This window comes from Photinus pyralis, unplaced genomic scaffold (genome assembly GCF_008802855.1).
Source record: "Photinus pyralis isolate 1611_PpyrPB1 unplaced genomic scaffold, Ppyr1.3 Ppyr1.4_LG1, whole genome shotgun sequence".
Classification (NCBI taxonomy): domain Eukaryota; kingdom Metazoa; phylum Arthropoda; class Insecta; order Coleoptera; family Lampyridae; genus Photinus; species Photinus pyralis.
The window spans coordinates 48,568,917-48,635,530 of NW_022170249.1; the positions used below are offsets into that span (position 1 = coordinate 48,568,917).

At 35.0% G+C, this 66,614-nt stretch overlaps 3 protein-coding genes across 10 annotated transcripts; 2 read left to right on the forward strand and 1 right to left on the reverse strand.

The window, feature by feature from the left end:
- Positions 1-25,905: 25,905 nt before the first annotated feature.
- Positions 25,906-59,019, forward strand: LOC116160251 (potassium/sodium hyperpolarization-activated cyclic nucleotide-gated channel 2). Of its 8 annotated transcripts, none has more exons than XM_031473402.1 (10): positions 25,906-25,989; positions 44,516-44,679; positions 45,704-45,840; positions 46,080-46,223; positions 49,940-50,032; positions 51,018-51,167; positions 51,220-51,438; positions 53,741-54,005; positions 54,052-54,340; positions 57,440-59,019. In XM_031473402.1, exons 2-10 carry the CDS (start codon positions 44,535-44,537, stop codon positions 57,768-57,770), a joined length of 1,773 nt encoding a protein of 590 aa, XP_031329262.1. In that variant the 5' UTR covers positions 25,906-25,989; positions 44,516-44,534; the 3' UTR covers positions 57,771-59,019. The 8 variants fall into 8 exon arrangements, with proteins under 8 accessions (XP_031329262.1, XP_031329263.1, XP_031329265.1 ...); XM_031473403.1 differs by having other exon boundaries at positions 25,909-25,989; positions 54,052-54,328; XM_031473405.1 differs by lacking the exon at positions 49,940-50,032 and having other exon boundaries at positions 25,911-25,989.
- On the reverse strand, positions 33,505-37,580 carry LOC116160254 (15-hydroxyprostaglandin dehydrogenase [NAD(+)]-like). Its single transcript, XM_031473411.1, has 5 exons — positions 37,269-37,580; positions 36,876-37,002; positions 34,208-34,314; positions 33,820-34,157; positions 33,505-33,769 (listed from the first exon to the last, which is right to left on the reverse strand). The coding sequence occupies exons 1-5, from the start codon at positions 37,365-37,367 to the stop codon at positions 33,649-33,651; spliced, it is 792 nt and encodes a 263-aa protein (XP_031329271.1). The 5' UTR covers positions 37,368-37,580; the 3' UTR covers positions 33,505-33,648.
- Positions 59,020-64,190: 5,171 nt separating the features above from the next.
- Positions 64,191-65,754, forward strand: LOC116159945 (bromodomain-containing protein 8-like). Its single transcript, XM_031473054.1, has 2 exons — positions 64,191-64,294; positions 64,350-65,754. Exon 2 carries the CDS (start codon positions 64,399-64,401, stop codon positions 65,737-65,739), a length of 1,341 nt encoding a protein of 446 aa, XP_031328914.1. The 5' UTR covers positions 64,191-64,294; positions 64,350-64,398; the 3' UTR covers positions 65,740-65,754.
- The last annotated feature ends 860 nt before the right edge of the window (positions 65,755-66,614 follow it).

Sequence of the window (66,614 nt, forward strand, 5' to 3'; positions counted from 1 at the left end):
TGAGTGACAAATCCCCATCAATTTCGGCAAAATTGTATATCATTTTAAAAACTGGGTAAGTTAACCCAAAAGTAGGTAACGAGCATTATGGTAATAGATGGCCGATATGGTTTTCCTTTCCTATCCTAAGTGCTGGGCAGTTGGTAAATTCGTACCTACGGTTTTTGAAATCAACGTTCAGTCATACCAATAAAAAACACGCACGTGTGAAAAAAACACACCCTTCACCTTTCTCATTTTGGTTGATTCCACTGATTTAATTGGATCTTGTTTACTGATTATATGGCATTGAGAGGAAAATGGAAGAGTATACGTTCCATCAAGAAATAGGTAGGTTCTCAAAACCGTTTCGGGAATAGGTTAGAGAAGCATATATAACATATATGAGCGACAGAGGCGGATTTAGGCAGTGCCGACTACAATAGGGATTAATTATTTTTAATTTTCAGACTTTATAAAGCGAGAGTGTGACTAGGCTCGCGATATTGGGTGTAAATGTGACAGGTTCATGCGTGATCCCCTAAATTCGTAGGATGTAGATCCTCTTCTCTCTCCAGCGACAAGTGGAACGAGAGATGAGGAATAGGCGGACGGACAGACGGACGGACAAAACCATCACATAAGTGGAACTTTTTTCGAAAAATTTCTCTAAAAAAGTTCACTATTCCACTATCTCAGTATTGGATCTATTTATTTATTTATATTTTTTATTTAGTTCTTATCTTATTTCTGTATTTGGCACACTGTCCCTGATCAGCACAAGCACTCCCTTTTACTTTTCTAAGTAATCTCATTTCTGTTATCTATATTTTGACGTTAAGATGGGCATGTATATTGTTTTGTAAACATTTAGAATTGTTTGTCTTGTTATTTTTTTTATTTATAAAAATTTGACTCATTACGTATTAAGTTTCGATTTTTTTGGGATTATACTATTTATTTCTGCTTCTTGGCATCCATTGCTTTGTGTGATCAAGTCCTAAGCATTTAAATGTTTTTTTCTTGCTCAATGTCTTCGTTTTCTATCCCGATATTTCTCTTATGTTGTTGATCTCCAACACTCATTACTTTGATGTTGCTTTTATTTATTATCATTCCATATGCTCGTTGCATAGTTGCAGTTATTTTTGCGTGCGTTATCTTATATTATTTCATCAATAATATATTGTAAAAAATGATAATATATGCGTCTGTCTTTTCTGATCCGGGTATGTGTATCCAAAAATAAGGTTTCAACTGTTGACCTTTTTGTTCAAGAATATGTTCACTGATATTTTTTTTAAATGTAGGTACTATTAGCGATGTTTTTCAATCTGTCGGGGTTTGTTCTTGTACCCATTCCTTGTTTAGTATTTGGAAGAGTTTATCTGTTTATTTGCTATATTGTCTGTTTTGATATTGCTTCATGCCCCTGACCTGCAGCTGTGTCTAAGAACACTCCTTGAAAAAATGTGCCCTTATTATATTTATATTTCCCTGTTTTGCCTCTTTTTCAAAACTTCCAACTAAAGTTATAATATGTTCTAGTTAAAGTTTATATATTATTTGACAGTGTTAGTTGTTTGTGTTTTGATTTTCCCATATTTGGATCCATCCTTGATTTCTGTCACCATTGAAAAGCAGTTTCTGCCTATTGCTTTATTGATAATACTTTTCAAGTTATTTTTCCTGGATAATGAATACTGAACCTATGGTAGATCGCTCGTTTCTCCACATTATTTCTCTTGTGTCGGTGTATATCTTTCTGTGGAAGAATGTGTTATTTACTATTAAATGTTGCACGCAAGGTCGAGCATTTTAGCATTGGAAATGCTTATGTTTTGTATGGGTATGAAGTTACTGGTTAGCCGAGCAGAAAAGAAGACAATTGGTGTCGCATCAAGTGATGTCCCGTAAGCGACTGCAATCGGTAGATTCAGGAAAAGTCACGGATATTGTCGATAAGGTACATATACTTAACAGTGCGCAAGGGTTTTGTTAATTCGAATCTAAATTTATCGCACATCGCCCGTGATGGTATTACACGCATGTTACGACGGTTATTATTTAGAAAGTATACGTTTGCGACACGAGCGAGCTAGTGATACTGTACGAATAAGGGTTATTTGTGTTTTACATATGACGTTCTACGGTTATCATTTCCAATTCCTCCGATGGTTGCAAGGATTGCGAAATCTGTGAATTTTTTCCATTATTATCTCCCATATTTCCACGAAAAACTGCCAAATGGAGGAAATAATTCGTGTAAAAGCCAATTTTGGTATATAACTGTAAGTGAAGACATCGTCGAAGATGATAATGATGTTTTCCATTTAGAAAATGGTTAAGATTTATATTTTTAGGACTGTACAGTGTACGTGCCATACTTAAATGATTTTTTTAGTACCTACCCATCTTTTTCCCTCCATATCATTATACAGGGTTCCCATTATGTGTGGAATATAGTAGGTATATATCTCGGTAAATATTGACTGTATACAAATTTTTTTAAATGAAAGTTTAACATATTTTTATTTCCCATAATAGGGCAGCATTCCCTTGTTTTTATTTCAGAAAACAAATGAATGACGAAAAACAATTGAATGTTTTTAAATATCAGTGCACACTTTCATTAGGATTATTTGATAGATATTTTTTTCTCTTTTCAATGACGTAACACGTTAGCACCCTTGTAGAGGAAATTAATTTTTATTTCAAGGTTTTTGTGATAGGTTTTATGCCACTGCCTTGCTGTTAATGGTCAACATTTTGAACATTCATTGCGATGAAAACCATTTTACTGCTAATTTCGTTTTGTTAACAAGATTTAATAAGAAAAGTACTCGTTCATTTGTTTTATTTTGATGTACGGTATCTGGATTAATGTTATTGATCTAATTATAATACATTTTTTTGAATAATTTTATTGAACAAGGGTACTAACGTGTATCATCCAAAAGAGAAAAAAAATCAAATGAACGTAATGAAAAGGTACACTACCATTTAAAAAAATTCAATTGATTTTCGTTACTCATTTGTTTTCTGAAATAAAAATAACTGTCTTATTATGGGAAATAAAATGTTAAACAACTTTCATATCGAGTTGTATAGATTGGATATTTACCGTGATATTTATTTATTTATTGATCCCTCTCTTGTTCTGGGCCCTCAACAGGCTTGCGCCCAATTACAGAGTGACTCGCATAATGCTTTTTAGAGGTGCCTCTGCAGTAGGTATATATTATACTATATTCCATACATAATGGATACCCTGTATAGTGATCGCAGCCAAAAACCGTATAGTCTATGGGTGACCGTGACACTACACAAAAATTCACTTTTACACGAATCATTTCCTCTATTTTACCTTCGTTGAATGGGCTACTACCTATATTCTATTAGGTACCGTTCTGTGCATGTAGTTAAACCTGGCGTCTACCCTAATACCTATTTATATCTCTTGCTATGCAGATTTCCAGGACCATCCATGTCTCGCACCTTCTTAAATATTATAATAACTGTTTCTCCCTTCCTTTCCTTATTTATTGGTTCTACTGTCATAATCGTTCCTATACTACCAAATGCGGCCACTTGTTGCCGTGTTCTTCTGTATTGGGCATGCAACTCCATTGCCCTTTTAGTTTGGGTCACTCTGCTATTGTCCGTGCCTTTTCTCGTTTTTCGCAGCCCCATGAGACGTAGAAGAATGAAACAGATGACTTCACTTGTGTATTCTGGTATTTATTTATAATTTAAGAATTTTGGAGTCACTCCCTCGCTTCTCTTGTAAATTGTAATCCAACGCGCTGGTGTGATTTTGTGGAAAACAGATTACAAGCATGATATCCAAAAACAAAGTTCATTACATCATACTTATCGCTCTCTCTCCAACATGTTACTTGCATTTGCGCAAACGCTTTCAACAAAAGGTTTAATATAATACTTATTGATTAGTTGTGACGCATAGCTCCTCTTCGATACTCTGCACCTTTCTTTTTTGTGAATTTTGTATCTTTAACCCCGAATGTCGACTCTTCAGGTTTAAATTTGACTATGACTATGAAGGCACCTTGGAACCCGATTATTATGAGTCTCTTGCACCATGAAAGCACTATAACTCTTGAAGTATTAAATCTTAGTTTTGAATTTTGAGTTCATAAAGCACATTCAGGCGGAAAGCTTAAAACTACAGTTTCGGAATTTAAATCTTCAAGTCGCAGTCTAGAAATTTGAACGTCTAATCTTGAATCCCGATCCGTACAGCTTGAATCTTGCAACTATCATCTTCACTTTTGAAAGTATCCCCCCGTGCATTGGAATACAATTTAATATATAATAATAATAACAAACAACTGAAGGTTTTTCTAGTTGCTCAATTGTAACACAACTTTTACACAAACTTTTAGTACTTAATCTTTGAGATTAGGGCTTTGAACTACTAATTTTGAAACTTGTGGGTTCAAAATTTATGCTTAAAAACTTGAATCAGGTATGAACCTTAATCTTGAGTCCTAAATTTCCGATTTTGAACCTTATTTCTTCAACTTTCAAAGCTTGAATCGTGGTTCGAAGCCTAATAGTGACAACACAAATCCTAGACTTTTTACATATTTAAGCTCGTATCTTGAAAGTTACGTCCTGAAAGAATGATCGCCGGATACCGGAGGTCCTCCTCCTGCGGCCTTGAGAGATCTGGGTTTGAACCAAGCCATATTATTGTATGGAAGTTAGTGAAGGCTCGGTTACTCTTAGCTTAATCGTAGCTTAAAATCTACGGCAAATTATTAAGACCGCTTGCAAACGACCGTAAATATAAAGTAATGAAAATTCCCTTTTAGTGCAGGGGTTAAGAGCCAAAATAGGTTTCAACCTTGCATTTTGTGATAACTTTATGAAACTTTCAGAGGATATTCTAGACACCCTAAGGTTCAATTTCAGCTATGCCGCCACTCCCGCAACCGCGGACGGCACTTGCTATAGCGGGTTTCTTAAGCGCAAGGTAGCATTTCAATACCCGCCCATAAAATGGGTCAAAAATGTATGTCCAGGGTTTGTTTTGTATTTTCTTACATCTAGGAAGGTTGAAAGGAATTGTCAAATACTCAGGGAGAATTTATTTAGGGTATTTTACGTGGTTTGCCTATTTTTAAGGCGGACAGTGCGGACTAGGGAATGCAATCCCGCAGCAAAATCCCAATCCCGGTATTTGCGGGATTGTTAGATGTTAATTTCGCGGGATCCCGGTATTTGCGGGATCTCGCAAAACTTTAAATACATTGGCAAAGAAGCAATTTTGTGCGGTTAACTTATGTATTAAAATAAATCGCTAATTATCACAATATTTAACAAAAAAGTACCTTCGGCCTAACTTAGAACTCAAAAAAACCTTACCTGTAAAGCACAAAAAGTCTTCTAAAGTCCCTCAAAAATCATAGTACATTTTTAACGAAAAAAGTTTAACAATTATTTAAAAAATAATTCGCCGTTATCAGTTTCATTAACAAAGTAAACAGAGTCGTTCCCTTGGTCGACAAATTCCTCAGTCCCGCAAATCCCGCTGGATCCCGCTCCTTTTATGTGCGAGATTAATCTCGCAAAAATGCTGCGGGATCCCGGTATTTCGGGATCCCGCAATCCCGGTATTGCATTCCCTAGTTTCTAGTCTATAACTTTTTATGAAGAACTCTGATCGAAAAAGTACGAATTGTTTTGGATTCTACGCACCAAAATTAATAAGAAAAAGTGTTTTCCCGAGAAATTTTGGTGCAGTCGATTTTTGGTAAAAAAGGAAGGTTTATACACTGCTTTTTTTNAAAAAAAATCGAGGAAATCACCCCCTAATTAGCACCCCAATTGTAATTAAGCGTTACCGCTTTACAGTTTACTTTATTTATGTATTGTTTATATGATCTGTAAGTTTCACCGGTACAAAGTGCTTATTTTTGAAAAAATGTAGTTTTGAAGTAACAAAAAATTTTGAAATTTTGAAAAATTGTCATTTTTTTTCCAAATAACTATTAGTGTATTAGTTTAGTTAGTGAAAAATTGCCCACTGTAGTAAACTAAACTAATACACTAATAGTTATTTGGAAAAAAAAGACTTTTCAAAATTTCAAATTTTTTTTTACTTCAAAACTACATTTTTTCAAAAATAAGCACTTTGCACCGGTCAAACTTACAGATCATATAAACAATACATAAATAAAGTAAACTGTAAAGCGGTAACGCTTAATTACAATTGGGGTGCTAATTATGGGGTGATTTCCTCAATTATGTTTACCAAAAAAAAAAAGGACCAACTTTATTTTGAGCGTAACTCACTTAGTTTTGATGCTAGGAACTTTTCTTAAAAACAAAAAGAAAGGTTTTTTCAAACACTTTAAAAAAGCATAACTTTTCCCCGAAAAGTGCTTCATTTTTTAGTTATTTCATGTTGAAGTACTCGATTTGGAATTTGACGAATGAGAACCTACTTTTCATGAGCTACAACTTTGCTTCTACTGGGTCTACAGACTTCATATATAGACATTTTTTCTTGCTAAGAATACTTTTTTCGATACAATACTTACTTTTAGAGTTATTTGCGAAAAACCGTCTGAAAACGTAGTTTTTTTGTTGAAAAATGAACATTTTCACTCGCAATTAACTCTAATACTATTGACTTAGTGAAAAAACTCTATAGAACAAAAGTTGCTTAGAATTACTCAATTTATCAATTTCCGGACTTATTTTGAACGTATCTTTTTTCCCCCCCGAGAAGGGGTGGCATTCACCCCCCAAGTAAAAGCAACCCTGGGCTCCAGTTCAACTTTGAAGTAGAGGGTAAGAGGAACCTAAATCCAAATTTTCATGCGATTCGGTGGAGACACGAAATATTACACGGCAAAACGGTCATTTACTGGCCTAAGAGTCGTCCCCTTGGTCGACAAACGGGACCCCGCTCCGTTTATGTGCGAGATTAATCTCGCAAAAATGCTGGATCCCGGTATTTCGGGATCCCGGTATTACATTCCCTAGTTTCTAGTCTATAACTTTTTATTGAGAATCTGATCGAAAAAGTACGAATTGTTTTGGATTCTACGCACCAAAATTAAAAGAAAAAGTGTTTTCTCGAGAAATTTTGGTGCAGTCGATTTTTGGTAAAAAAGGAAGGTTATACACTGCCTTTTTTTGAGGCCCTCAAAAAAAATTGTCTCAGATCGACCTGGAAAAAATTTTTTCTTATAGAATGTGGCCTGTAGAATCCATAATTTCAAACAGTTCCAAGATTGGGCTACTAGTTCAAAAGATACAGCCTTTGAATTTTCTTTCGAGATTGGTTTCTAGTAGGGAATGCAATCCCGCAGCAAAATCTCAATCCCGGTATTTGCGGGATCTCGCAAAACTTTAAATACATTGGCAAATAAGCAATTCTGTGCGGTTAACTTCTGTATTAAAATAAATCGCTAATTATCACAATATTGTAACGGAAATGCTCCAGACATGACGTCGCCTTTGGCGCTCTGGAATTTTCTACGCGCGCGATAGTGAGATTGTGTAGGACTATTCCAGAATGTACGCGGATGTTCGGGACTTACATTGCTTGCGTGTATAAATGGTTGCGGACCGAACATCGCGCCAGTCTACTACCGAACGAGTACGTAAACATCGAGCACGGAAAGATAAATTGCGAAGTGTGAGTGATATAAATAATCGATATAAATTTGTGAGTAATATAAATAACCGATATAAATTGTACGGATTATATAGTGTTTTAGTTCTGTTTAATAAATATTGATATAAATCGAACCCGAATTTATAAATCACGTTACAATATTTAACAAAAAAAGTACCTTCGGCCTAACTTAAATCTCAAAAAAACCTTACCTGTAAAGCACAAAAAGTCTTCTAAAGTGCCTCAAAAATCATAGTACATTTTTAACGAAAAAAGTTTAACAATTATTTAAAAAATAATTCGCCGTTATCAGTTTCATTAAAAAAGTAAACAGAGTCGTCCCCTTGGTCGACAAATTCCTCAGTCCCGCAAATCCCGCGGGATCCCGCTCCATTTATGTGCGGGATTAATCTCGCAAAAATGCTGCGGGATTCCGGTATTTCGGGATCCCGGTATTGCATTCTCTAGTGCGGACAGTAAAATCGTGACGGAGACCTCTTTTGGCTGCTCTATTGAATATTATACTATGCTCTAAAGTATTTATTGAGACATTACAATGCTGAAAGGAAAGTTAACAATATCTACGGCACTAAAACTATTGAGCCCTATCTTGAGAACACTTGCCTCCGCAGTCGCACAATTCGGTGCAGGTCACATCCGACTTGACAAAGCTGCATCTTTGTGTGCAACCTTTCTTACATCCACATTTTACTAAGATTACAAAAGCTTCTGGAACTGGAGGTTTTAAAATCCAGACAGGCTCCCATTCTTGATCTTCACTCGAGTTTCTCCGACCCCAATCACATGGATCCGGAAGTTGCTGTTGCGCCAGGAGGCAATGTCCCCATACATGTCCTGCGAATGTATGTAGATTAAGTTTGTTTGTTGAATATGGATTCAATTGTAAATTCATTTATTCGCCTACTTACCGCCTCTCTTAAGAAAGGTTGCACACAAAGATGCAGCTGTACCAAGTCCGACGTGACCTGCACTAAATTGTGCGACTGCGGAGGCGAGTGTTCTCAAGATAGGGTTCAATAATTTTAGTGCCGTAGTTATCGTTAACTTTCCTTTCAGCATTGTAAAGTCTCAATAAATACTTTAGAGCATAGTTAACTATGTAATACCTATAATACCTATTCAATAGAGCAGCCAAAGAAGGTCTCCGTCACGATTTTACTGCCCGCACTGTTAAAACCGCCTTAAAAATAGGTAAACCACGTAAAATGCCCTACATAAATTCTCCCTGGGTATTTGACAATTCCCTTCAACCTTCCTAGATGTAAGAAAATACAAAACAAACCCTGGACCTTTTTGACCCATTTTATGGGCGGGTATTGAAATGCTACCCCGCGCTTAAGAAACCCGCTATAGCAAGTGCCGTGCGGGGGTGGCGGCATAGCTGAAATTGAACCTTAGGGTGTCTAGAACATCCTGTGAAAGTTTCATAAAGTTATCATAAAATGCAAGGTTGAAACCTATAACCCCCGCACTACATGTATTTAAAAGCAAATACTAAATAAATAACTCTTTTCTCAAATGTTTTCTACCTTGTATAATAAATGGGTACCTATTTTTAATGCTTTACTTGACGGGTTGGCTGATTTCGCCAATTTGAACTTGATACTTGTCGTTCTCATGTCTCGAACGTTTACCTCATTAAATCTAAAAATGCTATTGGGGGAAGGACAACTTTGTAAGCGTTAACGAAAATAATAAAAAAAAGCGACTTAGATCAAAGACATCTCGCCTACAAAAAACGAATGTTAAACTGCTGCCTTATGTGGGGTATTTAGACTGGAAGCGAATGTTCATGCAAATTCATTCCTTTCAAAAGAATAATTTTTCCTTCTCTCTGAAATTTGAAATAACAAAAGTGCTGGCTATTTTCCACTTCGCTTTATTTTGAAAATTACATGAATTATAAAAAATAACCACCTAAAGCAGATAATTAGCACACGCTATGAAAACGATAGTGCTGTTGAAAATAATCAAACCGCTTTCAGCACAATAACAATGAATCCACAACTCTACACTTGAAAAATTAATCCCCAACAAGACCAATGTTGTATAGTAGGGCCTCTGGCATTTCAAATGCAAGCGACGTATGTAATTTACAGGAGTATGTTGTGCCGACGTCCGTTTAGATTTTAACCATGTGAAATTGTTTGTCTTGGTAATTAGATATCCATATTAAAACATTAGGTACATCCGATTGTACCATCCGCAATTGTTGCTGTATTATAATGTTTAATTAATTAATTAATTTAATAACTGCATTAGGTAACAAATCTGACAAGTTTAACATATTCGTTATGGCTGGCAGGCTGTCCGGCTGAGATCTCAGCAATTACAATAGCTAGAGACTTCAAATTTTATTTTCACTAAAAGCGTTCTAATGTAGTGTAGATGTGCAGACTGTAGTCTATTTTGAGTTAGATTACTGGTGAGATCGATAACAATTTTAAACTTTGCTAATAAAATACTTATCTGTATTACCAAAAATCCCCTTTCATCGTGCATATGCTGATTTACAACTTGCGGGCGGCATCCGTTGAATCTAATGTGGCTTTCGGTTCTCAAGTTGTCTACAATAAAAGAGGTCTGTAATGAGAGTTTCCTCTTTGCGGAACTATCATCAACTTCATTTTTTTAAATATGGCTCTTGTATTCCGATATTATTTTCTTAAAGCACTTTTTATTCTTAATTCAATGCGGCAATGCGGTTTACCTTTTTTTTCGGGATTAATTAAGAAAATTCCTATTACAGAAGGGTTTCAGTTGAATAAAATGACACATCCTACCATGTTAAGCTTTTCTTCATTAGAAAACAAAATTAATTTAGAAAAATATTAATTATTATACAGTATGAGTGTGGTAATAGGGTATATGAAGTGACAGTAACATTGGTTTTTCCACATGTTAGTTTGCTGTTTAATTTATTGTATAACTAGCTGACCTGACGAACGTTGTCCTCTTTCTTTCAATTTCGTATTCAATTCGGGCTGGAATAAATAATAACAAACAATTATTTCAAATGGCTAGCACAGGTACCACCCGCCCCACATGCGCATGCGCGATTCTGCCCTTTTATGTCTAAGAATGTGTGTAGCAAATTTAGTTTAAAGCGGTGCAACCCTTTAGCTGGAAAAGAGATTTTGACACACTTCCCCCAAAATCTCCCCATCTCTCCCCAAAATAATAAGAAATAAACGCACTCACTTCTAGTTGCTTTTGGCGATTCAGAGCTAGCAACGTACCTTTTTTTTTGTTGCGCCAAATGCCGTAATTTGAAAGCAATTTATATTTCTGAATATGAGTAAAAAAATGTATAGAATCTGGCTAATTTCCGGAAACCAAGGAATGTAGTGGCTCTGGTGGCGATACCAATGGCGTCAATTTCACTTGGCCACTGGTGCAACATAATCTCGGGGCCTCAGTTTTAATCTTAAAAGCCTTGCATGTGGACCCACAAAGTACTTTGGTCTAATAGCAACGATTTACTGTAAACTGTAATCGATTGCTACGTTATAATTAAATGCAACTCGATAGGGATTAAAGGGAACATTTCTGCGTTGTTCATATCGATTCCGTTAGCTTCGTTTCGCGCTTCGCTTTGCTCGTCAGTTTGACTTACTCGTATATACCGGGTGGTGCACGGTAAGTAGGAACATAGGAATTTAATATGAGAAATTAGTTTATGCACTCACTTCTAGTTGCCTGCCCTCCTGTGCATTTTACAGAAAAAACTGTAGAGTTTAAAGTTGTTCAGAATTAAAAGGTGCATACAAAACTGTTTTCACATGTTTTATTAAGCTTTTGGTATACCCGAAAATTTAAAAATAAATTTCAACATATCATTTGTTAATGCCACCCTTTCATATAAGGGTATTGATGTTGTGTTGGGTTGCTTGGTGAGTGCCGATAGTCTTCTATTGTAGAGCAGTTTGCATAAAATAAACAAGTTTGCGAATTAGTTATTTACATAAAAGTCAGGAAAATGACACATTATTGGCGAGGAAAAATTGAAGTGCGAGGACCCTTTGGGGCCGAGTACTTTAATTTCCGAGTCAAGTAATGTCATTTTACAGACGAGTTTTGTATTAAATTTCGTATTTTAATATATAATTTCAATTTTATATACTTACAACTAGGGGGATGTGGAGTCTGACACATTTTCTGGTGGTCCAGTCCTAAGATACAATATCTAGTACCTGAAGAACTTCCTGTTTGGCCTTGGTTCCGTGAGTACGGCAGTTATATTAAAAAATTACACTAATTCTATTGTAACATTAAAATCTAAGTCCATATTGTTTTGCTGTCTACTGATCAGTCAATATAGTGCGTACACTTACCGATCGGTAATTTTTAAAAATAACCTACTCAGTTTATAATTAAATCAGTAAACATACCAAATTACTCCATCGTGCAAAAATTTTTTTAGGACGCATGTGTACTTTAACTGCACGTGCTATCCTGTATACTGTAAAACAGAACAGATGCGCCAGGCTTTATTATAACAACAAGGGAGTTGTAAAAGGGAATGATTTTGTGTATAACAAACTTAACTGCACTATATATAACTCTCCTTCAACTTGCTTCGTTTCGTTACTCTTGATTAATTTTTACATCACATGCCAATTAGTAATTACTCTATTTCTGTAACGTGCGCTTATAATATTCACATTCCGTTTTAGAATTTGCTTAACTTTCTAGTAGAACCTGGACGGTTTTAACGAACACTAAAGTCGCATTGACCTATATTAATTTTTACTCAAACTAAAAATTAGCGTCATAGATTTACAATGTTGTTTTGATTAGTGGGAAGGAAACAGCTACCCCATTTCAAAAAGACAGTTCTTTGCCCTTTTGAATCAAATACATACCTGATTTTCATTAGTTCTCCAAATATACAGGAAACTTATTACACCTTCAGTAGTGCATAACAAAGTTCTATATGTCTCTGTAATCTTTTTGCAGACAGAGACGGTGCTTACTGAAAGCCGAAAGGTGACATCTTTTTATACAGATCGATGGCATAATGTTATTAATCAATTCAAATGTGAGGGGCGCAGTGATATAATCAAGCAATTATATCACTCACTCATCTCTAATCGTCAGGATAGTCGTGGCCTAACGGTACCTGGTCCCCATACCTGCTCTCGGCCTGGACAACTGTAATTACAAGGAGCACATCTGTCTTACATTCAGCTACCCTAAACATGTTACTCAGCAACACTCAAATATGCTACACTTAGTAGCTGGGTTAACGAGAACAGAGGATCTTCTCGCATCCACGTCTCCATATGCCTCCCGGCTACGTATTTTTTCATACGAATCGTTATATAGCTCAATATTGCAATTGCATGAGTTTTTCTCGGGTAACATCCCCCTATGCAATCCCTACCCCCATGCGTGGAACTAAACGAGGGCCTGCAAGAGTTTTATCACATCAACGCAACTCCCATGAAGGATGACTTATTACGTTCATGCCCACAGGGAACAGTAAATAATAATATATAATACGATATAATATACTAATAGTTACGGTTAATTATACATATCGAAATAGTCGGAATAAAATATACAAATTCAGCAGTCCAGCAAAGCTCTTTTGTTCCTTGGAATGTGAGGTCAAGCGCCGTAATACGTTGATATTTTCCTTAAACTACACGACCGTGCCGGTTTAATACTGGATTTTCGTATACCATCGATTAATTGGTAATTAACGGACCTAAAACTTAATAAGATTGATTCTCTTTCTTCCCTGGCAAGAGATCTTTCAGCGGGTGTAAAAACAATTTAAATATTCCTACGGGGACGGTTGCAAACGGCAAATTACATACTCTACAAATGGAGAGACAATCTTCGTAAACAAAACGCCTAAATTAAAACGCTTCTAGATAACGGGTGCTTCGTTACAGCCCATAATGTTTTTTATTTCATATATTGGGAAATGTTATCCTTTTAACAGTTTTTTTATGCTATTAAATTCCTGACTTGAAAACGTTTTAAATAAGTAGTAATTATTTATTAAACATTGGAAAATATTCACTATTTTCCAAAATCATGGATTTTGGGTTTTCATTCATTTCTGTTCTATCGAATAGAGAAAATCTCCGTTTTTACTGATACCAACAAAGACAATGTAAAGGTCATATTCCGAGAAGAAACGAAACAAAAATAATTGGGATCCCTAAGCAGACAAAAACCGTACTCAATCACCGGTAGCTCTTTTCTCTTTGTTCAAGACGCTCTAAAAAAGTTAATTATAGTTACTGCTCAGATTTGAAGTTTCACACTTTGTACTGGCATATCGGAAGTCAGTTGTATTGTACTTTTAGTTAAGTCACCGAAATTAGTTGGAACTTTTATCCTCCGCATTTCCTTTGTTTGTTCGTGACTCCTTTCAAGCCTGATTACTTAAAAACTTCCATTGAATTGAACTGAAATATATACCATTTTATACGTAGGTGATAAAATGTAAATCACACCTTTTCACAAATGCTACTTTTACTGGAAATGGAAACTTATCTATGTTCACCTTTTCTCACCCTATACGATTTAAGACATATTGAGATGAGATGGGAATAGCTAAAGAAATCTATAAACTCCTATAAATTGTTATTAATTTAAATATGTTAGCACAACATTATTGAATTGTAAATAAATCAGAATATTTACTTTGCTATTAGAACATGTAGGTGATACAAGCGCACCGTAATCTCTCAAAAGACCGATAAAGCATAAAATAATTACAGACACTAAGCAATTCAAGAATAATTGATCAAAGGGATTGCGACATTCTAGTAGTTTCGTGAGCATAAATATGAAACTTGTCTCCATGGACATTAGTTTCTAGAGCAAAAAGTAATCAATAGGTAAACTTGAAATAATGATAGATCGGGGGTCTTAAAGGACACTATGTTGCTTTTAAAAATGGGCAACATGTACACTACATATACACAACGCAATCCATCTGAGTATGTAGAATTCGAGGCAAGAAAATCCTGAAAATGTTGGTACGCCAGACCTCAATAGAAAATGAATATAAATGGCATCCGAAATTGTGCGAATTTAAACAAAATTTACCTACAGCTTGTGCGGTTAAAGTGAAGTACAGTAGATCAGCGACAGAAGATTCTTATATATCAACTCCGAAAAAAACAGCCCCCTACCACCGTCAATTGTAATGAACATCGACGATGATATCGATCGAATCTTCGGAAAGCACGACGAGATGAAATGCTTTTTATGTAAAGAAAAAGGTTATACAGCGTCAAATTGCGCAAATCCATCGCTGCAAACCATACATAAGGAGCAAACGGAATTATACCAACAAACAATCGAAGTTGTCAAAAACGTTCCACATAATTAACAAAAGAAAACTCGCCTAAAAGTGGGTCTCATCTAGAAATGAATAGCCGCGGCTCTACATAAACCAAAATCGCATCTCAGCAACCAAGAAAAAATCAAGAAAAGAAGATACGTATCTGTAGTAAAACAATTAGACTCAGAAGAACAAGAAATATATGATCTCCTCAAACTGAAATACCGTCAAGATACGAAATCTATAATTAACACGCTGCCTTTGTAGTTCAGGCGTTATTTCTTCAGTAAGGAAAAAAGGTTCTTCTCAGATAATTTAAACTATTCTAAGCAATTTGTCACGAATTCAGATTCTCCAGAGATACTTTCGAGAGTCTTTAGAGGTCTCTCAAACAAACGTTTAAAATTTTTAAATTTTGTTACGGTTTTTCAATATTTATTTAGAGATTCCACCTACTAATCACTTAGGAATCTCCCATGAATCAATACAAATCTTTATATATTTCTCAGATTAATCAAAAAGATTTTTGTATCCTCATAGACATTTTTCAGTATTCCTGCAACAATATACCACATAAAATTTTTATTCGGTCGTAGGAGATTATAATTATCTATCTATGGCAACTTTTCTCTTTCCTGGAAGTTGAAAATGTGTACTCATGTTGAAATAAAAATTAATAGTAAGTATGCATTCGGAGTGATATTAAAACTGGTCATTACGAGAAGAAGAGAACCATCCATATTTCCTGACAAACAATTACACTTATAGGAAGGAAGAGCTGTCTGAAGATGACGATGAAAAATGATTCATAATTCGTTCATCTCATTCTCAAGTACGCCTAAACGCGTTTTCTAGAAATTGACCTAACAACGCGTCGGAATTTCTATTGTTGAGCTACCTTACATAATTTCACATTTCTGAACAGACTATTTAGTTGTGACATATCCTCTTGTGCGAAATTCTCTGGTAAATTTATCGGATATCAAGACATTAGTAGAATATGGAACATGGAATATAAACCAAATTAATGGCTGAACACGGAACTATTTAATTAACTCGTTTCTTTTGTTGCAGGTGAGTCCGTCTGGATGTATTCTAGGTACCTAGTGGTAAGACGAAAACAGCAATTACTTACATTCACGAAAAGTTACGCGCACGTGATCATTTTACAAGGGAAAATAGGAAGTGTCATGAAGATTTATGACATAATTGGTAATTACATTCGTGCAATTTACTAATATGAGCACAACCTTTGGAGAGCTTCTTCTACTTCAAAGAACAAAAATACTGAAATGTTTTGATCAACAATCATTTACACGAAATATTCTATAAAAGATGATATAGGTAGAACATTTTCTCGTTTCTCGTGGATCAATTTTCCATCGAAAGCATTTGGATTTCCCAAAAGCCCCGGCGGTGGAGCCAAGTTTGAAATTAGTAAAGACTAAATCTGAAAATTTCTGAATCCAGAAAGGGTCATAAAAGCTATCTGTGAGATGGTTTAAAACTTTCATACACTCCTTAGTTTTTTTAGGGGGCGATATCCCCAATTTTTTTTAAATTGCAACCGCTGTCGCGTGTAAAGGTAATTACAAAAGAAACACATCCCCATAAGCCTTTTTGAATTACCTTTAAAATAGGGTAAATCTTGACACCCTCTAAAACAATTCCCCAGTGTATGAACATTTTAATCCATCTAAAATGTAGTTTTTCTGACCCTTTATTGAACGTGCAATTTTCAAATTTTTTCTTCACTCGTTTCAAACTTTAGTTATATTCATGCACACAATATTTTTTCAAACACTTATCTTTTTTTCTGAAGCTAAGCGCTACTCTTCTGATTCAAGATTTATTAATTAGAATGACATTGCAATTTTATGTCTCAGATCACTTGAAATTATTTTTTTCTCCAACCACCTGAATAAGACGCTATTTTGTGACAGTGTTCGGTACCTAAAATTGACGTTTTGCGGATTAATCGCTTTCACCATGGCAACTGTACAAAAAGTGGATACTTTTGGACCTAGTACCAAAAAGAAATTGACCTTGAAAGTTGGCCAATTAAAAAATTACAATCACGGAGATATGTCACATTGACATCGTTTTACATTGCAGGTTGTAAGATATGTCTATACATACAAATCAAATATTTTTGCAGATTCAATGCAAATAATGATGTTACCTATACGTATGTACATGTATTGAAAATGATTTACGCTCGCTATTTTTATTTAAACCATGTGTAACGTAATTTACATATTCCGTGAACGTAATTTTAATACGTAGACAACCCGCCGTCGCGCGTAACGCCATCTACTTCAGACCCATTGCACTATTATCTGTCATTTTGAATTCAAAATTTGAAAAAGTTAATTGCAATTCATTTTAATTAAAAAACTGTATGGTAAGTTTTTTATTTCAATACAAAATATAACAATATTAATTGTGTATACAATAAAATGACTGAAACTGATAGCGACATGGATTGCACTCCGCCAGAGATTATAGAAACGGCAGAACATGCTACTTCAAGATTTGCTCCCTACAAAGTCGCGAGAGGTGAGAAGTAAGAAGTAAGAACGAATAGGTTATAAGTTAACCTAAAAACTAGAGTGGCATGACACGTGAGGACAAGAAAGCAGAAGTTCTTATACTATAGTAGTGAAACTGTAACTGAATCTAAATTCGAATATAATTTGAAGTAAAGGGGGTTGGAGAAAAAATTTTATGTTTTATTCGTACAAAAAATGCGTTTTCGGGACGCGGAAGGTTGCTGGACTCCGCTAACGCGTCGTCCAGCAACTATCTTCCTCGTCCCGAAAACTGACATTTTTTGTACTAATGAAACAAATAACTATTCTCATTTAAAAAGATGTGTATTAAAATATATTTTAAGGCCAATAACAAAACGGTACCAATACAGAAAATTGCGGATTTCTAATTTACGCAATCTTCCTCTTCATCATTTTCTTCTCTTACAAAACACTTTGTCAATTTGGAACGAATAATTAGGAGGTGGGTGAATTACATTCTTAATTAGAAATTAATTTTATGGTGAACGTATTATGTAACTGCGAGCAAGGTAATTTTGTGAGTAGATCGACAGTATTTCTCGAGACCCGAAACGTCTGCCTTGGTGTATGTTATTTCATTCGCTACTAGCACATTTCTTCCTAACTTGCAACATTTCAACAGTTCAATTGACTTCATGCCGATCTGTAATGTTTAACTGATTAATTATCAGTTATTATGTATGTATATTTAACAGGAAGTGTTCGGTTTTGTTCAAAAACGATTTTTATAAAATTTAACGTTGCTTTTTTTTAAGTACGAGGTTATTAGCGACCATATTGGTATTTATATAATCATCCCTGTGATGTATCAGACGCGCCAAATTTAACGTTCCGTTATGTACCAAAAAACGTTATTTTATTTTAGTATGGGCAAAATAACGTTTTCTATAGATAACCTGCAAGTTAAGTTTAATATTACTGATACATCACAGGGCTGGATATTAATTATTAAGCATTTCTACCTCGATTTCTACATTAGTTTTTATTGCATTACTCGTATTAGTTTATTATATTCGAAAAATGCAAATACCTTTTTTGAATATGTTTGTTAGAAAATCGTCAGTCACAAAAATGGTCACCATTAATTTTTCAGACCCAAACTAAGTTATTGCCTTTTTTGGGGGGGGGGGGGGTGTATAATCAGAGCTAGATTCCTGCCATAAATGTATCTTTATGGAAAAGTTTGGCGGGTTCCGCGAAATAATTTAAATTTCGTAAATTCAGTACAATGCCAAATATTGTGAATGGAAATAAGTGGTAGTATAAGGCTCGAAACCCATTAGCAACACACCTAACCGCCACGCACACGCTACACGAGCCAACTCGACGTCAACAGACGTGAATTTAATTCTGTGTACACATTTTACCACGCTACGCCACAAAACACCTGAACTGTTCAATTCTCGCGCTATCTCTTCCCACGCTTCCTGCCGCATGTTTTGGTCTCTATAATGAGACGAGTGCTGATTGTAAAGAAATTCATACCGGCGTACTTTTTCAATTAATAATTGATCTTGCATTGTCGTTAAATCACTGCAAATGTCTTGCAGCAAATGTACACAAACACAACTGGTGACTGTTGCGGGAACTCGGACGTAAGGGGAACGGGTCAACACGCTTGTTTACGCGTCGAGCAAGTCTGGACATCCAGACCCAGTACACGTCCTCTCGCGTGGTGTCGCGTGGCGTCGCGTCGCGTGGAACGAGTGTGTACACGTTACATGTAAAGTAATGATTATCTTCTGCACACACATTTGTTGCGTAGTGTCGTGTAGCGTGGCGTGATGTGGGGTGTTGCTAGTGGGTTTCGGGCTTTACTATTACTATTGCATTTCAAATTTCTCAAAGTGCCTCTATTATTATCTTGATAATAGGACATTCTCGCCTTATTATGAGCTTGTCATGTTAAGTAACTAAAATAGTGAGATGTGCACTTCATGAGTTCAACGGATGTTTTATTGACTGTAACTTGAAGTAATCAATTTATATTATGTTACTAATGTTGGTCTGGTACAAATAAACCCACGTATAGAACAAAATAGAGCTGCACTTTACTTTTCTGATCTGCTCGCCATACTGTTTGATCGATAATAATCAAACTTGTAAGTTTTCTAAAACGAGTCTAGAAGAGCCACTTCTTAAAATTAAATTTCTAGTTTATACGAGGGCAAACTTCAAAACTACTTTGGTGCGTAATTTAAACTTTAGATTGGAAAAAAACAAAGATATTCCTTCTCACCAAAAGAAACACTTACATTTTAGTTTACTTTCCTGTTCATCCGTCCAGAAACCACTATAGATACTTAAATTTAACAATATGGTGCATATAGATGGGTAGATCGTAATTTTGGTTTTTTGAAGTTGTGGCAAATTATAGTGGAACAAATGGACGAATGCTTTTTTCCTAGTGTTCGTGTAGAATCTTGGTCAAGGAATATATTTTGTCTTTGTAATATTTGCCCATTTATATTTGCAGATCGCTATAAATGATGACAACCTTCTTTGTCATTTTGAGCTTTAGATCAAGAAAATTAGTAGTAACCGCCCCCTCTTGTGTCTGCCACAGAGGAAGTAAAAGTATTTTCACAAAATTGTTTGTTTGTTGACTATAGTTCCCCCCGATGTTCCCACACGGCTTGGCAGTTCTATTAGGTTAATTAAATAATTACATAATGAATGATTTTACTACACAGATTTATCGTCGGAGATATTTATTTGTATACTCCTGGGACACACTGACGTCGAATTTATCTTATCCGATTCGCTGATCGAATGTTTAAGCATCCGAAGCACTTATCTTCGAGTTACTACATTTTCATTTGCAGAACGCAAAAATTGTTAAGGTTCGCTTAAAACTCGCCTTACAATCTAGCAATTTTTGGTAACTACAGAAGCTGTTTCATTAGTACACGAAGTGCAGGCGCTTTAACAGTAGCATATTATTACCAGTTTTATCAGCATCTCTCGTCATCTGCTAAATTTTACGCGATTATAGTGATAATAATATCTGTGCATCCTTTCGCGGGTGATTATTTCTTTTTTTTTGCTTAACCGCTTTACTTTTCTACTTTGTAAAATTTGAAATGCCCAATTTGTCATATGAACAACAAAATACTTTAGTTCTGTAATCGGCATCTCTCTCTTTTTCGCAATCTTCCTCACCACGGGCACGTCCTTTCACCACAAACAAGGAATAATTTGTCATTTTTTCAAGAGTAGCGTAGGCTTAGGTTTGCCATCCCTTCCTCTCTCTCATCTTTTTTCTTAAAGGCTTTGTTCTAGTTTTATACGCACTCATCTCAACAATAGTAAGAAATTGATTCCTAGGCGATTTTAAAAATCAAGGATTTCAAAGAAATAATTCAATTAAACCCGCGAAACCGCTCAAATAATCAGAGCGCGAGTCCGCGAATTTATTTCCACCGATTAAACACAAAAAATAAGAGATTAAAAAACGCAAGTAAATCTGGCAATTTTATTTAGTTGAACCAAATTATTAAAATCTCAAAAAAATAATGGACTAAAATCCATTATATATTCTCAAAAATCAAAATAAGCTTCCGATTAAGACCCAAATGGCACCAAATCTCATAATCCAGCGTCAAATCTCTGAAGATTCATAATCTTACTGAAATAATCTTAACCATTACCTAGCTAGACCATTACCGTCGAACACCGTATAACAGTTGGACCTCAAACTGGCACCTCCACCCCTCTGCAGTAAAAGTGAGTTTCTTGCGTGGAGGTTTACGTTCAAAGATATTTTTGTTGCTGATCGAAATTAGTCTTTAATTTAGCTACAATCAACCCTATGCTGTATCACTCTCGTTATTCTATACGATCAATCGTTATCGCAGTTTAACGATCAAAGGTTATGATGACCACAACGACTATCGATAAACGCGATATGCTGTATCAATATTTTAACGGTATCGTTACGTTGTCCGGTATCTCGCAGTGGCTATTTCGGAAAAAAGTGTCGCATTCTAGAAAACAAGGAACGCTGCGCAACGGCAGTGCGTGTAAGAGTGAAATACCACAGCGATCAAATATAAGAGGGCGCTTAATCTTAAAACAAATACCCGCCAGATTTGGAAATGCAGACGTTTCTTTAAAATTATTATTATTAATTGTAAATGTACCTACCTAGTTGGTTTTTCACGACATGGCGAATGTCGAAGAGAATAATAAGAGGCCATACAACAGTTTGTTTTTTTTTAGAGGATTAGGTACAAATACCTTCATTTTCTCTCATATTCTGTGGAGGTATATCTACATCACCTTCATTATCCTCGAGTGGTGGTAAGTTCTCCTGTATCGCAATATTATGGAGTATTGCACAATGCACAGCACCACACAATTTTCGCAAATCTGTCAGGGGAGTAATGAAGAACTCTGTACTTCAAGAGGCATCTAAACCTTTGCTTCAACACTCCAAAACAGCGTTCTATTACATTCTTGGCTAAAATGTGTTGTGTAGTGTATCTTCCCTGTGGTGAAAGTGGGTCTGCCTCTGCATTTTCTATTGGCGTTAACAACCATGGCTGCAGTGCATATCCTGAATCACCTATACAAGTTTGTAAAAGGGCAAAATTGTTAGGTCACAACAGCCACACTCACCAATTAACCAAGATGAATGTAACTCATTGGTTAAATACTTTTCTTCCAGGTGCCTTTTCACCGCACTCATATCCCATATTGCAGAGTCGTGAGTAGATCCTGGAAACCGTGCATTACAATTCAGGATTTTTATGTTCGCATCACAAATCTGCATGTTAAACAAATTTTCATTGAAACATGCTGCTGTTAGTCCTTACCATTTGCACATTCAAACAGATTTTCTTGATAAACGAAAATCTTTTTGAAAATCAATTTCACCCAGCTGAAACTGATCACTGTTGTCTCGTAAAATTCTTCGTTGGATGTTTTCCTCATGTCTCAATAAAAACATAATCTACGAGTATTAAAAGGCACAGAACTCACCTCCCTATTACATTTTCCAATTGCCCGAACAAAGCTACTTGCAAAAATCCTTGCAATTATTCATTTTCTTTCTCTTTAACATCCCCTTAAACTCCGAACGAATCGATGACAGGACCGTTACGCGCCAAACGGATAGCATGCTCCCTGCCGTTAAGTTTCTCTGGTTATGTTTGCAAAATAACGATAGAGAATTACGATAGTCGTTATCCCACTCTTTTTATGAGTGATACAGCATACCGGTTTTTAAAAAATTATGGTAACGCCGCATAACGATATCGTTATTCTTAACGATAGTGATACAGCATAGGGCCGAATGTTGAAAAAATAGTTTCTGGTTTGATGGATGTGCCAAATTTTGCAATATAAAGCTCATGTACAGTTGTGTAGGCAGTCCAAACCCGTTCTCTGATTACAGCAGCTTATTGATGTCGAAATTCGTGTGTTCCATTACGGTTTTATTGTGGTTTCTTGGTGTGTTTGTTTCAGTTTATGTTGTTATGGGCTGTAATGTAAGATTACAAACCTGCGATTTTGTTAATTTTAATTGAGGATTTTTTCTGCTTCCTAAAGTCTAAAGTGTTAATAGACATTGTTCCGGAAGTAGGAGACGTGAGATGCCTGATGTGCCCGGCAGTGTCAGGCCTTTCATTTCGTTTAAAATGGATTACGGCTGCAATTTTTAGGAAACTGCAGATTGGCATGCATGCATCAAAAGTTCCTTGTCTGACTAATTGTAACACAACATGTGTGTTAAATCAAATGGCAGTGCGCTTCTCTATTTTCAACCACGTAGTTTCCTCCAGATAATTTGGTGACCTCTCAAATGAGGTTGAGAGCCCTGGCGTGACAATGTAAGTGTAACAAACAAAACAATCGCATTATAACTGTCATCATTCTTAATCGCCTTTTCAAAACATCAGCGTACTTAATTATTGCCAGGATCATAACCCGATTCTATGGCTCTTTCTTTTGAAATGTAGGACAGTGTGAGTTTTTATCATTTTTTTTAATAGTACATTTTCGCTCTATGAAAGAACATAACTCCATCTCCCATTAGTTTGAGGAATAAAAAAAACAATACAACAAATAGACATGGTAGAAAATATTATATTAAGTACAAGGATACGTAAGCGCTTTCGACCACAAGAACTGCATAAAAATAAAACCACTCAATCCTTATTTGGGTTACCTATAATATAAGTTCCTAAAATGAATCCCCGTTAATGTGATTATCTCTTATAGGTAGTAAAGAATGATCTAAATCAGGAACCTCGTGAGACACGCGAATTTAGGGCAGCCGCGTGTTCCTGACCTTGCAAAGGTCGATAATAGTGACCTAGAATATCGTACCGTTCTCTCTTTTATGTCATCTACTTTAACCCAATTCCTGTAGCGAGATAAATTCGCATGGGTGCCATTGTAAGACTCCAGCTTGACTTTCTAGTGGTGCTGCTACCGATGTGAGATGTGTGCTAACTTAATATTACATGATTATGCTGGAAACTATGTTCTGAAAAATTCCTGTAATTGAGTTAGTAAATTTAACGCTCCCGGTTCGGCCGCTTCTGGAACGAATATTGCGGTAATTACGTTTGTAACTTTTATAGGCTTTACAGGAGTTACAAGCGAATGGACAGTGTAGGCAAGGGCATATATCAATATTTCGAACCAATTCCATTTGTCGAAATCACCTTCTTTTGCTTAGTATAAAGGGGCATTTCTTGCGAATTTTGTACCGAAGCGTGAACATTTTCGAAGTAACGTTTAATATTTACTAATGACAAGTGAAAGTTTACGACCTTTGATTGGTATAAAGGACCTCCATCATCATTATTAATTTATTAGGAAGCATTTGTTTTTTACCTGTCTCTAAACGGGATAGAATAACCATATTGCAGAGACACTGTCGTAAAAGGCGACTATTCTACGGTGCGTTGGCCAAAAACGGATAGGGATATTTCTGAAGGGGAATTTAAATACGTAATTTGATACCGGGTGTGATTTTTTTTATTTCGATAAGGGCCTATTTTGACATTTAAGATTTTGTCGATTTGTTCTGGTCTTACACAGAATACTACAAGACGTAAAGGTAGACTTTTCCAGCATCTGGAACCGTGCTTAGAAGGTGTAGTAATTGAGAGAAATTTCCTTGATATAAATCGTAGGTTCCCTAATTTTGCGTAATGTTTGGGAGATAGTCTCCTTAGATCACCTTAAATAGCGGTGTTAGTGTCAAATCCTTTGTATTGATCGCATGGTCCTTGAATTTATGTGATCTGATGGGGTGTTTTGAAGTTAGGCCCAAACTTTAGGAACACCAATTAAATTTCAAAAATCTATACACAAATATATTGATTGATAAATCATTTAAATGTCTTTATATTGAATCCCATACGAAAATTTAGAATTATAAGTTTTTTTTTGGATCTGTTCGACTCCTTTTTCACCGCGGGGATCTCTAAACACTTGATCTATGTAAACGGTGTTTTGAATCGAGTGGGATCGGATGAGAAACTTCGATATTATGGAAGATAATTGTAAAATTGGTAAGGATTTTCAGTTTTATGTGTTAACTAAAATTGCGTTTAAATAACTTAAAACAGAGGGTTCATTATTACAAAAAGTGAGAGGCGCCGATCTATACAAAATCACAAAAAAAAACTATAAAACTTACAAAAAAAGTTTAAAAAGAAAGTTTCCCTTTTGGATAGCAAAAATTCTCCACTCCATTATATAGATTCGTCGTGCCACTTATTTTTAATGTTCTATTGCCACAAAACATAACACTAAGCATTTTTCAGTGGATTTGGTTCCATCGCAAAATGATTCGTTTTGTAGTGTTTATGTAGTATTTAGGGGTGATGAAATATTGCAAATGTTATTAAAACCACATATTTCATCCCTTAAATTACGCCAATACAATTTAGACTTTATTTTTTAGAACAGTGACAGAAAATGAACAGAAGCGTTTTAATGGAGTTGCAAACTAAACAGTGAATTTAATTACTTAGCAAATGAATTAATGCCTTGTTGTCAAATGCCTCAAGCCCACATTAAAGGGCTTCATTGATAAAATTTAAAGCTTTACTTGAAGACTGGTTTAAATTTTGAAACTTCAAACGCAAAAGAGTTTTCGAAACAAACAAGGCGATATTTGAATACCTGAACTTGGAAATAGAGGTTTCAGATTGAAACGAGAAACCGTTTAAAATAATAAAATTATTCGCCAACAACATGTGTCACTTTAATAAATCGATTTGTAACTGTGACGTATTGGAAAGTGTCTGTACACGTTTCGCAGGTAAACGCAGTCTGTTCGGGAAGATAAGGCAAAATTTTAATTTGATTAGTTAGTAACCGGCGGCGGCGGCGAGAGTTGCGTTGAGTGTTTTGTGCCTTTGGACTAACGTTTCTGTTTCCAATTATTGTGGATAATGAGGTGAAAATGGGCACGTTACTAAAGCAGAAAGGTAGGAAACCTTATTCAATTTCCAAAATCTTCATTCAGTAGTGAGTAGATTATACACGTTCACGTAACGCTCTGCGCTTTGTAATGGTTTGGTCATTTGACCTTTTATTGACAATGAAATCAGGATTTATACTGTGTACATCAGCAAATTTCTAAATTATAAGAAAAAGAAACGTTCTTATTATTTTCTAAACTCATCCCTAAAGGTATTGTTTGGAATTTTAGATAAAGGAACAGATCTGCTCTTGAAAACTCTTCAATTGAACGGTTTTGTAAATTGTGTAAATTATGTGGCTTTTAATACGTTGATCGATTTTTCCAATTTGTAGTCTTCCAATTTTTTAATCAGATCAATCTCTTTCTAAATTTGTCCTATAGTATTCACTAGAAGTTGATTTGTACTTTCGTGATCATATGTTTCTGATTGAAACTATACTGTATTTATTTATAATTATACTTCTACTCTTATATTTCTATATTTACCTATACCATTAAAATGAAAATGGAGTCAACATTATTCGCATCGTTAATCATTTTTTATAGACAATATTGTCAATGGGCAAACAACTATAAAAACTTTACCGGAAAGGAAATAAAGTAATAAATTATTGTCCATTCAAATTTTCAAAATAGGTATCTAACATACGAAGCATTTCCACTAAGTGTCCCCAAGTTAAAGAAATTTAATAAAAAATTACATGGTTAGGTACATTTGTATGTAAAGCGATTTTGAAACATAGTCATACTCCGTTCCGATGCAGGTGATGAGACGGAGGACCAAATTTTTAATGTCTGTTTCGAAAAAGTCTCTCCCCCTTTTTCCACCTCCTCTTGACCTGCTTGACCGCTGAAAATCTTTTGCCATGCATACCCTCAGGGAAGTGCGGTAATATGAAGGAAGGGAGCATTCCAAAACTTCTCCTCCTCCTTTTTCTGCAATACCTGGTGGAGCATCTGATTTTTAACTTGCTAGCATAAGCTAGGGAGCTATTCCGATCACCGTTTTTTGGACATGTTAAAATTTCATCAAATGTCGACGTTTTACATTATTTTCAGCAACTTTTAAAAAACTTTTTCCGTCTGTATGTACGTGCGTACGTTGGCAAATTTCCGGATTTCCTGGTTTTTAAATAAAATCAAGTATTATTTTTTTCGATATTATGGGAAATATCTTCAATAAATGAATGGGGCAATTTTTTGAGCGCTTGTGTCAGGTTATTATTTAAGAGATGCAAAAAATTTCAAAAATGTTCAAAAAGACCGCTTATACATAAAGGTACGGTCATGTAGGTATAAGAAAATTACAAAATATACAATTTAACCAAAATAAAAAAAGCATAAATAATTAGAAATCACCTGATCTCATGTCTACATTTCGGTCAATGGTTGCGAATTTTCACCATCACCCCCCCGACTTGCTTTAAGGAGGTGTAGTGCTTCTCCAAGCATTAATCTAATTAGTTTTAACAATTAACCAAGACAAGTGATTATAAGTTTCAATGTTTTATAAAGAAAGTGTCGTGTTACATCGTATTCTTAAGCATTCTCTGGTATTATTTAGTACAATGTACATTTTATCACCCGATCCTAACCATCAACAAGTGTGTTATGAATGACCGTTAATCGAAGAAGGAAAATATACAGTGTATAAATCAAACCAGCCTCGTCACTGAAATTTAGGTATCACCAGGAATATCGGTGTAAGCATTTCGTGGGTTAATTAGGGAAGAAGAATTGAATATTAAAAGGCCCATTTGTACAATGTTAGTTTAAACTTCAGTTTATAGCTAAATTGTTGGTTAAAGTACCTATTTGATTGGCTAATATTTCACAAGTTAACAAATCCTGTTTCTAAAATCTGTCAATTATAATCTGAAGTTGTACAACCGCACCTAAATGGTATTTTCATACGACACAAATTTTAAAATTTAAATGGTTCATTTTTGGATCCTAGAGGCAGCTTTACACCTTATGCCTTATTTTAGATAACTTAAATCAGGTTATTAAAAAAATTAATAGTCAATTGAAATATTAAAAAATAAAGAAGTATGTGACTTCTTTATTCAACCGGAGCAAATAAACTTAACGTTACTATGGAAGAATTAGATCAGAAAACCCAAAAAACTGAAAACGTGTTTTTAAAAGGTCTATTTTTGATGGGTGCAATTACTACCTTAATAAATCATTAAAAGGTTCAATACATTTTAATTATTTTAATTAGTAGTTGAATATCGTTTAAATAAGGGGTGTTGCTGCACTTGCAAAAGAGCAACTGAAGTCTCCGAGTGTTAAATATTAGGTTTTAAATAGTTTCTGCCAGAAAAAATAAAATAAAGACAGAACATGAAGACGATGATGGCTTTGAAGATATCGAAGGTCCAACAGAATTCGTAAATTTTATTGTAGTCATGAATGAACTATTTATATTGAAAACAAGCAGTTTTCTTTAGCTGGAACTATTTAGTACCTAATATTCAGTAATTGAAAACGAATTATTATAGCATGTGATTTGCAACACTCCATACTCAAATGATTTGCAATTGCTTCATTTATTAACGAACATACAGTTTGAATAAATAATCAAAAAGTTTAAACATCAGTTTACAAAACACATTTGAATTTTGCATTTTTCTACAGTTTATTTACACCATTTAAAAATTTTCAAAAATAATAAATTAACATCGATATTGCTGTGTGCGATGGCATGAGTTGGGAGTACTGTCGATTTAAATTATCTCCGAAATTTTACCGTGTAGACATGGAGTGGAGTCAGATTATTGTGCAAAAAAATATGAACCTGTGCAATTAGTCAAAAAATGTAAAAAGCGAAAGTGTATTAATTAGTAATTTTTTACTCCTACATATACATAACTGGAGAGGAAATAGGTTACTTAAAACTATCGATTGTCGCACTCGGAGACATGAAGTCTAACGACCAGTTCTAAAACATTTGTGATGCACACCAAATTTTATCTGGAAATTCGTTCATACAAAATTATTATTGAAAACAACGGAATAACAAGCATATTTGTAAAAATGCATCGTGAACCAGTCAACCGTTCGTATAGGGAAAGATGTGTTTATCAAATGGAAAATATTTTTCCTCTTAAAGCTACATGCAAATCTCATCTTTCTGCTCTACTACTGAAAGATGGATGATTTATGACATTTTCTGAAACAAAAACTCCAACATGCAAGCTTTGAGCTGTCACAGGTAGAAATAAATGTTGATTTCTCTTTATGCATGCAATTTCAGATATAGGTCCATGATGTTTTTGTTTCACCGTGACACAACTCACCTGTTATTTTATGTTCTCCGATTTGAAATTTAAATCCAGTAAGTACATTAAGAGCGGTCGCCGGGTTAAGTTTATTGTATACTTTGTTACATAATAAACAGGTCATTTGCACTTGGTAATACTAATTATTCTGATCGAAATAATATAGAGCCATAGTATTGTTTTACTATCGAACATTACAATGTAACATTAAAATGTTAATACATTCTGTTTATTATCGAAAAGTTTGTATTAAAGTTGGGCTTTATGGGGTGTTAAAAGCTCAGCGCTACATACCAATAAACATACAATATGTATTTAAAGACACTAAAAACCCTAATATTACATATTTGATCATTAAAATCTTTCCATAACTGCGACAGTATCGCGGTTGAAGTGTTGTAATGGTATAACAAGTCTCTGGTTGTAATACCCCAATTGATCAATCCTGGATGAGCTTATGTCACTCTTCGATCTGGGAAAATTAAATAGGTCTACAAAAATGTCAGTTCTACTTCTACTTTTCCGTATTTCCTCGTGAAATTGCTAGCTGAGTATTTGGAAATTTTTCGTTTGGAAAAATTCCGTTAGTTTGTATTATTTTGCGATAATCCTTGAACTCCTTACACAATTTTTGCTTGAAAGTGACAGTTCCGGGTAGGATCTTCACAAGAAATCCAATAACTGGAATTGTTTGCGAAATTACCCGATGAAGACTTCCATAAGTCCTTTGCTTATTTTTAGATGAGTTTTTGGAAATCTTTCACTTGAGAAAATTATTATTCGTAACTATTATTACAATAAAATTATTATTAACGAGCTCCTAGCGAGTCTGTCCGTTAGCACAATGTCTGGAAACAGAATGGACCTATTGCGATGAAATTTTGTATGTGGATTCGTAGATCGAAGTGAATTCGCAATGTAGGCCACAAAATAAGGGAGGTCCTTTTGACATATCCGTTGGTTATGCACCGAATTCCATGAAATTTAAAATGGGCGTAGCTTTAACCATATAATACGCATTGCCAAACCAGGAGCTCGTTTGCTATATTTGTTTACACATTTATTTCATTATTATTTTGGCGGCCCGTGTGGCGCAGTGGAGTAAAAGCTCGGCTGCGACACTGAGAGTTCCTGGTTGCCTTCCAGTGTCGGATATGAATATTTGTAAATGTATAGTGGGTTGGGTAGAACAGCGTTGGCTGAAAGCCCATTCACTTACAAAGGACCAAAAAAAAACTTAATGTGTGTATGCGCAAAATTTAATAAAATTATAACGATTTTGTTTGTCCGGTCAAGAATTGTAGTGGAACTTTCATTTTGAACAATTAAAAACTAATTTTGGATTGGTCGTTTGTTAATAAACATCCAGATACAATCGATTGCAATGTTAAAATATTAAATCAAATGTTTGCAAAATTTGGGCGATTTATATCATGAAAATTTCATCTTCATTGATTTCGCATCAAAGATGAGTGCGTCTACACTCTACAGAAACCGTAGCTGCTCAATTAATTCAAATATTAATTAATCTTGAATCTAAGGTTAATGGTTTTCAATATACCTGCAAACTTCTATAATTACACGTGCGACCAAATCCCTCAGAAAACGCCTGACGTAAGAGCAATCGGCAATTCAATGAATAAAATTCGGGAACGCCACCATTACCTTTATTTATTTAAAGTGCAATTCCGGCAAACGTTTTGTGCAAAATCACATTTGAATTTATACATCGTACCTCATTCTAAGGCCACATTTTTTATTAAACTGAGTGAACATAAAAATGTTTGCACGTCTCTCGTATCACTCAAGGATATACCTTAAAACGCTTCCGTCTAATGGGGTAGTTAGATGTAATGCGGTCAGCCACGCCAATATTTCACCTGCTTGTATCCCTACAAAATGATGTCGACTTACGTAATAATTTTGACCATGTTGAACTTGTATATTTGATATGGGAAACTATCATTCAATTAAATTCGCTATATGCCCGACACTCTTGAATTAAACATTACGCACTCGTAGCCGTAGCCTAAAATGTAAATGTGCGCATGTAAAACAACGTGGTGTTTTATTTACCGGGGCAATGGGTAAATTCGATTCCCCCGATAAACATAAAATTTTATAGTTTGCTTTGCTGATTGAGTAAATATTTAAATTATGTTAACGCCAACTATTTTTCTTCCTTTTAATCTTAGTTAGTTAAACTGAAGACTCAATGAAGCATGTTCACGAAACACAATACAAATTTCTATTTCGTTATTTTGTAACCGTGAATCTTTGTGCCAAAACGACGGGCGATGTTTTAATTACAAATCTGAAAATGCGAGAGAATGGGATGGCGTGTATAAAAAATAAAGTAGGGTCTGTATTTGAAGTTAATATCGCGGTTACAGTTTACGTATTCATGGTAGCTGTAAACAGTAGTAAACAAGAGCCAAATGGGCCAGGTTTTTAGACTGTACAACCCATTATTTACGCGGTAGCATGATACGTACACAAGATTTGACTCTTCCATTGCCTGGATAGTGGAGGTACAAGCTGTATGTAGAGAGATTCTTAGGAATACGTATGTACCATTTCCCTTTTCCCCATTTCCCCATTTCCTTTTAAATGGGCCACATCAAAGGATTAGAAAGTTGAGATCAGATTTTAGGGAACCTAAATATTACCTATTATTGATCGGTGCCATTAAAAATTTGGAAAATTGGTACTTACTCTATTGTAATCTCTGAATTAAACACGTGCTCACATACAAGTGGCATAAGAAATGAAACTTTAGTTAACACAAAAACCAAAAGCAGACAAGTCGTATGTGTATGTTTCCCAAAAAAAGTCTCCATCTTTAAAAACAGCTGAGATACAACGCAGTGCAAAATAGGACACACGATACACATGAATGACTAATAAATGTAAAATACATGTAATTTTGTTATTACACTTGTTAATGACGTTTTTCAATAACAGATTGTTTTCTGGATTTATTTCAATGTTTGGAAAACTTTGGTTGAATGGGTAACAGAATTTTAAGAAATGCATTTTCTTATGTAACATATTATACCCTTTACTTTCACGATTTTTCTGTTTTTTCCTTCAAAATTTGACCATTTTTCGATTTTTTTTAGGGAAACTAAATCACATCGGTGGTTAAATTTTAAATTGAGGCAGATTGACTTTCGCCAAATGTCATTTCTTTTCAAATTGGTCAAATTGTACCCCTCTAATCAAATTATAGTTGTTCAACATTTTTGTTTATTTTTATGACTATGACCATAACAATAATACATTATTTATCGCATATTTTGATAAATTTTGGAAAGTAATGTATCAATAGTAAAAGCATCTAAAAATTATGTTCCTTTTGGAAAACACTTTTTTAGTAATTTTTGAATTGCCCTGGCACCCGAAGTAATCCCCGGTTACAAAGCTTTTGCAACTCTTGGTATAAAAGGCGCCACAATCTACCATCTTGTTGTACGTAAGTGCTTGATATCCCAATATCACTGCGTTTTCGCTGCTCTCTACCTTTCCCAATTTTGTTTACCACTAAAACAACGTAATTTTTGGTTCTGATTATCATAAGGTATGTGAGTAGTCATGTATTTTCATGAGATGTATTTTCATGTAAATATTGAACCTAAGCCTTTTTTCATTACCACCACCGAATTGGCGTCAGTTTATTTGATTTATTGCTGAGGACAAATAAAGCAACAGTTTCATACTTTTGTAAGGTCGAACATCTGGACTTACCAGGTACAGCTTTTTGGTGTAATTTGTACCATATGATTGCATTAGTCCAGCAAGTAATTATTTTGTTGATTGATATGTTGATTGATATGTCAAATCCCTGCCACGACCCATAGAATGGGTCCTTCCACGACCTCTATAATATTAAACGTGATTGACATTCGGTACGGCATTTACCAGTAATAAATTTTCATTTATAGGTACAAAGCAAGCATTGAAAACACAACATCTGTTTGCCTTCAAACTAATGTTTTTTTTTGTAATGCAATTGAACGTCTTCACGCCAATGGATTTTTATATGAAATGAATGCGGAATAGACATCCAACACCTACACGAACGAGAAGAGGTATAAGTGTAGCTGAGTGTTGTACAAAGTTTCTTTCACTTTATTAAAAAGGCGAAAGCATTCATAAAATGAAGAGGATTGGATCGTGAAGTGAAGTCAACGTTCTTTTTAGAGAACGATGAAGTGTCTACTCAGGAAAAAACGTTGACAGTACAATTTTTATTAAATTGAATTCTAAACAAAATAGTGAACATTACATTCCCACAAATTCCAGGTGAGGGTGAATTCCATAGAAAACGTAATTCCGATTCTCTGTTAACATGGCAATTAAACGAGCCGTTCCTTCTATCAAACGGGTTTGAACGTCCTCACAATTTCATATATCGGTTTATTGCCTTCAGATACCCACACACTTCCGTTATCCCCTTTCGACATCACCACCGACAGCGCCCTCGCGACTGCATCAGATCTACAAATAAACTACTTAGCCTATCGTACAACATAGCTAGGATGTCTAACGGTTGTAAAGGAAATCCTTGAAGTTCTTTAGTTAATAGTTCACCGATGTTCGGATCGAAAGTCGTAAACGCGTTCCTTGCCGCCTCCTTTAAGTGAGGCGTATCTGTAAATCCTGGACATAACGTTATTACTTTAACACCTGTTCGACGGTAGTGGTAAGGTGTTCCTAAAGATCGACTAAATCCTATCACAAAATGTTTGGTGGCCGCATGAATGGGACAGCTGGAGAGAGGTTGCAGCCCTAAAACGGACGCCACGTTGACAATCATTCCTCCACTTCCTCCATTATCCTTTCCCATGTACCGCATACCGAGTAGAGATCCTCGCACTACTCCGTTCTGAAATTTTTCGCGTTATTGACCCCTTTAATTTCAGTATTTATGCTTACACAGTTCACTGCTACTTCCATTTCCCATTGGCTATCGTTTAATACTCCAGCGTTGTTTATAACTAGGTCGATTGATTTCCATTTTTCTAATGTTGTTTTGAAGACCGCTGGAAAAAGTTTGATATTTATAACAGCAGTATTCAATTGACTAATTGAAATAGTGTTTGTAAATACAAGATAAGTAGGTAATAACAAAAATAGTGCAGTGCAAGTTTCGTGAACCTTGGAATCGCAATTTCCAAAATATACTGTTTTTGTTATATATCTATAGGAAGTAAAGCTGGTTCTAAACTTTTTAAGTTGTAAAGTTTCAAGCGCTTGACCTTTGTTAGATTTTGTGATGTTAGTTGGTCATGGGACATTTAATTTGTTTTTTTTAACAGTATGGAAGTATCTAATCCATTTTTTGACGTTGGAAATGTTTATGGTTTCGTATAATTATGTAAAGTATAAGTTACGAGTTTCGTTCAAGCAGAAGAGACAACAAGTGACGATTGTACCGTACTCGACTGTGGTCGGTATAGGTGGAAAGAAATACGCTATTATATTTGTTATGGTTGACTGTCAGGCTGGCTGGCTGTCTATCTGAGATCTCAGCAATTACAATAGCTAGAGACTTCAAATTTTCACCAAAAGCTTTTTGATGTAGTGTATATGTGCAGGCCCTAGTCTAGAGCGATCGACAATTTAAGAAAATAGTTTCAATATGTACAAGTAAACAAATACAGTGGCGAGGAAATTTACTACCACGGAAAAACTTACACGACTTATGTCAAATATACTGGCACAGCGATTTTAATGAGATCTATGAGTTGGCACGAAACTTATTTGAAAAATATGTAGCAATATCATTTACAACAAGTTATTATGCTATTATATGTGGCACGACCCTAGACTAATATTGCCAGTATGATTATATATTTTACACTTTTTTCGAGGTAAAATGAAAAATTTTATTTGAACTTTATAAAGAAAGCTTTTGATAAAAGTTTGATTTGTCGTTTTGAACTTTGGTAATAAAAAACTGATCTGTATTACCAAAAATGCGCTTTGCATAAGTTTATCTACTTCTGCTTTATTCCCTATTTTATATTAGTAATACCGCCTATGGTTAACCTTTCACACGATAAGACCAATAATAAATTTTAAATTATGGGCGGACCACTTCCATATGATGGATGTCAATGTTTTAATTTTCTTTTGCAACAGTCACGGATATTTCTGAATGTAAACAATTGTGGTGGCTTCAGCCTATACAATTTAAATCTGATTGGCTATTTTAAACGCGTTTCAAATTGGGGTGTGTGCGAAATAAAGATCGTATCGTAACACGGAATTATTTTAAGGAAAATGTAGGTGTTTCGACGAGTCGGGTGTTAGCGATAGGTCACCCGAAATCAGTTAGGGTGAATTAGGAGTCGAGGCTCCTGATTAACATTGATATTATTTTTCATTAGTTAGTGATATCGCTTACGGTTTCATTGACGCCGGATAGTTGCTGTGTGTCTACTGAAATCAAAGGAAGAAATCGTGCCGCCCCAAATTTCGGAATAAAGTGAAAGAAGGGTGACTGTGTATAAATTTTAATCGAAGATATCGTTGAAAACTAAAGGTGGCAATCTCTATAAGACTAGTGAAGTAATCTGCAAGGTTTCTTGTAAAACACACGAGCCATTATATAAATAAGTGGTACTTAGAAATTTGTCTGGTGAAGTGATTTAAATCCAAAGAAAAACCATAAAATTAGTAGTGTCAACCCTGCCACTAGCGAGCGTTATTTGCGCTGTCCCAATATGAGGTCGCCAGTGTCGTGGTCCATTGAGGGATACTTACCTTTACCGACCGAAAATCCATCACCGACCCCTTAAAGTATTTTGACGAATCTATCAGAGAGGAAGTTTGTTCCCACATCCACCCCAAAACCACCGACGACACCATAGCGGTCAATTCACTTATTTTTCCCTTTATGACTGGAAGGTCGCCCATTTACAAATAGAGAATTTGAATAAAGTAACGTAAAAGCAAAACGCTACAACTGTTGGTTTTTAACATTATAGCAATCGTTTCTTGATATGGTTTTCTTAAATTAAACAATTAAAAATGGGACCACTGCTGTGTAATTTACAAAAATGAATGAAAATTATGGAAATCCTTGCTCAGTCCGTCGTTGAACACCCTGTGTTGACTTCAATTTGCTACGCATGATTATTTAAAACTTTGAATACCTTCAACTGTACATATTTAGCAAAAATTGTTAGGTTTTCGCTATCATTGCTTAAGGGATATTCGTCAGAAGAGCGATTTTCACGACATAATACCCCAGAATCCAAATGTGCTAAACGTTAAATCGCTAAATCGCTTACGTCGGCGGGCGATCCTTTGTTGTGCAGTATACCATTACTATCAGGAATATTTACAAAACTTTCAGTATAAGTTAACTAAAATAGCAGAACACATGGACTGATTCGGAAACGGATAAACTTTCTATTTGTAAAAATTTGCTAAAAATATGAGCGGCAATAAATTATAGTTGTGTGTAGACTGTCATGTCAAGGCATTCATTATATTGTCCTACTATTGTTGTGCTATTAGTAGGAGATTTCCGCTAAGAAAGACTAGAAGAAACTGGTACAGAAATTCATTTGCCAATGAAGAGTTGGTTACCTACCTTCAAACTGGTCCGAATTTGTAACATCTGTTTTTATAAATAACGCTTTATTATCGCCGAATTCGGAGCATAATGTTTTTTCCGCATCTTTCCCCAGTTCTTCATTTATGTCAGCTATAGTGACAGCCTAAAAAACAATGTTATTAAATTCCTTCCAACTATGTCGTAATAGTCATAAAACTTGGACAAGATCCAAAGGATATGCATTTATTGATGAATCATACTGAGATTCTAATTTGCAATGTATCATGACAGTTATGGATGTTCCTAATAATTTGTATGAAACACATAAAAGTTAAAGACCCATTATATCATAATATGTGTTGACATAACAGATATCATAACAGATTATCGCTACCTACTGCCTTTTTTTAGGTGGATATTTTTGCTTACCTTTAAACCCCCTTTTAGAAGCTCCTTCGCACAACATAATCCTATACCAGAAGCACCGCCACTAACTACAGCCACTTTTTCTTTGATATAAAATGCCATTGTGTTCACTTACTTCTGATGCTCCCACGAAGAAACGTCGTCTTATAAATTTTTTGTCAAACTTGGCACATTGTGATATCTTCTCCCTACCAAATTCAAGTCCGCTAATTTTAAGTGGACATCTCTGAAATATGAATAAGTATAAATAGCGCCAGGAAAAAAGTTTCAAAATTTATGGAAGCAAGTGTTATGCGAAACTTTTGTTAATTGTTTACGTTAAAAAATAAACGGATGTTTATTGTACGCATAAAAATGCGTGCCAATATTCCATTGGGCAATTGCAAAAGGAAGCGCTAAATCAGTTAAGACGTCGAACTCGAGCAAATTACGTGTTGCGAAAATGTTCTATAATTACTGTTGCAGATTTTGCCTTAGATTACATAAGTAATTTGGGGATATATCTGCCTTTACGCCTGTTTCGGTTAGGGAATTATGCGAAGACATTTCATTTCGATATCCAATCAATCGCCGCAGATTCTGTACTTAGTCCCTTTGGATGTGACTAAATAATAATTATATTATTATGAATCCAATTATTCGGTTTCGCATCAACTCGGTCATCCCGAAGTTGCAGTGTGATGTAATTAAGTGGAAAATTGAATCATTTTAATTTGATTTATCAAACCTTAATGACACAATTGAGGTTATTTTGCTGCTAACTGCCCCTTGAGACTTGTTACACTGTCACCGGCAATTAATATTAAAATAAGACACTTTATAGGTCATTTAAGGTCGGTAAGAGGAAGTGACCTCCACCGTTCCAACTTTTTTAATTTGATCATCCCCTTTTTGTGAAAGGTCTGACAGTTTCCCAAGAACGTCTACTCTAAAGCTATGATCTGTATAAGTTTCAGGATAGATATAGATATTGGTTACGGTCTGTGCAAACAGTTCCCTAAAAGTTCATTTTCACATATTAAACTGAGCGTTTTCTTGTGTGATAATATACAGCGAAAAAGGAGTGTGGAAAGTTTGCAGGCCCACATGTGCTGTGCATATCTTCGTTTTTCTGTAGTGCTTCAAGAATGTGTAGTGTATTTCATTGGATAATTTTGAAGTTTCATTCTGTAGTTCGTAATTTTGACTGTGGTGACAGTTATTTCATGTCAAAATCGTCATCGATATCATGCGATCTGCGAAAGGCACCAATAAGAACAGCAATGGTGCTTAATTGTTAAAGAATTGTTAAAGAAATATATCCTTTTGTATTTACATCATATTTAAGAACACGCCGTATAATATTTATGTAATATAAAAGTATGAGCAAAAAAAGGTAATGGATTACCTTAAATATGTTTTTAAGATATAGCTTAATGCGTTATATTTTTTAGAAAATTGTATGAAAATCATTGTTCATATACCTAATGCATCTTTATGAATTGGCGGCATAATTAAATTAAGGAATCAAGGATTTGAATTTTGTCATATAAATAAGAAGGCTCATTTATTGTTACCATTTTATGGTACAAGACCATCTCATGCACATACTTACCGCTTACGATTCTTCATATTTAGCCATGCGGTTTCTTTGAATTTTTGTTATATATGGTGATGCTTTCGTAATTCAATAAATTAGTCTCAAATAAGAATTTTGAATTTTTAGATTCCAATTGGAATCATAAAGTGTCTAAACATTGTCAATGGTCATGGTTTGATCTGAGAGTAGTTTGACACAGTGGGAGAGAATATAGAACTTTTGATTTGAAGTGTCATTATAGAATAGACATTTAGCAATATGACGGATGCGGCCGGAAAAGTAACAGGTGCGGCCGGTAATGACAGATGGGGCCGGTAAAGTGGCAGGTGCAGCCGGTAAAGTGACAGGCGGCAGGAAAAGTAGTCTGGTCTGCCTCTGTCAACTAAAATTTCCTGACAGAAAGTAGGCATTAAAATGAACGTTTCGGGACGATTTTGGGTAAACTACATTTTTCTGAAATCCCTCGAGAATGTCTACTTTCTCGGAACAAATTCAGACCTCAAAATGCGTCAATCCAGTATTTTAGCCCGTTGCTAAGCAACGAACTTTCCTGGACCGAAACGAGTCCGGGAAAGTTTTTGCTGGCCTACACCATTAAATGTCAAACAGTTGTCAAGGGAACCATTTCATAGGCAGTAAGGTAACCAAAAATTGTTATGCATTTATGGTAAAACGTAATGCAATTTTCTCCGTTTATTTCCATACAATTTGATATGTAATAATTAGTGATACATATATAAAATAGGGGAATTTAATGTAACTGAACGGATGTACGTAATTATGACAAAAGTTATATGTAGGTACCAAGATAGCGAGGATCTAACCTAAAACCCCTGAAATTACTTCAACCGCTCGGAGTTACAACAATTCATCCATCCCTGACCTTCTGTGCGTTACGTAATTGCTTAAACAGTAATTCAAAGTCAAATTTCATTAGATCACGCTTGCGAGATTTGGCTAGACGTAGTCGCGTTCAACATCTCTGAAACTACAACAAGATTAATAATTACTAAAAACTATAATCTGAAAGTTCGACCACGATTTCCTTAGTCTGGGTTAGTTTGCTCACTTTCGTCTTGCGAATGGAAAGGAATCAATTCGAATTGATCGCGACGTTTGGATTGAATTCAATTACACGTAACCTTGCTGCTTGTCGCCGAATAGTGTGTCTCCATTTTCTTAAATGGAGAATGGCTTTTTGGGAATAGACTTGTACATACTTGAATAGGTACGGCTTAATCCGAGAAACAATCCTATTCCACAATCGACATCGCACAACGAGATCTTTTCGTGAAGATAAGTTTCATTATTTTTGGAACGCTCTGATTTAGTTTTCTGGTGAACGGAATAGTTTTAATTAACTTGCAATTTCAAAAGAAGTAAATACTCGCGATTAAATATGTAAGAGATTTCGCCAACGGTTGTCTCTTAGGGTCTAAGTTTATTACATTTGTAATGGAAAACAAAAAAGGAAAACATCTTAGAATGAAGTCTTGATTTTGTATTCCTTCAATAAATTCAAAAATACCTATTGAATATCATCCATCTCAGAATATTCTGGGATTAAACATTGATTAAGTAATAATATTCTGGGAATAATTAGAACAATAACAAGCATTGCATAGAGTAACAATACGGTGCGATTTGAGGGCAAGGACGCATCGTATTCACATTTTGAAACAATTACAATAACAGAAAAACGCTTAGGATTGTTTAGATACTGTAGCCTGTAACGTAAATATAATTACATCGTTTATTTATTTACAAATAATTGACAATGAATTTATAACAGTCTACAAATGGTTTAATATAACAGTAATTATTATTTAAAACTCACTGTTTATAACATAACCCAAGCCTGGTGATGTTGAAACTGAACGTCACATTTCTAGGAAAGATTACGTCACATCCGCCTTCGTTCTTTGTTGCCGATGACTAGTCTTTCATGGCGTCTCGATGTCTATCAGGATTTCTGGAATGTTCGCTACAATACATATAAAAAAATTAACTGTATATAAACTCAAGAGCCAAGACTGATTAGAAATAAGCTTGTATTTAGCGAATCCATTCACTCATATAGGGTGTAAAGTTTGTGATTGATCAAGTCTGGAGTTACTCGGCGAAGTTACGCTACTATTGCACCTCACATGACGTCTACTGCAGACGTTTCAATGAGAATAGTTCAATATTATCCTATAGAATTCCCTTTCTCTGAATTTAATTTATAGTCCGTAGTAACATACATGTATACGAAACGAGTCGGTCTTTATGTTAGGCTATACCTTTTCCAAACATTTGTGTACATATCAATTGGGCCCTAATGGCTAAACCATTGAAAAAGTAATTATTTACTTACTTAATGCTAAAACTGTTCAAAAAAAAAATGCAAAAGCGTATGCAAAAAATCGTAAGCGAAGTTAATAGCATATCCGCGAAGCATTAAACTAACTATAATTAGAACAGATTCCACAAATATTTGCACAAATCTTATTTATTTGCATAAAGAAAACTGTAAAAAAAAACTGTAGACAACCCATACACATATTAGACAATTTAGAGGTAAATAGATGCGATATCTAAACAAGTTTAAAAATTTACAATTTTTGTAAAAATAGATCAAAGCTCACTCATCCAGTTCACAAATGTTACTTTTATTACTGATGGTTTTAATGTGTTTTCAAGAGCTTAAAAATTTCGCTCAAGAGTTTAAAGTTGTGCATTAAAACTAAGTTAAGTATGATCTGTTTAAAGCATTTCAGCGGTTTACTTTTAACTTTCCATTTGATTTTACGAGGCTTGCGAAATGCAGAATTGTTGGTCCTTATGTGACCGCAACGAAAACCTCAATCGAGAACGCGATTTCGCAAGTATCAATACGACAACAAAATTCGAGGTAGCGCGATGTGATATTTTGATTTTTGATTTTTTTTTATGTGTTTATAGCAAGTGTTTAACAGTTTGTAGTATGATCATCAGACCCAATTCACCGATCAGGTAGATGCAGTATAATTAATGAATCTGATGAGATGAGGGTAGTATTATTTGCGAGTGTTACAAGAAAAGAATGCAATAATTTTATTTCCCCCGCTGCGAGACTGTTTAACTTTTACAGTTGGAAAGATCTATTGAGCCGATTGACGATTTCATTCTGGTTCAAATACATAAATCCAGGTTTTCTTATCCGTAATGATATCGTAGAAACCTTTTGGTCTGTCACTTCCATAGTTTAGTAACATTCTGTTCCTTTTTGCTGCTCTGTCAAGTTATAAGGAATCAAACGACTACAAACTTTCCTCTCTCTAAAGTCATTGGGAAGAATTTGTTTAATCTTCTTCAATCATTTGACGAACAAAAGCAAAATTTCCTTCAGTAACGAGAACCATTGGAGTTATCTCATAAAAAATCATATCCCGAAAGTTTTCGCGAGTAGAGATGCATTTTTTTCACAAGACACTCTTTAAAAATTTGCTAAAAATGAGTAGTTACAGATATTAATTTGTAATTACGTATGTTAACATACACAACAATGTAAATTGTTTTTTTGTTTTCATGGAAACATAAATTGTATCAGTTTACAGAAATTTTCCAAGGAACCTCGGAAGGGCATTCATATGAAACGTCTTTGCTGGGATTAGAGCTTTATATATAAACATATAAATGCACGTGTCCGCTTTTTTCAATTCCTAGTAAAGTAAACTACGTTTTCATTGAGCTCGGAACCACTCCAGCTGCTCATGTTTTAATGGAGTTTTTTCATCATTGATTTATGCGAGTTGCGTTATGGAATCATCCCCCAATTCATAACAAAAAATATAGTAAATTGGATGGATAATTGAAGGTGGGTTTAGGAAACGAGTCACCACGGCCACCATTGCGAGATGCGCCCCATCGACATTCGTGATCTACATATTTTGCTAAAAATTTTGATGTATCACATGATGCTTCATCAAGTTGCATACGGTTCTTATATTTTTACAATTTAAACTCACTATATTAAGGCTAAAACCAAACACAATTCAATTAGCAAATAAAAAGCTTATAGAGAAGTCTCGAATCAGCATACTATATTTTGTGAAAAGAATGAACCGTCTAGTGTTGATTTTCTGTCACAAATCAAAGACACTTTGCTGCAAGCGCTTGCGAAACCTTGTGATTTGTCAAGGTTTGCGTGTGGATCCGGCCTAATTTCTTAAATTTGGACGACTTCGCCCACCAACATTGGTTAATACAAAGTACCTGCACATATTATGTAGGTTTAATAAAATAAAATTTTTCAGTGCCACATCCTGACGTTCATTCTGACTTTTGCACCATACGAAATTGGGGGTTAAAACATAATGGATCGTCATACATATAACCCTCACTTCTCCATGTTACGCATTCCTACTCTACCCTGATTTACACTAGCAACGCATTAAACGACATCTTACTATGACAGGTCGTTTTAAAAAATTAATCTCGTGGGACATTAACTTAATTCACCGTACTTTTTCCACTTTTTTACTTTTGTTTTATACGGGTTTGTTTGTCGGATGCGATCGCTGTTACAGATGTGCATCATAAGGAGTCGCAAATTAATGTACAAAAATATATATGGATCTTTTAGTGTATGATTTATTATCATTTGTTTTAAGATTAAATTGTGACACTCTAATGTCACGTACTCAATTTAGCGCCCGCTTTGTTCTAATAATACCCATACATTTTTATTGTAGAATGCGTAATTGCTAATTTGCATTCAGAAAAAAACTATTAGAGATGAGTGGCTGTCTTGTTGGAATCATATCAAGTGTGGTGGACATTTACATTAATGAAAAAAGAATAAAGAAACTCTTACTTATGTAGAGATTTACCTACTGTAGTCCCCCTAACAAAAGAATGTTGCTATTCATACACTGCAATTTTGAGTTTTATTTTGGCATTTACTTTAAAGTTTTTATTATTTGCAGGAATTAACTATCACGATAAAGATGTTTAATTTATAAAGAAATTGCTGTTTTCAGTTATAAGTTCCAATTAATCTCGAATTCAAAAATCTTAATTAACACACTGGCACACTTTTCCTTTTTCCATTTCATCTAGCAAGAGTAACCCATGCAATTACATTCGGTCTGTCACACCCCGTACACTTTTTTTAAGTTTTTTTTAGCATTAACGATTATTCTGAATCCAATGCTAGTTTTATTCAATCAAAAATATAAAAACTGAAAACGCAAAAATCTACGAAAAATGCATACCATTTTACGAAGAAAAATATAAACATCCTTTGGTATAAGAAATGGTCTGTTTTTTGGAAGTAGAGGTTGCTTTGGAAACTCCGTGTTAAACTTTTTTCACAAATTTAAGATTGACCGGACCAAATTAAATCAAATTTCTGATTTAGGTAATTTTAATAAAAACTATTAACATAATCCATCAGCATCTAAATTCAACGTAAATTTGTATAAAACATTATCTTGCGTGATTGATTATTATACTGTGTATTTAAGCAACCCTTATTATAAGGACAGTTCCTTTATGTTTAAATAAATGTTTCCTTCTTCTTAATTTAAAGATCCGAAAGGAAAAAAAACTTCTCAATATTGAATCCTGAAAACAGAATGCAATAATCTGATAAGTAAACAGTGTTGTCTATTTCGACCTTTGTCTAATTCTTTGTTCTTTGTTACAGGTTTTATTGGGATTTGTGCATGTTGCTGCTTCTAGTAGCGAATCTTATAATTCTACCAGTGGCCATCAGCTTTTTCAACGACGATCTCAGCATGCGATGGATTGCCTTTAATTGTCTTTCCGACACAATATTTCTTATCGATATCGTTGTCAATTTTAGAACAGGTGAGTTTTTAACAACGAGGTATCGTACCTCAAAATGTCTGTTAAAACGAATACTATTTCTCCGAAATGCGACAGTTTCGATTATAAGATCATAATGATGGACCTACATCAATTGATAGATTTGTTAATTATGTAATTTGAAGAATGGCCGGCCAGTAACGTTAATTTCCTGTAATAGTGGACAACGTTGTTATACAGCAACCACGTGAATTAGTATTAGTTTTATGGAATTTTTAAGTAATGGTGCGTGTACACGGGTTTGGATCGCCATCAACTATTTGTATTGTGTAACAGCTTATTTACATTTACAAAATTACAAAATGAGGTTGAATCTCTAACGGCACTGGCAAAAATTTCAATATAACAATCAAATTTTGTATCCACGGCTAGCTCAGTATTAAAAAATGTTCTCATACCCCTTATCATGCGGAAGTTTGACCTCTTATCTCCTCTAAAAATCAGAAATAACTTACAGTCTTACAGGTTTTCATAACTTTTAAATTGATAAGAATGTAAGTCAATGCGAGGGATTTTTTGGTGTGTCGCAACCCAGTCGTGTCCTGACCAAAATTTAGAAAGGAAAAAGGTATTAAACGCTTTAATTTGAGCTAGCTAGGAAGGTATCTGTTTGGTGGTACATTTTTACCCCATACAACATACCATTACACACAGGAACATAATGTTGGGTTAATAGAGCAACCTTGGCGAAAGCCCTAGCCACTTAAAAACAAACAAAAATACAATACAATGATTACAAAGTTTACATGGCACTGAAAAGCTGTACTTTTTAACTGAACCAACGCCTCTTTTTTTCCTTGTTGATTTCTCACCTGTTAACTTTCCTGCTGCACTTCTCCTAAACCATCCTTCACCCAATTTATTTTACAACTAATCCTAATTAAATGTGTTATAAATGCAATAGGACTTTCCTATGTTAAAGGGGTTTGAAGTGTTTGATACTTCTCAATTGTATTATAGAATATAGGTGATCTATTTCGTTTTCTAATGATATGTTTTGTTGTAGGTATTATGCAACAGGATAACGCCGAACAAGTGATTTTAGATCCGAAACTAATAGCCAGACATTATTTAAGGACGTGGTTTTTCCTCGACCTTATATCGTCCATACCTTTAGATTATATATTTCTAATATTTAACCAAGTAAGTAGAGTTTAATTTTAATGTTTATACTAATTGAAACAGTTAACATTTAACGTGCGCTTTGCATCTGTATGCAAGTAATTTTTGTTTGAATCCAACCACTTTAGACAAATAAAATTTAAAAAAATCTGGAGGTTGGACCAATATTGTATTATAACCGTTGTTGTGTGTAATAATGATTCTGTAGATCTGTTGGGAGTCTTTGATCACTAGCGAATTACCAAAAAGTTAAACCTCTGTTCCAGGATTTTGGGGAGAGTTTTCAGATCCTCCATGCCGGCCGCGCGCTACGGATATTACGGCTTGCAAAACTCCTTTCACTCGTTCGCCTTCTACGACTGTCCCGTTTGGTGCGATACGTCAGCCAATGGGAAGAAGTCTATGTAAGTACAAAGAACAAATACGTTTTTTTGTATCACCGACACGCGCTCATGCTTTCATGCGTTGTGGAGTATCATCAACCCATTATAGTATAATTAAAATAATTTATTGTTAAATTTCTTATCTAAACTCATCTGTAATATGGGTTTTAGATCAGAAATGCCAAACTATGTAATATAAAGCGCTGGAGTTTATGTCAGCTTTTGCTATAAGCTCAGGCGTGCTTGGAATGAGGCTAAGTTTTTTGCACTGTGTCATTTTAAAACTTTGCACTTGCGCTTATAAGATATACCTACGATATTGTATTTCATTCTTCTGCAGTTGGAGAGTTGTTTATACTGCGTCTTCCACTGCATTTGATACCCGAATGTAGATCAAGTAGAGAACGTAATCTCTCGCCTAGTAGTATAAACTGCTTCTTTCAAATAGTTTGGCTCTGTAACCCTATTTTCTACTTTTATGACTATTTTGATTTTACGTTTACTGCCAAATACAAGCAAAAACATACAGCAAAATGAAACTTAACTATAGCTTGCTAAGAAATACGAACTAGAGCACAATTGATTGTAGTACTTTTATTTTACGCCAATTCTGTTTGAAATATAAAAACGAAAGCCACGCAGTTTTTAACTATAAAACAAGCAAAATCAATCATTTTTCAACTTATTTCAATAATTGAGTGAATCAGAAGTAGGATTATTTTAAAATTCAATTCCGAAATGCACTCCGTTGTCGGAATTGCTACACGGAACGTCTGTTAAATAATGTATTTATGATATTCTCACCCTCGGAACACATCATACAGAGCTCTGCTTTATTTAGTAGATATGCTGTTGCCGCGTATCAATTCAGACAACGTACCAACTTATTTCATTCAGCGATTTTTCACTTTATCATTTGATGAATACAGAACGAAGTTAATAAATGTAGTTCCTTCCATTGTAATTATGAATGAATGCAGTGAGTGCTATACCTTTTTACAAACTAAACAAAAGTCAAGTAGCGGGTGAAGTTTGTTGATGAAATAAACGAAATGTTCGTACTAAGTTTAAGTACAATTAAACAACTTTTCAGCCGCTACTTGAGTACTGGACCACGTATTCCATATACCAGTGTAGCAACGTAGCTAGTCAGAAAAGTAGGAAGTTGATAGAGGTGTTTGGGTCGCAGATACCCATGTACCAGCACCCCTCTGGGCGGCAAGCAGAGTACGCGCCCGACGGTACCCCAATTACCCCACCTAGAGACAGGACCACCGAGGTGCTACACCAATCTCTTTCTTTCTGTCTATCTGTTTCCACCTCGTGCTGCTGTCATGTTTGGAAAACTGCCAAGTGTTATGACTTTTTTTTAAGCATTGACGGCTGTCCGGGGTATTTGGAATGTGTGTGTTAGCGCGATAGTTCAATGTAACGTTTAGTGACTCGTCTGATGGTTTGTTGTGCGCCAACTTATTGATTATTATTGAATTTGTTGGATAATTCATGGATCATTAGTATTATTTAAGGACAACTAATGGATTAACTTAAACTGTTTGTTTAGTCCTTAAATAATAGTAAAACAGTCTATGAGAAGACCTGCATGGTACAATTTAGAAGGAATGTCGATAGAAAACAATTGAAGGTTTGCTTTAGAACATAAAGGTCTAAAGGGCGATTTACGCATGTGAAGGTGCACAACAAATTGTATGTTTGTTGGGATTTTAAGGTGATGTTCCTGCTCAGTTTATGCATCGTACACAACAAGTAGAGTTTTTTGGGGTCGTATCATTTCTTTAATGTAGCTGTACATATTGATACATTACGTAAATATCATCTTTGTGAACGTAAGTTATAAGTGTTGAATGTTAGTATATTAGAACCCATAGAATCCAATAAAATTATAAGATACTTTAACGGTGCAAGACAGACTATACACACGTATAACACAAGCACAGAAAAGCAAATTTTTTACAATTTTTGTTTTTTTTTCTATATTAGTACCCTCTTCGTTTCTAACAGTTACAGTATATCTTTAGATGCCAACATCTTCATTAGGAGATAGTTATTTCCAAACCTGTAGCTATAAAGTTGATCTGCCTAATAGACACTGCCTGTTTTTATTATACTTACATTAGATATAGATAGGAAAAAAAATTACAATTGATATCGTTTTTATTGTTTATAAAATGTTTCTTAAGGTTACTTACCGAACAAGGTACTGATACATTTTGACATTTAAGTATTGTATTGCTACGATTTGAGGTAAACTTCTGTGGCGGTACTAAAAATCCTTCTTTACATTAACACGGTACCTTTATGAAAACTCTAAGTAAGAAGAAGTCCCAGGTTTAGATCGATGTTGATAATGTTATCGTTTGGAAGAACCTTAGCGCATTTAACTCGCTTCATGTCAAAATAGTTTAACAACTATTTCATTTAAATAATTTGACGTTATACATTTATAAAAACGACTTAAAGTTTCTAAGCCTGTAACTTTGGGAAATATCTATAGCAGCTTACAAACTTTAAATATTTAAATATTTTTGTGCGTTGAGCTTTCGAGCGGTACTATTCTCATTTTCTGAGAGTTAGTAGTAAAACGGAAAAATGAACGATTTTATTGCTCGGGCTTCAAAGTTGCTGCTCGTATATCTTTTAAAAACTTTTGTTAGATATTCCATCGCGTTAGAAAATTTCGAGGTAGTCATAGAATGATGAGATGACTTACAGACATGTTTCAGATGCATTTTGAATATAAAAATATAGCAATTAAACACCAAATGTCCTGTTTAACACAATATGTCAATCACTACATATGCAGAACTACACGTAAAAATTTGAGCATGTAAAATTGACTTTACGTAAATGTATGGTTATAGTTACAAATAAGGTGGGTGGTTCACCTTTATGTCATTAGCATCTTGTTTAGAAACCATGATCAAAGAATTAACTGTCACTTTTTCAAGCTTTCTTTAAGCCTGTAAATATGCGCATTCATTTTCATAGAGATTGAGATCCAAACAAAAGGTAAGTATCTTTACTAAATGTTGAGATTCTAAATTGAATCCGAACCATTCTCAAGCTGTACATTAAATGGCTCTGAAAAGACAAAACTTGTATGGATGATAGACATAAGTGTTCGCACCACCTCCAATATCCTAAGAGTTTCTGTCTACCTGGCACCTGTAGAGCTAAATAGTGCCATTACGTACGTGGTCCATTTCCGCTTTACCATCATTTGTGTCTGTCTGTCTGTTTATCCGGACAACGTACTATTTAATGCAAAAAATTACTAATTATTCCATAATCAAACGATGCCAATCAGAATCTGGAACCATCCAACACATAGAATCGGATTACTCGTCTGGGTAAATTATTGAATGTCTTATGTATCAGTTACCTGTACGGTCGAATTTTCTAAGATTCGTTTATACACATTGTCGCGATTTTGTTTCACACTAATGTATAATCGAATCTAAATTGTTAACAAGAACTAACTAAACGTTTAATTTTTTTAATTGCTACGTTGTCCAAAGTTGTATATATGTTCATATGTTCAGTATACCATTAAGTGTAAGAATTGCTATGCGTGCTCTGTAATGCCGCTTTCGCACTGCACTAGTTCTATAACAACTTAATACTAACCTCTAATGCTCTCTACTAAATATATAATCGTTCTTCCGGTGCCGAGCGTGCAAAGCTTTCTCTACTACTGTATGTTCTTCGCTTTTTTCTAGATCTTGCAGAATCTCCAAAAAAAGCGAACGGAAAGAAGGGGGCGCCTCAGTTCGGAGCCCGAAAAGTCTAAAACAAGCAATCTCGTCTTTAAGGTAACCCGCTTAGGGCTGCTGGCTTGCATGACCGATCCGCGGCGCCGCCTCTGCTTCCGCCTGAGCCACTTCAGCAGCAGGTGCACGCCCAAAACTTGGACTGGCTAATTTACTTTACAAAAATTGGACCTGCCAAGTATTGGCTGACATCATACGCAGTTCCCCTTACTGCTGTCGTATTTCCCATTACAGTTCTTAGCTTTTACTTATTGCATGGTGTTGCACAATCTTTTGCTAGATTTCTTTGTGTAGGAGAATCGTAGCACTTTGAATGTTGTGTAATAGGTACCTACACCGGTTCGGTTGCATGTATTCTTTGTTGCAGTAAAAGGTAAGTGGTTTAACTGAAGGTAGTAGGCTTGAATGAAAACTAACAACTACTTATAACTTCTTTCTCTACAACTTTCTATATGACCCTTCTGGATACAGAAGTTGTACTAAATCGCTCGATACTCGATTTAGAGATACTGTGGCTAAAATTAACTAAATCGAAGAATTGCCTACTACGTACAAACTTTCGTTACAAATGGTGCTTGGTACATGGATGAGAAATAATACTTGTTTGTATGAGTAACCATTTTGAATACCTGAACTAAGTTTATGCTTTTTTAATTAGGAACCTTAAGTTGCTTTCTGCATAAGAGTTTAAGGCACTGCTTACGCTTAACAGCAGTTTTCGTTACCAGTTGATGAAGATTTGAAGATAGAGTTTTACAGCTGCTTCTTTTCATTATTTCGATAACACCTTGTATTTGTATTGTTTGATTTTTTAGCGTATGAGGCGTTACGTTTGTAATTATTATTATATATTAAAAACTAGTAGTGGAAAATATTCGTTCAAAATGATTATTTACATCCAATATTCTAGCATGAATCGCACATTTAGAGAGCACAAGGAAAATTGAAGGGAAGTGTAAAAATCATCTTGAACGAGCTTACAAGTTAATTAATAAACATCATAATAGATTAACGTTTACGATTACAGTTCCTCAACATGGCCAGTGTGTTTATGAGAATTTTCAATTTGATCTGCATGATGTTGCTCATTGGACACTGGTCTGGTTGTCTGCAATTTCTCGTGCCGATGCTTCAGGGATTTCCATCAAATTCTTGGGTCGCAATCAACGAACTGGAAGTAGGCTCTATCACATGTCGGTCTGTTTTTGACTTATCCATTTGTGTTTTAGCACGCGTTTTGGTTGGAACAGTATTCGTGGGCGCTGTTTAAGGCCATGTCTCATATGCTATGCATTGGGTATGGTCGGTTTCCACCACAGTCCCTGACAGATATGTGGCTTACAATGTTGTCGATGATATCAGGAGCGACATGTTACGCGCTGTTTCTAGGCCACGCTACAAATCTTATTCAAAGTTTGGACTCGTCGCGTAGACAGTATCGTGAAAAGGTACTTAAGGGTGTGCTGGCTGCGGTGTCTGCTAAAAGCCTTAATGCATGAAGTTTTTTTGTGTTTTTCTTTGTATTTTAAAACGCTTCTAATTTTTGCTTTCGAATAGAAGTAGTTAACGAAACTATTTCAATAGTTCATTTAGTATTTTTTGTTTCCTAATATTTTTGTGAAACTCGTTCTCTTCATTTTGACGTCTTTGATGATTACCCACAACATTTTGAGCCAGTTTTAGAATAGAAGAGTGCATAGGAGTTTTCCAAAGTATATGTATAGACGGGAGCAAACAAAGAAGGAAACATGTGAATTTTTGTGCCACCCCATCATTTCAAAACACTTCTGGGTATTAACACTTTACTTCACCATAGACGGTATGTGCATGTTTCTCACTGCGTTAGGAAACCAAATTTTGATCGGGGAAAAAATTCGAATCGATGATCGCTGCACGTACTGCATGGGCAAAACATATCACATGTTACCTACCTCAATCATTTTTAACGTCTATGGTATACAGTTGACCTCTGTCAACTTTTCTATACTAATTTAAAATGGCACAAAGTGAAAGGTAGAATAAATATTAACTACAGATCAGAATGTCTCGGGTCTGCGTTCTGATATTTATTCATATCGAACACTTTCCTTTTATACAAATAAACGTGGAAGAAGCGGGTAATACTCATACCTAGTTACCACTTTTATTCGTAAGGGAGTTGTAAGTAGGTGTGAAAACAAGTGGGAGTTATTTAGGTATTTTGAACATTTTCAAGGCGTGGCCCAAAGCGAAAGTTCTGAAGGGGACACGGGCTAACTTTCTCAGCACCTACCACCCCCTTTTAATAAAAGTGCTCGCTTATTTAAGTCTTCCAACTGGACAATTTCTTTATAGAAAATATGTATGTTTAACTTATTTACATCGATACGACGTTTACGGCGCGTCGTGATCGTAAATTCTTGTTTGAGAGTTCAATATTTTACATACGAAAGCATTGAGAGCTAGTTTAATAAACTGGTGCTATTTGTTTTTATCTGAGCTTGTCGGCAAAAATTTTTTTTGTGAATATCGATTTGCGTTTCTCTAAAAGCTGCAATAAGCACATAATTATATAAATATTTGCATGGTTCGTGCAAAGTGCAGCGATTACCGTAACTTATTTTTGCACTTACAGGATCAAAGCGGCTATTTAATCTCTTTTCAGTTAATCTTTTACCACTAAACGCACACCATCTATGAAACATTGCGGCTTGATTCATTGCTGTTTCAAATAAAATGTTTCATTTAACGTACAAAAAACAGCAATCATATAATCACATGGGAAAAAATTCATTTAGAATGTCACAGACAAGAGCGGAGCCATTAATGCTCCTTAAATGTTTAAAAACTAATCTAGGCGACGTGTATGCGTTCTCAGGAGACTTAAATAAACAAGTTCTGTTCTTCACTAGCACTACAAAATATCCCTAATTCAAAATCACGTAATAGAAATATTATAGTTTCTAATTAAATGTCCCAGAAATGTTTCTGTACGAAACGTCTGAAACGTCTAATGTGGACGGTTCCCGTTAGCACTTTTTTTATAGGATTAAATACTGTTATATTAGCATTTCCATAACACCCTAGATGTAGAAACCACAGGATACTAATTTCTTGTGGGCGTCATATTGGATTTTTATGGAATGAGATAGAGGACAAAAAGTATACATTCTCGAACCCGAATTCGAACCAGGGACCGCAGTCGAGCTTCTACTCCACTGCACCGAATGGGCCGGCGGTGGTAGTCCTGAAAAGAAATGCTTCATACTTGTCAAATACTGGAAAATATGATCGTTACTATGTATGAAGATCATTTTAATGCAATAACCCGCAGCTAGGTTTTGACTGTTGCCCACCCCTTGAAAATCTTCACAATAATATCATCCTCTAAGGATTTCAAACACGAATAGCAACTCCCCATTGTATTTTCATACGTACGTACTATTTAGGTGTTTTGGTATTAACTTTGTGTATAGTATTTTGATAGTATTAGAATGCATAATTGATTAAAGTATGTTCTTTCGACGTGGGCATTCTACTGCATGACTTATGACGATACTTTGAAGTATTACCTAAAGTAAGACACATACATTAATGTTACACTTCTTTACAAACAATTTGGTACCTAACTTCTTCACACCACACACAAGTGTTTTAAAATACACAACACTAAATTCAACAACATAATTAAACACACGTCACAGATGACACTAAGAGCTGCAGCCTACCCCAATAATTTTCTTATACACGTTATGTATCTGCATAAAATAGGTAAAGCAAGTTGAGGAGTATATGGCGTATCGAAAACTTCCGAGAGAGATGAGGCAACGAATCACGGAGTATTTCGAGCATCGATATCAGGGAAAATTCTTCGACGAGGAATGTATCTTGGGAGAATTATCCGAAAAATTACGAGAAGATGTTATCAATTACAACTGCAGATCGCTTGTTGCTTCGGTTCCATTTTTTGCAAATGCAGATTCAAACTTTGTGTCTGATGTTGTAACCAAGTTAAAATATGAAGTCTTCCAGCCTGGTATGTAAACATAATTTGCTTTGGAAATTAATGTTCTTAATTTCAGGTGATATTATAATAAAGGAAGGAACAATCGGTTCAAAGATGTACTTCATTCAAGAAGGTATTGTCGATATAGTAATGGCGAATGGGGACGTGGCGACGAGTCTGAGTGATGGTTCCTATTTTGGTGAAATTTGTTTACTAACTAATGCACGGCGCGTCGCATCCGTCCGTGCTGAAACCTACTGTAATTTATTTTCTCTGTCGGTCGATCATTTTAATGCAGTACTCGATCAGTACCCACTCATGCGCCGTACGATGGAATCGGTTGCCGCGGAGAGGTCAGTGCGTTGGTTGGTATAAATAACCTCAGTGGTTTTATTGAATTATACTTACTAATTGTTTCATCGCTTCTCTAATGTCTGCACTCATGTAGATTTTTTTTGTAAATTAGTACTTTCATGGTGATGGTTACCATTTTGTGCTCTGTTTTAATTTTCCTTTTTTTGAATTTTTTAATTTGTATTGTTAGCAAAACATACTTAAATTTGGTTTGACATTTTTAAGTATTTTCCATTTCACCTACAGTATATCAAGATGGCACCGCGTTCACCTACAGTTAACATTATATTTTGTGTCCTCTCCATAATTTAATATTCCTTAAAAAACACGTCCTCAGCAACGAATGTGTGATAATCCCTATTTTCGTGTAAACTAGGACACTTAATTGGAAACCACCATTTAACTAGCTGGTCTGGACTAATGTCGACGATGCGGATGTCCCCTTTCTTGATAGGTATCTAAAAACTAGTTGCGCTTGGACCTAAGTTTCATAATTCTCTCATTTTCAGTGCACAAACATCTATCGCTTTAAAAAAAATAAAAGCGGTTATGTAAGTAAACCCTCTTGCAAATTATGGATCATTTGACACCTTGTTCTATTTAAAAAGTTATGGGTGTTGCAACCTCTAGGACCGAGTTAAGGTTAAAAGACTTACTTTTGTAAAAAAAAATGGGCCCCTTTTGATATAAAGATCGATTGATTATTGGATGTTTGTCAAATCATTTATTTTACAGAGGGGGGTACACACTTTGCAGCAAGTGCGGCGGTTGCGTGGAATGTTATTCTACTCACGAAGCATTCCAAGAAACCAAGGATTCGAAGAATCATTACGATTTGAAGAATTGAAATAATTTCAAGGATTGGAAAAAACAAATATCCGAAAAATTTTAATAATATAAAGAAGATTTTGGAAATTGCAATAATTTGAATATAGGGATGACTCTGAAAAATCTTAAAGATTTGAAGAAGCCTTAGGTAAAAAGAAGCGCTCTTTAGATGCTTGTGTGAGGATTGAATTTTCGTGCTATGGAATGAAGCGGGACGGTGAAACCAAATGCATATGGCTCAAGAGCTCGTATAATTAAATTAATTCATATTCACATTGAATGGAAGTACTTAATGTGGTATTGCGCCAGGTCAGCCATTGATTGACATTCATTGACAGGTACAAACAGTAGAAAAGACGGTCAAAATCAGTAGCCAGTGCGCATGGAACTATTACCAAAGAGGTATAGAAGTTATCGTTAGATAACGATATCGTGCAAAACCTTCAAGATGGCAATTGAGTCACAAAGTAGCAGGCATTCATCTGGTTTTTAGCACATTTTCCAAAAGGAAAATGAACGCTATTGTCCGCACTTTGTCCGTCTGTACCACTACTAGTCCTCCAGTTTAAGCTTTTTTGTTGCGGTTTCATTCTTATACGGTGTAGTACAGCCCAGAGACCAGAACGATAAACATTTATGTGGATTGGTCACTTCCTTCCCGAGTTATTACTGATTCTGCGGGAAGAAAAATGCGCTTTCGTCGGTCGCGAGTGACCACGTTTTTCACTTGTTCAGTTTCAGGCTAATTTCAAACATACCTACCAACTCACTCTGTTAAAAAAGGGAGAGGGTCCCCAAGTTTAAATACATACAAGCAATAACATTCGCATTTTTACTTTTCCGCCTATCCTCTGTCCCAGGATAGTAACCACCGGGAGCTTGTTCCCTCCGGAAATTATGGTTTAATGGTTCATGTATAAAATACGAAGCATATAAATCTACTATGTCAAAGTAGGTTTAACAAAATTTGTAATTTTTAAAAAGGGCTACACCTTAATTAATTAATTAATGGAAGAGGGGTTGTCGATCCTGTAAAAAAAGTGTAATTTTTTCACTTGAGAAGGCTTATACTTTTATGTGTACTTAAAGGGTGGCTTATGAATTCCGTGAACAAAATCAAAGAAATAAAAATGTTTCTAGTATGTTTTAGTATACTAAAAAAATTACATCCCTTGCAATATACGAGTCTTTATCTGAAATCTTTTTACAACATTTTTATTTTTGAAAAGGGGGAAGATATACTTTTAACTGCATTTAAACGGTGGGTTATGGACTTCGTAAACAAAATCAAACAAGGAAACAAGAAATACAGAACTCACAATATACGAATCGTTATGTACAAGGGAGTTTTTATTTGAAAAAATTCTAATTTTTTAACCGGAGACCAAACTAGGAAACAAAAATGTTTCAAGTATATTAGAGAAAAATTACAACCCTCGCAATAGACGGATCGTTATGGTAAGAGGATTGAATCAATTTTTCACTCAACGGTAAAAGTGATTTTTTACAAAAAATTCTAACTTTTGAGACGGGGGAACTATACTTTTATGTGCACTTAAAGGGGGGCTTTTAAATGAATCGAGAAATTAGTACAAAAATAAAACAGAATAAAAAATTATTTGTAAATTAATAATTATGCAGATAGATGGAAATCCATAGTTACTTTGGATAATAATCTTTTTCTGGAAAAGACCTGCCACCCCTGCTATACTTTATCCCGGTTACGGGGTTTACCATTTGTCTGTCGGTTCGTGATACTGATATACCTATACCCTATTAAATAGCTCGCGGTTTCCAAGTACTTTCAGCGCACCTATAAGGGATTACGAAAATCAAATTGACAGGTGAACGCAGCGCCAGTTTGCAAGATTTACTTTATAGTATGTGTTAACCTATTTTGCTAGGTTTTTCTCATATACCTTTCATGTTCTTATTCATTGAAGCTTCTAAATTAGAATAGATGCATATTGGTCAGTTAGGCGCATGTGTATCGCCTATTTCAACTGTGTTTTGATTTTTATTTATTATTTGAGAGGTTTCGACACCAAAGTGCCTTGCAATTGATCACATATAATACAATAATCTCAATAAGTAAGTACAACAAGCGATGCGATTAAACTAATTCAATAAAACACACACTTTACACTGTTTTATTTGACACCTATCTTTTCTTCTATCTCGCACAAATACCACATTTGAAGCTTTTGTTAATTATTTTGCACGTAGTAGCCAAAGTCATTACATCTGCTAAATCACCAAGGTGAACATACGAATCCTTTCAGGTTAAACAAAATTGGGAAAAATCCAAATTTAGTTGCGCATAAAGAAGAAGATCTGGGAAGTGAAAGTAAGACAATTAATGCGGTCGTAAATGCGCTCGCCGCGGAGGCAGATCACGTGAATGGTTCCGATGAGTCCGTGGCTAGGCTGCACGTTAGTGATCGAAGTTTACACGAATTAGGAAGAACGTTAAAGAGATTAACCCTTCCAAGGCCTAAATCCGAAAATAATTTTGCATCGCAAGATATTCCTTTACAGCGAGGTAGTGAAAATAATGGCCGACCATCCTTCCATAAATCAGATACATTTCATAAAGAATCCACTTTTCAATGACGTCACTCCACGCACTAGTGCTCTGTGCTTACTGACTGTCTGTGCCAACTGCTGATGATTATGAAACTAATTATTGACAAGTCTAACAGTTAGCACAGATCACTAATGACTAGAAACCGACACCAAATTGGAGTGCTAGTGCGTGCTGCTTCGCTGTGTCTTTCTACAAGCAATACGTGCAAAGGACACTGCGCTACAATTGTGCAATATTAGTAATTACATTAAGTTAGCTTGAAACATTAGGTGCTCAATTAGTTATCTAATTACCTGAAAATTACAGGTCTGATTTTTGGTTTGTTTCAATTCAGAAAACCTTGTCAGTCGGAATTTTTTATTACCTACAAATGATTGTTCACTTAATTGTATACATAATCAAAAAATGGCAATACTATGCTTAAAGAAAATATATAACTATTTTTAAATCGATCTTATATTTTGCCATATTTTGTACCCATCATATAAATGTGATATCTGTAACATACGCCCAGTCCTAAATACAAACGTCAGTTCACGGAGTACTTACAACAAAGGCTTAGTCGAAACATTTGTCAACAAAAAATTTATATCTATCATAAGTACGCACAATTGTATTTTCATTACGAACGTGGTTAATAGAACTTTTTTTCGTTTGCTGAGAAAATAAAACCAAAAATCAGTCTTAAAGTAGCACACAGGATCACCTGATACTAAGTCCTTTGCAAATTAGTATCGGTAGAAAATCAGGAGTAATAGCCAAGTAGTTCCAACTTATAGGCCTAAATAAAGAAAGAAAATAGGAAATGACAATGTTTTCCCCTCCCTACTAAGGAACTAGCCAGTTTAATCGAGACTCCCGAGCGACTTATTTTATTTTTCAGTTTATTTAGGTGTGATTTTCCAAAGTAATAATTTAGACATTTGTATGTAATTTATTTTCTAGCGTTTTATACAGGTAATAACAGAAAAACGAACGTTTTATTTAGATTTAATGTATATTTACCGTTGATGTTTCTTTATTTAATTTAGAGGTCTGGAACTTTTTATTTTGGAGACACGTTTTGTACATTATGTAAATATTAAATAAACGTCAGTGTGGCTAGATCCTAGTCAGTTAAATTTATTGATATAAGAGAGACTCCAGACATTGTTAGCTGTGATCTTACTAAGTGAATGTCTTATCATTATAATGGAGATCTATGTTCGAGCGATTTATGCGTTTATAGATTTAGTTGTTTACTTTCTTCTATTTATTTTTTTACTGTATAAGAAACGGAACTCATGCAATGTGCTTGCAATATTTTCTCTGTAAGTGGTCTACCTATACTTAAGTACAATTTCTCCATGCCATCAAACTATATTAATAAATCAAATTCTACTTTCTTAAAATCGACACGTTTGGATTAATTTCGACCGAAGAAAAATAAAATGTTTCACAAAATATCAAAAAATGGATTTTCATACTACTCTAGTGATATTTACTTTTTAAATATGTACAGTAATTATAAGTGTAGATGACTGATATCAATATTAACGTGTTATTTAGTAGAGTTACTGCTATAAATTCATATGTGCACTAATTTTCTGCTTTAATTTTGAAAAACAAGTTACAATTAAAAATAATATTCAGTAAACCGTTTATTTTATAAGTGGAACTCTCATTTAAAGTCTATTGGAACGTTTCTTGGTTAAATTTATATGCACATTGTTTCGGGCAGTAACACGAAAACCATAGACAAATTTTATGATAAGTAGATAATATAAACGATATCAATTATATCATAATTTATGTTAAAATTAGTTCTTCTAATTCTTGCCATAAAAGAAATTCTAGCCTAGACTGAAGTTATATATGCTTTGTTAAATACGTATGTAGTTTATAATATAGATTTTTTTGTTAAATCGTGAATAAGTAGTCACTACGTATGAAAAACACTGCAGAGCTAAAGAATTTACTACTTGATATTTTTTACCAAAAGTGCTCATGCTGTTATCAAATAATCTAGAGAATATATTTGATTGGAGATGATACTTTTCGATACAGTGTTTTGTTTCCCTATTTTTCTCCTTGTTATTCATTGTAACCGATTTACGATAAAGCTCTCCATTCATATTTACATGTTACATTTTTCAATATTGTTTATGTTAATTTTCGTATTTATTTGAAAACATGTAAATAATGTAGAAAAGTGCCTCTTTTAAATTGCGCATAGCTATACTCTCTTGGTCAACTATTAGAGTAAATTATTTAAGTGTTTTAACTGTTGTTATAATTTGGTTTATAAGTGAATAAAGCTGCATTTTTACAGTTTACAGTTCATTTACAATTTAACGGTTACGGTCCGGTTTCGGTTCTAAAAAAAATAACGGTTCGGTTCTGCGCATTTTTTCGGTCCATAACGGTGCTTTTCGGTCTTAAGTCTTTTAGAAAGTATGGCATTCAAAAAACTCATTATAACAACGTGATTTGTTAATTAATAGGTGTGAAAATGAAAAAGTAATGAATACCAAAATGTGAGCTAATTTACAACAACAAGGGGAATAAAGGAGGAAGAGAGGAATATGTATTTAAACTTAATTTGTTAATAAAACACAGAAAAAATACACAAAAAGTTATAGAAAAAAATTTTGTTAAACCGAACCCTAAAAAACCGAAAAAAATAAGGGTTCCGATTCTCAATAAGTTTCCATTTCTGAAGGAATAACGGTTTCGGCTCGGTTTTTGGTACTAAAAAAATTCCGGTTTCGGTCTGGTTTTCGATTCTTTTACAGTCCGGTCCGGGTCCCTGGTACCTATACACATTAAATCTTTACCGCACGTCTCTTATTACGCCAAATCAATGTACCAAATAACAGTCGTTACAATTATTACTTTTACTTATTATTGTTTTTAGTTTTTATTACTTACAGTGTCCCAGGTTGGGTGGCAATGCATGGTTAACTCACGGTTCGTATAGGGACCGTGTGGGTAACTTTGTTATTATTGGCAGTTTCGCGTACCTACTCTTCATTGCCAAAAAATAAATTTTTCATACGTAGGTAGCTAGGTACTTACATCAAATATTCCATTTCACTAATCATATTTAAACAGCGAAGTATATTGTTTCGTTGCTAAAAGCAGAGCAGCTTCTCCGCTTCTTTTGATTTCTTATCTGTATTGACTAACCCGTTTGTATACAACCAGTCCAGCATACTAATAAAACATTATCGAAGGGACTTCAGCGCATTTTTGTGTGGCAGATCAGTATTCTATTAGCCAGTTTGGCCCCACCATCAGTAAGAAGATCTTGTCGAACGCTACACATTCCCTTTATCTCTACTCACTTCCGACTTCCAGTTAATCTACAATTCGCATTTTGGCGGATTACGCTAAAAACCCTTCATAAAAACAGTACTTACCTACTCAATTATTGGGGCACTCATACCTCCAGCTTCTATTGGAGCCAATAGAAAGAGAGACCGCGATTCGAGCTCTAGGAAACTTTTGGGCGCCCAAACTCCCAAAGTCGACTACTCAAAGACGATCGCCTTGCAAAAAGTGGTTAATTACGTCCCTAGGAAAAAAAACAAAATTCCGTCATGCGATTAAAAGCTACCTTTTTACCGCATGTTTGCAAATTTATTTGTAAAAAGGTAGCTTTTACCACAGACTTATATTTAAATCTCTGCTTTTACTTTCGCTTTGGCCAGTCGACTGGCTGGTAGCCAATGCGAGCCTGCAAAAGTAACGCATGTATAGAAATACAAGAAGTGCACATACCTACTGGGTCCTATAATTAACAACTTTAGAGCGATATGACCCCGATGGGGCTACACGATGTGGGGTTCACGAGATCTGTGCGTCATCTCCGAGAGTGTCATACAACTTGGTGCTTTTTCAGTTTTTTCCTATCTTCTTCTACATTTTTGGTCCGATTGTTTTCAAATTGGATTCGTCAATTCGAAAGACCGAATGGTTTCAAAAATCGACGATGACAGTGCATTTAAAAGCACTAAGGGAAGGTACCACTAAAAAGATCGCAATCTCCGCACGGAGCCCAGCCAGAGCGATCCCTAAAAGACAAAATACCGCACGGTATCATATTACATTTCTCTTCATACTCCCCTTTCGTAGATGAGGGCTAAGAAAATCCTACTAATTTGCATTTTTTCACCAATCAAATGCTGTATTCTACGTATTCTCATCCTGTCAGGCTGTCAACGCGTTTTACCACCCACCAACATGCGAACATGTCTGATTTTTTATGAACCCTTCAATTCTAGTCTCATATCTAGACGAACGCCGGGAGTTCCCGCAGAAACACCCATATATCCTCATATAAGACAGAACACATGGAAGAGGTAGGGTGACTTCGTATCGTAATCAATTCACCTTATCCTCCTATGTGCTCACGTCACTGTCTGTGTATATGTCTTTACAGTGGAGTTCTCATGGATATCATGAGGATCTTATTTCCATGAAAATTACCCAAGTGGTTCAGACACCTCGCGATTACCACCGTGTCTGGACAAAGCCTTATGAAGATGATTGATGTACCTATACCTATCTATGCAATGCAATACCGGGATCGCGGGATCCCGTAATACCGCCGGGATCCCGCAGCATTTTTGCGGGTTTAATCCCGCACATAAATGGAGCGGGATTTGCGGGACTGAGGAATTTGTCGACCAAGAGGACGACTCTGTTTACTTTGTTAATGAAACGCATACCCAACGGAGAAGTTATTTTTTAAGTTAAACTTTTTTCGTTAAAAATGTACTATGATTTTTGAGGTACTTTAGAAGTTCACCTTTTTGTGCTTTACAGGTGAGGTTTTTTTGAGTTCTAAGTTAGGCTGAATGTACTTTTTTGTTAAATATTGTGATAATTAGCGATTTATTCGAATACAGAAGTTAACCTCACAGAATTGCTTATTTGCCAATTTATTTAAAGTTTTGCAGGATCCCGCGGGATTAACATCTTACAATCCCGCAAATACCGGGATTGAGATTTTGCTGCGGGATTGCATTCCCTACTATGTATATATTAACAGCAAAATGGGTTTTATTACAAATCCCTGTGGGACACCTTCCCTGATCTAGTTGACAGCTTTGTTCCAGTTAACTTACTATAAAATTGAAAGTAAGAATAGGCAGTTTAAAACAAAAACTGCACCAACAATATCATATTTAGCAGGTCTTCCTGATCTTTCTTGCTTTAGTTGTAGGTAAGTATGCCACTTTCTACTAAAAGTGGATAAACTAAAGAATTGATAAACTCACAATTCCACAATAAATATTTATATTAAATAAATTACATTTTTACATATGAACAAATTTATAAAGCAACACACAACATCAACAAAGCAAAACCCAGACGTTCGTATCTATTCATCACAAGGGCAACCAGACTAAATTTTACAGCCGACTTTAGGACTCTTGTATTCCAAAATATTGTTATAAACTTTAACCAAACGTCGCATTCTCTTCGCAGAAATGTCTTCTCTTCTTGTACCGCTGTATTGATTTCTAGAGGTGATTTTGGTTTGAATGTGGCAATTCGCCTTTTTCTAAGGCAAACGTTTCCATAGTTATCAATGTATAAAAAATCCATCACGGCATTATTAATTTAATTATTAATTTACGATGTGAATTAGATAATAAACAAAAAGTGAGGTTGTGTTCATGTGTTGTTTTAGGAATTTGGGTGTGGTTCCCGTACAAGTAGTAGTGAGAGTCATAATGTACCTCAGTGCGTCAAAAAGTTTTGGCCCACACATCTACATTAGGTATTTTTGTAGGTATTTACGAAAATTCAGACAGGTCAGTAAAAATTAGGATGGAAACAATTATGACAATAAATGTTGTCCTAGCAAAATCAACACCAAGTTAAAAGAAGTTGCAGTTGAGCAACAGTGCCATATTATATCAACCGTACATGAGAGAAAATTGGAATATTAAGAGTAAACTATTATTGCTCAAAAAAAATTGCTAATAAAGTTTTTGCGTTGGTCTCCTTTGAAGATGGTAGCATCTTGTTAAAAACTTTTTTTAGTAGTTCATATTTTAGCCTATTCTCTAGAACTCCTTTTTATTTATTTATTTATTTATTTTGCCTTTATTTTTGAGTGGGCGGAGTTTCAGCCAAGGCTGCTGCCTTCGTACATGCATGAAGAGAAATCAATGAATAAGCTCTCAAATAATTGTGTTATTAGTAATTTTCACATGAATATGTTTGATTGTCTAGTTCACTTGTTTAAAGGTGTTCAAATGTTATGTTTTAGAAGATTCCCCAATGAAGCTCGAATTTACCTTTACCTTTAATAGACTGTAAAAGGAATACGAATATCGAAATAAAACATGATAATAAATATGTGTAACACTAAATTATTTTGTTTTTTATGCCTGGTGGATTCTTCTGATTGCGTCCCTGGAAATTGTTGTTTCACCTATTCCTGCCCTGACCTCGTTTGTTTTTGTTGTGGCTGTGCCTGCCATCCCATACAACAAAATTGATTCGACAATATAACCTAACCTCACAATCGTAATCAAAACAAGAAGAAACGAAGGTGGTATCGCAATTCGTGTTGTTAAAAACCTATAATGACTACTTTAACATTACAGATAACTTAATTACTTGTGCATAAGTACTTCAGCTTGAAAATACTCGAACATGGCTTCTATCCAAGAGCGCTTGCAAATAAAACGTGAACCATTGGACAAATGGTCACTCCGTGAACAATTATGCTTAGCTTCAGCTGTAGCTAAGAGTGGCGATCAGAATTGGATGTCTGTAAGCAGGCAGTTGAAACCATTTGGTGAACCGAATCGACCCTCTGATTGGTTTCATCAAAAGAATTGTGCCTCACAATACGGATCGTTGTTAGAAAATGTGGATACACCTAAACGCAAAAAGAGATTGTCTGGCTCAGAACCCGTTATTGAAACACCAATTGAGACGATTTTACGTAAACTGACCAAAGATAGAGTGGCAGAAATAGAAAAGTGTTTGGCTGAGGAACGTGCTGAATATTTAAAACTTCAAGAGGACATGGTTCTACTGCAATCCGGGAATGTTACTGAGGAATTGCTGGACAAGTGGTGTAAAGAAATTGACGAAGAAGAAAATCAAAAGGAAGAGGAAGCTATCGCTCACACCCAATGGTTACAAGAGCGTGAAATACGAAAGCAGGAAATTGAACGGGCATGGCGGCCAATGGGCAAGCCTGCAGTGAACTTACCCCAGAAACGTAAATTACCCGACAAACTTGATACATTAGTAGATCTGGAATTGGCCGAGGAGAACCAACAGAATCAACATCAGGAAACAGCGAAACCTGCACTGTCACCCTTACTCACCAGCCTATTGAAATCTCCATCGCAAGTGCCCAATGTAACGAGCTCCTCCATTTTGCACACGGTAATGACTAGTCAGCCTCAGCGCAACACCTCGTCATCAATTGCAAACCTCCTAAATACTCAGCCCAGCTCGACTACAACCGTTGACTACCCACAGCCTGTTACCCAAGAGCAAGCTTCCAATTACGTTGCCATCACTCATGATATCCTGGAGGACGCTGTCGATTCTATACCACATATTAAAGTCGAAGACCTGGAAAGTTCAATACTTTCGTCGGATGATCCTCTGCCCGAAATGAAAAATGAAGAGGTTGAGGTGATCATATCGGATTTGATCCAAAATGCCGATGTTGTTTCGGATCCTGAGCAACATCTGCAGTTGGATGACCACGAGGACATCATTACAAACTTGGATAACGAACTGCAAGAGTTATGTAATGAAGAAGAGGCTGCGGCTGCTAAAGAGGCTGCTGCTGTTAAAGAGGCAGCTGAAGCTAAAGTGGTGGAGGTTGAACAAGAGCCTGAAGTTGTAAAAACAATTCCTGGTAAGGATGTAATCTGTTGCACTTTCATTGTTACGGAGTCTGTGACATGTTCAAGCTCCAAGTTAACTCACACCATAATCGAATATCATACAAAAATGGCATGTTGTTAAATTTAAATAGACATCATTCACTTTTCTTTAAATCCTGTGTGTTGAGTTTGATAAAATTATTCCTATAACATCATTTGTTAGTGTTTATCACTGTTAATGGAATCGGGAATACCAAGGGAGGATTATTTCGAGGGGTGGGACACTCCTTAAATAGGTCTACCCTCAAATAAATACCATTCAATAAATAAGTGCAATCCCTCAGACACTTATAGAGGTTCTTCGTAATTTTTGTGCTATCAAAAAAGTTTCTATATAGGCGTCATATGCTCTTTTTGGGTCAAACTTAAAAGGCACAATCAATATTTGACAATATTCGCTCGCTTAAGGGAAATTAAAAAAATACCCTGCATTTTCATAGTTTGCGAAAAAATGTGTATTAAAAATGTAGGTACTTGCTGAATGAGTAATCTCCGTTTTCAAAATAAGGCTATGATATACTTATGTCAGTTAAAAAAGTTACAGGACCTTATCTCCTTTTTTTAAATAGAACACTCTGTATATTTTAATCTAAAAACATAGCATATTAAATTCTCTTTTTGAAAATATTATAATTATAAAAAAATTCAAAAAGATTAAAAAAAGAATTAAAAAAATTAAGAAAGGTTCAAGCTCGGGTTCAAGTGATTTAAAAAAATACAAAAAATTGAATATTTTTGAAAAATCTGGAATCTGAACTAATATTCAATTTTTTTTAAATTTCTTTAGTGTTATATTTTGAACAGAAAATTTAAAATGCTTTTTTTATGCTAATATTTTTTTGGAATAAAATACACAGGGTGTTCCACTAAAAAAATTGGGTTAGGTGGGATAACTTTTTAACCTGACCCTCGACCTGACCTCATATATTTATTTAGAAAACGGCAGATTATTCATTC

Excerpts from the sequence above, each read along its gene's own strand:
- LOC116160254 (XM_031473411.1), bottom strand. The coding sequence starts at position 37,367 with ATGGCATTTTATATCAAAGAAAAAGTGGCTGTAGTTAGTGGCGGTGCT. Across the intron at positions 37,003-37,268 it reads TTCTAAAAGGGGGTTTAAAG|GCTGTCACTATAGCTGACAT; the intron begins GTAAGCAAAAAT and ends ATTGTTTTTTAG. Across the intron at positions 33,770-33,819 it reads CAAGGATTTCCTTTACAACC|ATCTGATGCAGTCGCGAGGG; the intron begins GTTAGACATCCT and ends GTTTATTTGTAG.
- LOC116159945 (XM_031473054.1), top strand. The coding sequence starts at position 64,399 with ATGGCTTCTATCCAAGAGCGCTTGCAAATAAAACGTGAACCATTGGAC.
- LOC116160251 (XM_031473402.1), top strand. The coding sequence starts at position 44,535 with ATGTTGCTGCTTCTAGTAGCGAATCTTATAATTCTACCAGTGGCCATC. Across the intron at positions 45,841-46,079 it reads TATTTCTAATATTTAACCAA|TTCCAGGATTTTGGGGAGAG; the intron begins GTAAGTAGAGTT and ends GTTAAACCTCTG. Across the intron at positions 50,033-51,017 it reads CAAGCAATCTCGTCTTTAAG|TTCCTCAACATGGCCAGTGT; the intron begins GTAACCCGCTTA and ends TTACGATTACAG.